The sequence below is a fragment of the Ostrinia furnacalis genome, unplaced genomic scaffold (assembly GCF_004193835.3).
Source record: "Ostrinia furnacalis isolate ACB-3 unplaced genomic scaffold, ASM419383v2 OfSCF5107, whole genome shotgun sequence".
NCBI lineage: Eukaryota > Metazoa > Arthropoda > Insecta > Lepidoptera > Crambidae > Ostrinia > Ostrinia furnacalis.
Genome location: NW_021135346.1, coordinates 472,131 through 544,219, shown reverse-complemented (window position 1 = coordinate 544,219; position 72,089 = coordinate 472,131). Strand labels below are relative to the sequence as shown.

At 37.8% G+C, this 72,089-nt stretch overlaps 4 protein-coding genes across 4 annotated transcripts; 2 read left to right on the top strand and 2 right to left on the bottom strand.

Annotated features, from left to right (window-relative positions):
- Positions 1–12,909: 12,909 nt before the first annotated feature.
- On the top strand, positions 12,910–14,547 carry LOC114360643 (5'-3' exoribonuclease 2-like). The gene is made up of 2 exons (XM_028315397.1): positions 12,910–13,000; positions 14,085–14,547. Exons 1-2 carry the CDS (start codon positions 12,944–12,946, stop codon positions 14,238–14,240), a joined length of 213 nt encoding a protein of 70 aa, XP_028171198.1. The 5' UTR covers positions 12,910–12,943; the 3' UTR covers positions 14,241–14,547.
- Positions 14,548–15,837: 1,290 nt separating this feature from the next.
- On the bottom strand, positions 15,838–49,361 carry itg (ITG-containing peptide). The gene is made up of 6 exons (XM_028315396.1): positions 49,286–49,361; positions 47,239–47,386; positions 39,196–39,334; positions 23,650–23,757; positions 18,046–18,182; positions 15,838–16,681 (listed from the first exon to the last, which is right to left on the bottom strand). The coding sequence occupies exons 2-6, from the start codon at positions 47,374–47,376 to the stop codon at positions 16,562–16,564; spliced, it is 642 nt and encodes a 213-aa protein (XP_028171197.1). The 5' UTR covers positions 47,377–47,386; positions 49,286–49,361; the 3' UTR covers positions 15,838–16,561.
- Positions 49,362–55,657: 6,296 nt separating this feature from the next.
- LOC114360637 (uncharacterized) lies at positions 55,658–56,383 on the bottom strand. The gene is made up of 2 exons (XM_028315390.1): positions 56,366–56,383; positions 55,658–56,095 (listed from the first exon to the last, which is right to left on the bottom strand). The coding sequence occupies exons 1-2, from the start codon at positions 56,381–56,383 to the stop codon at positions 55,658–55,660; spliced, it is 456 nt and encodes a 151-aa protein (XP_028171191.1).
- Positions 56,384–56,512: 129 nt separating this feature from the next.
- On the top strand, positions 56,513–60,325 carry LOC114360636 (uncharacterized). The gene is made up of 2 exons (XM_028315389.1): positions 56,513–56,524; positions 59,867–60,325. The coding sequence occupies exons 1-2, from the start codon at positions 56,513–56,515 to the stop codon at positions 60,317–60,319; spliced, it is 465 nt and encodes a 154-aa protein (XP_028171190.1). The 3' UTR covers positions 60,320–60,325.
- Positions 60,326–72,089: the final 11,764 nt, after the last annotated feature.

Sequence of the window (72,089 nt, the reverse complement as noted above, 5' to 3'; positions counted from 1 at the left end):
TAAACTCTTCATTACATAGCGGGTTGCAATAATTAACTACACTCGCGAGCAAAACTATGGAATCACTTACATGAAGTTGTTTCCACGCGAACTTGTGTACTAACGAATTTGTTAGTAACAAAAAAAGTGGCACCATTTTAAAGATTAAACTTTTATCTTTAAATTGATACCAAATTCATTTAAATCACACCAGTATTTAAAAAGATATCCCGGCTGATGTGAAGAAGTAACGAAAAAGACATGTATGAACTGTTTGATACGTCGCGAGTTGCGGCCTATTTAGCCCCTATAAAAGCACGCGTTTTCGGATTTTTGCTTTCACACGTTGATTCACACACATCTCCGCTTCTTTTGACACTTTACCTGGGATTCTACACCTTCAGAAGCAGCACAAATCGTTGCACTATTGCATGAAAGGCTCAGCCAGCGGGCTGTCGCACGTCAGCGCCACATAAGCCAGTCCTGGGTTTCGAAATTTTCAAGACGCTTTCGGGAGACTAGTGGCTTTATCCCGAGACCAAGTTCTGAACAGCGCCGGTGCACATCGCAGAGGGAAGACCGTTTTTTCATGTCAAACTCTCTATGAAATCGTCATTTGACTGGATTCGATGTCCATCAACAGCTCAGAAATGTTCGTAAGATAGCTGTTAGCAAGTGGACAGTTCGTCTAAGATATAAGCAATGGAATTTGACTCCAAAAAGGCCTGCCACAGGCTCGAAACTGACAGAAATATTATTAAGTTCACAATCATACTAATAACGGGATTAAACTAACGTATTGAATTTCAAAAGTCAGTAGGTAGGGGCGGCAAAAATTGAATGGCCTACTAGCGGCAAATTTGTAAATCCGCCACTGCTTTGGTGGCCTTATTCTATAGGTCAGTGGCGGCGTAGCATGGATTGGCACCCGGGGCGATCCGGGTAGTTTTCAACCGACTTCAAAAAAGGAGGAGGTTCTCAATTCGACGTATGTTTTTTTTTCTATGTTTGTTACGCGATAACTCCGCCAATTATGAACCGATTTGAACAAATCTTTTTTCGGCGTATAGGTAATACCTCAAGGGTGGTCCCATTTAAATTTAATAATAGAAAAAACAACCCCCAAGGGTGGAAAATTGGGTATGAACTTTTTATACGCAATATCTCCGCCGATTATAAATCAATTTGAACGATTATTTTTTTGTTCAATAGGTATTATCAAAAGGGTGGTTTCATGCGAATTTGAAGAAAATATTTCACCCCCAAGGGTGGAAAATTGGGGATGAACTTTTTTATACGCAATATTTATAATTTTTAGTTTTTTTTGTGTTCACGCATTTGAGGTCGGTTTTATTTTTTTAAAAGTTAATTATGTTAGTTAAACTTGCTATCCTAGTGGACGACATGGTCTTTTGGGCCTCTGCAATACCAAAACCCAATTAAATGAAACCTTCCTTTCCATAGTTTTCGTTTGACGACCATACTTACTAATACTATACATATACAATATTGTATGTTGTCTGTCAGTCCACCAAAACCAGTCTCGGTCAACGAACCCTCAAAACCGGGCGATGCATCCATACTAATTAAAATTAAGGATTTATTTTAATGTTAACTTGAACTACGTTAATAATGAGCAGACATAAACTTTAATGACATTATTAATGCTGCAGAAATGCTGTCTGTTTCTTTTTCTTGCTTAAAATGGTGAAAATTGAGGATTCTCAGTATTTAGAAAGTCAAAGTCAAAATTTCTTTATTTGTTTAGACTAATAAATAGTACTTATTACAAATCGTCAAATATTTTGCTCTTAACGAGCCTCTACATGTCTCATAATCTTTTTACCCTACCAGCGCTTCGAGGCCAACATTTGACAAGTGCTGAGAAGAAGCGCCGCAACAAACTCAGTCACCACTGTCTGCCGGTTAATATAAATAAATAGAAATAGCAGGAGTAGGTACATTTGATTCAGGAGCAGTTCACTGGATTTAGAAGGGCGGTCCGCCCCGGGTGTCAAGCATCAGGGGGTGACACAAGTCGCACAGATTAGTACTTACTGGCGCATCTGCATGGCAAGTCTGCGGTGTATGTCATGATNAGATTAGTACTTACTGGCGCATCTGCATGGCAAGTCTGCGGTGTATGTCATGATACGGGGGGGGGGGGGATCGTCTTTCAATCTTCGAATCGGTAGGAAACCCCAAAATCCTGGGGGGTACCAGGGGTGTAATCTTTGAATGCAGTTCTTTTTCTTTTCAAAAAGGAATACAGTATTAAGAGTACTTTCCCTCCAGGTGGCATTACAAAATTTCAAAAATTCCATCCTGTATAGTTAACTATAATGACTGTGGTAAAAAATTAGGAGTCACGATAAAGATACGACCTTAAGAAGAAGACAGTGCTCCTTGGAAGCTATCGTTCAACCGGAAAGACTATGTTTTAAAAAGTATGTATATCTATCTACATAAATAATAAAAATTAAGAAAGCGTCCTTGCCCAGAGTGGTGAAATTTTCAGTTATGCAGTAATGTCATTAATGTTAACAGCATTGTTGTATTCCATCATTTAGAGGTAAGATAGCCAGTTCCTCTGTGGTTGAGCATTCTGGGTGAAGCTCGCTTTCATCATCGGCCTGATCGTCACTTACCATCAGGTGAGATACAGGCCAAGAGCTTCCTCGTTGTAGATACAAAAAAAAGTTAAACGCCTGATAAAAATGCATTACATCAATGTTTTCATTACTGAACTTTGCTCACGTTTATCTATGAGTTGTTTGTTGATGTCAATTCATTCGTTATTCGCTTATGTTGACAATTAGTTTCTATACGAATATTAAAACATCCATCTATAATAACATACCTTTCAATTGATGAAAGACCTTTTCAAATACAGGGGTCCGGATATTACCTGTTACATAAACACGCAAACTCACAAAATCTTGAGTCAAATAGTACCTTACTATTGATTGTGAAAAGGTTTATTTCTTATCTCTGCTAATGAAAAATAAGTAGGAAATATAAATATAAAAATGATCTCTAGTTATAATTAAATATGCCTAAATTACTTCATGCAAATTAGACGTAGGTAGTACGAGTAATATCATTTCTAATTAAGGATCTATTTCATATTCCCTCAGCAATCAACATTTCCTACGAGTGTATTGTTTAATGAACAAATAACAACGGTATGTAAGTCAGCATTTCAATGAATAAACGAGTCGCTTTATTACTGGGTCAACGCGTCGACATGTTTTTAAAATTAATATAAAAGAAATTGTGCTATAAAAGCATGCAGGTAGATGTTATGACGTAGGCATCCGCTAAGGAAGGATTTTACGAAACTCCACCCCTAAGGGAGTAAAACGGGATCCACGCCACGCGTATGAAGTCGCGGGCGGCCGCTAGTCTATCTATAAAAGCTACTATTATACTAAAGAGGAAAGATTTGTATTTTTGTATTGATTAAGTTCCAAAATTTGCGAGCGGCGCAGGATCAGTCTTCGTGGAAATCCTTGGGGGAGGCCTTTGTCCAGCAGTGGACGTCTTACGGCTGAAACGAACGAAGTTTGAAAATTATTGTGCCGATTTGAAAAAAAAATCACTATTAGGCTGAGTTGCACCACCTAAATTTAACAGTAACTGTAACGATAGCCGGTGTTTTTTGTATGGATTTTGACAGACTTTTGACGTTTGTCAAAGTAAAAGTAAGATGGTGCAACCCAGCCTTATCCTACATTACTTGATGAACATAGGCGGTACGAAATTCGCCGAGTCTGCTAGTTTATTATACAAATGCTTGCTTACACGTTTCCCCCTTTAAACCACCGTCGGAAATCGCCTTAAATATTCCATAGACAAGGCCTTCCGAGTTCGCCCCAAATTATTTCTTAGTTAAACTGACTGTTAAACCCTAATTAATATTTAACCAGTTCGTTAAGAAACTTTTTGATGGTAACAATGGACTTTGCACTCTATTATAGGGGTGGAAAGATAGTTTTGGAGTGCGTATTTGGTGTTGCAACTTAAACGGGTCAAGAACGATTGTGACGCAAGCGGAAACAGGACTAGTAGAGTTGAGCTTTATCGATATATCGACATCGATGATAGGAATGAATTATTTCATTAACCATTTTGATTTAGTATAGGTCAAGTTTTCAATTTCTTTAACAAACTGGGAATAATGTGTTGTCCCATCTGTCCTAAACATATTTTTTTATTTAGAAATGGGTTACTTTAGCGGAGGCCTTTATCCAGTAACGGACGTCATGCATGATGTTGAAACGAAAGAACGACTTTTTTTGTGTTGAGCGGCTATTCTGGTTCTATGGAGTCCCACTATCACTGCGACTGGTACCTATCTAATACTGTAATCACCAATGTTTTCCTTACAGTTCGCCTCCGAGTCCTGCATCCATTAGGAATTGCAGTATCTTTTGGGGGCGATATGTTTTACATCTTGTGGGCTTAGGATGTGTTTGCCCAGGTGCAAGCTCCGCTTGCGCATCAAAGGTCCGCAGTGCGTGAGAAAAACGGTTATTCCTACTTACTAGCTTTTTCTAGCACCCTTGCTTGGAAGTAACAGAAAAAGCATAGCTAGCTTTCAAAAACCGGGACATAATCCTGATTTTTTCCCAGGAGCTCAAAATTAGAGACATTTTGAGTAGTGTCCGACCGAATATGGATTTTCAGCCGAAAACGGAAACGAAAACGAAGCTTCGGCTGCAGTCTCATTTTCGGCCAAAAACGAAAACGAAAATGACCTTCAACTCTCAAATTTCAATCTGAAATTATGTAAAAACTTTGAAAACCGTTAATGTTTTGACCAAAAACATAATGACGTTTGACAGTTGATTTTCAAAGATTGATTATAGAAAACCGGCATTAAAACACAAAAAAATTAATCATGAATTCTTAGTAGAATATTATTTCCGGTGTATATTGAAATATTGGTTTTTGGCCGAAAACGAAAATATGGCCGAATGTCCATTTTTTGGCCGAAAATGGCCGAAAACGAAAACGAAAACGAATATTCGGTCGGTCACTATATCTCCTGGGAAAAACCATCCAGAAACATAATAGTTTCCACGTAAAAAATGTAATAAACATATAAAAATCACATATCGATATATCTCAGCACTAGCGCTCAACAGCGCATCTGCAGTGCCCGGGATCAATCGATGCAGCGCTCCGGTTTGCATACACTATCAATGTAGGTTACCAGCTCGTCCTACGCAATTTTATAAGTACGTGCAACCTACAGTTTATAAAATTCCTTGTCAAATCCGAAATCAGATTAAGAAAGGGTTGCATCATCTTACATAATTCCAACAAACGTAAAAAGTCTATCAAACTCCTTACAAAAATTCCCGGTTATGGTTATAGTTATTGTTAAAAGTAAGATTTTTTTTATCCACAACGGGGAAGCTATTGGCCTGTATCTCACCTGATGGTAAGTGATGATCAGGCCGAAGGTGGAACCGAGATTTACCCGGAATCCTCAACCACGGAGGAACTGGCTATCTTACCTCTAACTGCCGGAACACAACAATGCTGTTAACATTGTTGTTATAGCGACAGACTTAGGTAAGATGGTGGTAGCTAGCCAGGCGGACTTAGAACAAGCCTTACCATCAACCAAACTGAACAGAAAAATCTGCCCCACTGGGAATCGAACCCGGGACCTCTGCGTCTGAAGCAGGTGGTCTTACCACTAGATCACAGAGGCGGTTAAAGATGGTGCAGCTCAGCTTAAAAATTTCTGTAAGTTTTTAATTAAGTTCTAGTACCTAGATGATCTATCTTTTAAAATTTCCTTGATTTTATATTTGCGACTGATGTGCTTTTTTATTTTAAAAAAAACTAGAGAGGCAGTTAGAGTCAATACCAATATAGACTATTCTTCTGTGGTTGAGGATTCGGGATGAAGCTGACTTCAAACATTGGCCTGATCATCGCTATGCATCAGGTAAGATGCAAGCCAAGAGCTTTCCCGTTATGGTCAAAAATTATTGCAGTTTATAAATAAAACAAACTAATTTAACTATAAACCATAAAAAGTGATTTACAACTCATCTGAGTTTAGTGTAGAGTTTGTCTCTTTGCCTGCCTCTCAAGATTTTTGCTCAAGAAGGCGTAGTCTTAAAATAACAGAGCTCCTGCAGTTTTGTACGCAATCGATGCAGCTGTTAGCATAGCTGCAATCTAGGTTACCAGCTCATCCTTAGAATTACTATTCGACCTATTGACCTGGATCCGAAGTGCTAGGTGTGAGGTCAGAAAAATCTTGAGTCCATGCTTTTATAGTGAAAACAAAATCATGTATGATTAGAAGTTCTTTTGGTCATTTATTTGTCAATATAAGGGTTAGTTTTCTAAGCAGGGCAAGGCATATCCCTTAGATAAAGATACAAATGTAACATTGCATTACTCCAGCGGTTCTTTTTGTACACCTCTATACTCCGTGAAGACTTGAAATTCCGAAAATAAAACTGTCACGGAAGGCCTAAAGATTCGGCCAAACCAACGCGATCACACGCGATCAGTCGGCGTGCAGCGATGGCGACCAGACTTAAATGCATTGATCGCCATCGCTGCACGCCAGCTGATCGCATGTGATCGCGTTGGTTTGGCCGAACCATTACAGTATTTCGTTCACAAGGGTACACAAATCTTGAATTTCCAATGATTGTGGTCTCTAGCATCCATCGTACTGATTCATTTGCCCATTGGTAGTCGCTTAGACAAAAATCGTCGGGTATCGAAGATGTACGTAACCTTGTGTGCGAAGGATCTTAAATTGTCTAGACTAGAGGCGCTCTTGTTTTTCGTCATCGTTCTTGTCATTGCTTTAATCTTGTATTTAGTTATCAGTAGTGTTTTCTTCTCTATTTTTCTTAAAATATTCTTCTTTACTATTAGTTATCAGTAGTGTTGCTTTCTTCTCTTTTGTCGTCTTCTTTATTTATTTGTAGATGGACGGTAGTCCGAGGCCAGCGTATAAGTTGACCGTGTCTTGAACTCCTTTCTGGTCTGCCTTGACTGTCGGTCTTCGAACCCCGAAGTAAATGGGACCCTTGAGTATGATGAAAGAGTTGGCTGTCTGTAAAAGAAAGAAAGAAATTTATTTATCACCAATCACCATCATTTCAGTCACAGGACGTCCAGTATATTCAAAATTCAAAATTTTTGAACTGCTGAACATAGGCCTCCCCCAATGATTTCTTATTATTTCAGCCACAGGAATTCCACTGCTGAACAAAGGCCTCCCCTAATGATTTCCAATTTGGTAGCGGCATCCAGCGCCTTCCTGCTACCTTTATGAGGCCGTCAAGCCACTTTCTGGGTGTAGGTACGTTCTACGCTGCGCTTGTCAGTACGTGGCCTACACTCCAGAACCTTGCTGCCCCATCGGCCGTCAGTTCTGCGTACTATGTGCCCTGCCCATTGCCACTTCAGCTTGCTAATCAATCGGGCTATGTCAGCGACTTTAGTTCGTTTACGGATATCCTTATTTCTGATTGGATCTCGTAAAGAAACAACGAGCATAGCCCTGTCCATATAGTACGCTGTATAACTTTGAGCTCCATTATTAAGCCTTACAAAATTTAATGTAAATCATTATTGTGCTTACCTGTAACAAACAACACACAATCACTAGAACTAAAATCAGCTTAAATACTGAACGAAACATTTTCAAAAACAATATTTAACAATTTCCAAAAGACGAAGTAATTCTTCGGATTAACATAATATCTTAAATAAATAAATCGCAGTCACTTTCTCTTTATATACGAAGGTTATTAAATATTGGACATTTGAAAACAATACCTAATTTTTTGCAATATTTTAATAATATTTTTTTACTCAAGTTGGCAGCAAAAATATTTTTTAGGCGACAGCAGCCTACACTGTGGTATGACAGAGACACAGACAGACAGACAGGTATATTCGCAAAAACGAAAGGTCTGAAAAAAAAGTTTGTCAAATTGAAAGTCCTCCATTTTTCAGATTTTGTGTTGGGTCAGCTTCGGCTACGTTTTCGGCTATATTGCAAAAAAAAAACGCTTCGGCAAAAATGTTTTGCGGAAGTTGTAAAAAAAAAAGTAATTTGTGTCTTGGACTTGAACTTTGGCCATCTCGGACTGAGTTTCTTAAGGTTTTTAAGAGTGAAGTCGATTTAAGGCAGATTTAAAACAATATTTAATAATTGTGGCCCATTTTGAAACGCATTTCTTCGATTTTGTGATGTTTCGGCCGAATTTGTGTATTGGCCGAATACTTTGGCTTCGATTTCGGCCAGAAATCGACCTTCAGTTGGACACCACTAACCTTTTGCATGTCGCGTTGTTACACACATCTACAAAATAAAATAAATAAATTAAGACATCTTAAAAGAATCATACTTGTGACATTTTAAATTTAAAAAGATACCTAAATCGATAAGAAAGGCTGCAAAAAATATGGATATATTTAAACAGAAATATTGGAATTGTTTCATTAAATTTCCAATTATTAAACGAACAACACAAAGAAAACACCTAATTTAGTTTCAAAATGAAAGATATTATTAAGTTTCTAGTAGTTTTGGTGGTTTTATGTTCTTTGTTGGAGGTAAGACAGAATTCAATATTATTGGAATAATTGCGTAGAGAGGCCAAATATGTTCACTGGATAAAGACTTCCCCCAAGGATTTCCATAACGACCGGTCCTGTGCTGTCCAAGTCCAGGTTCTTCCCGTGACCTTCACCTCCGCAATCCTCCATTTGCCTCTGGCCTAAATTAGCAAGCATTTTTTTTTATCCACAACGAGGCAGCTCTTGGCCTGTATCTCACCTGATGGTAAGTGACGATCAGTCCGAAGGTGGAAGCGAGCTTCACCCGGAATCCTCAACCACGGAGGAACTGGCTATCTTACTCGTACCTCTAACTGCCGGAACACAACAATGCTGTTGACATTGTTGTTATGGCAACAGACTTAGGTAAGATGGTGGTAGCTAGCCAGGCGGACTTAGAACAAGCCCTACCACCCAGCAAACCGAACAGAAAAATCTGCCCCTACTGGGAATCGAACCCGGGACCTCTGCGTCTGAAGCAGGTGGTTTTAACACTAGACCACAGAGGCATCGTGGAGACTAAATGGCCTGATGTTGGAACCTTCTTTTGTTTCAGACGACTCAAGCACAGACTCTCCACTTGGGTCCCTTCTCCATAACCCTGGGGTTGCCGCAGATATCAAGGAACAGTGGGGGCATCACAGCTTCAGTTGACTTGAAGAGTGGCTACAATAGACCTCCTGAACTGCAGACGCTGTGGCACGATGGATTTATAGATTAGACTAATGAGGGCTATCTAAATATAATTTATAATTATATAACTCATAGGTGACTGGCTGACTGAATGACTGACTGACTGACTGACTGACTGACTGACATAGTGATCTATCAACGCACAGCCCAAACCACTGGATGGATCGGGCTGAAATTTGGCATGCAACTAGATGTTATGACGTAGGCATCCGCTAAGAAAGGATTTTAAGAAACTCCACCCCTAAGGGGGTAAAACGGGATGCACCCATACGATGTCGCGGGTGGCCGCTAGTCGTTTTATTTATACAATCCGATCGAGCTAACTGCGCATCTTGCTGGAATGTGACTCTCCCTCGCACTCACCCGCACACCTCGGCGTTCGTCCCATTCACCAGAGCGTCGATGTGACGTCACGGCTGCCAGTGCGCAGTTAACTCGATCCAGATTCCGGTTGTACTTAATAGTTGGCACCACTGGACTTGACATGACCCTACTCTAGAGTGGCGCACCCTGGTGAAACGCGAAAGTGAGCGCCAAAACGATTGGCGCTAAAACTAAACGTTGGGATAACGTCATAGTTCTAAGCGTAATGCATCACTGATAATTATACATTTTTAAATAATATTCGCGTGTTTTTTTGTTTTAGTAATAATCCCACCAAAAAATTTTTCTTGTAAATGTTGAACGCGTGAAATTGCATCATTTTTCTTTACTGCTCGACTCCTATAGGCTGTAGGGCGATGTTATAGCGAAGGCCTAAGTGTAAGTTTTCATCAAACGCGCTCACTAGTGAGCGCGTCAAAAAATGACATTTATCGTATGACGGATTGTACAGCGCCCCTAGCGGGAAACGTTCAAAAACTAAAATTTTTATACATTTTTTAAACTAGTGAGCGCGTTTGATGTAAACTCACACTCAGCCCACTGAAGCCTTTCTTGATTAATGGGCTGTCCAACACAAAAATAATTAATTTGTTCCTGAGATTAGCGCGTCAAGCAAACAAACAAACAAAATCTTCACCTTAGAGTAGGCGCACACCGTTGATTTTTCGTCGGCCGATAGTTTAGTCGCGCTAGTCGGGCAGTTGATCAGTATGGGCATGTATGGAAGTGCGCCAAAGAGGTGATCTGTGGAGTGCGCACACTACGCCGATTCGATTTGGCCGATTCTTCATACAAATTAAAATCGGGCACAACTATCGGCCAACTAAAAATCTACGGTGTGCGCCTACTCTTAGACTGATGTCCTCTGAAATACGGAAAAACAATAAATCATTGATTCAGTCTGAAAGGGGAACCCCTTAGATTTGATTAACTGTTAACTGCTAACGATGTAAGTAAATACTTAACGTCGTGTCGTCGCTTATTTGGTATGATAGCTCTAATTATACAGGGTGTTTGGCGCATCGTGTGCCAAAATAATTTGGCGGATAGAATGGGTCATTTCCTATATTTTCAGCCCCCATAACACGTTCCATGCCAGGCGGCTACTTTTATATTAATTTTTTTAGTAATTTCACCAAAATACCCAAATCGCATCATTTAATTTCTATTTAAAAAAAAACTACTAGGCGTAGCCTCAAAGTAAATATTTTGTTTTGACGTGCATTGATGTAGGGTTGCATCAAATCTTAATTTACTGACAAATAGCATCTAGTTTTTTTTAAATTCAGCTTTGAAGTTTTCCGAAAAGTTAAAAATGGACTGAACATTTAAGTTTACATAGCTATAAAAAAATAAATAAAAGAGATAGCGATCTTCGGATTTTATCAAAACTTCTCTAGTCTATCCCCATTCAAACGGTATACTAATCTTTAAACTTAAATGTTCAGTCCATTTTTAACTTTTCGGAAAACTTCAAAGCTGAATTTAAAAAAAACTAGATGATATTTGTCAGTAAATTAAGATTTGATGCAACCCTACATCAATGCACGTCAAAACAAAACATTTACTTTGAGGCTACGCCTAGTAGTTTTTTTTTTAAATCGAAATTAAATGATGCGATTTGGGTATTTTGGTGAAATTACTAAAAAAATTAATATAAAAGTAGCCGCCTGGCATGGAACGTGTTATGGGGGCTGAAAATATAGGAAATGACCCATTCTATCCACCAAATCATTTTGGCACACGATGCGCCAAACACCCTGTATTATTTTTCTAGAGACAACAATAATATACGAAGTATTTGTCGCATTGATAGTTTTTATTCATAAATAGCTACCTACTAACAAAATAAGACTATATAAAAACTCATAAAACTAATTTATTTATGCAAGTAGGCTTTTAAAAAGCACTTTTAAACGTCCCAGTATTAACCCTACCACTGCTTCGGGACAATAAATGGGCCAGTTCTGACTAAATTTTTACTTTGCGATAGTAACGCGAATAACGCGATTCAATTATTTTGAGCATAAACATTTCTTTTGATTTATTTTTGGGATCAACATGTGTAAAACTGTAAAAAACATGAAGAAACATAACATCATTTACACATTAAGTAATAGGTTAATTTTGTTGAAGCTCTGCAATTTACTACCTTAGATCCTATCTGTGGACAATGGTGCTGGTTGCATTGTTACAAAATTTTCAAATTATTAAGATTTAGTACCTAAGCCCTCAATGTAACTGTTTGTTGTCCCAAATAAAGAGAAAAAAAAGAAGAAAGTATTAAGACTTATCTACTATCTGCTAATTCTTTACTACTAAGAACTACTACAATTTTTTTTTATCCACAACGAGGAAGCCCTTGACCTGTATATCACCTGATGGTAAGTGATGATCAGGCCAGGTGGAAGCGAGTTTCACCCGGAATCCTCAACCACGGAGGAACTGGCTATCTTACCTCTAACTGCCGGAACACAACAATGCTGTTCATTGTTGTTATGGCGACAGACTTAGGTAAGATGGTGGTAGCTAGCCGCTAGCCAGGCCCTACACCAACCAAACCGAACAGAAAAATCTGCCCCCAATGGAAATCGAACCCGGGACCTCTGCGTCTGAAGCAGGTGGTCTTACCACTAGACCACAGAGGCGGTTAATTTCAACCAAAATTGGTCCACTGCAAGCTGTAGATCCTGGCTACCCAGGAGTTGCAAGCTATAGCTGGAGGGAAGTCGAACCCTAACTTCGAACTCCTCCTATGTTCTTCTGATTAATTTCGTTGCAGGTCCAATGACAGTTTAACTTTCCCCCGGGACAAACTTGACCTTCACTGGTGGGGTTGTTGGCGGTCAAGCTGTAGATCCTGGCTACACAGGAGTTGCGGCGTTGGGAACGAGAGGTGAGAATATTAGTCCTGCGTATGCGGGCATTCCACAATGAATTTTAGGCGTTATGATCTTACAATAAGTTAATTATCATTAAAAATTCAGCATTTTGGGCCTTGAACCCCGATGCCCTTAAGATGACTCCATTATTTGCCATGACGTTTCATCGGCCAATAATTGACAAGCGTTTGTTAATTACACAATGAGTGTACTGTATTTTCCGAGCCTAAGAAAAAAGGATTTTGCACTCTAAACATTGAGGACATAGAATTGAAAATAAATATCTCAGATTGTTGTGTTGATTCTAATATTGTCATGTATAAAGACAGAAGTATTCCATAATATTGTTTATTGGATATCGGAAGATTGAAACGATAACATATTTTTACAAAATGGACACATTCAAAAGATTTGTTGTGATATTGGTGACGCTATTTTGTTTAGCTCAGGTAAGTTTCTAATATTGTAAATGAAAGTTTGTACGAATAGATGTAGTCCACACTACGTCTTCCGGCTCGTGGTCGTCATTTGAGAACTTTTATGCTCCAGCGGCCATCAGCTCTGCGAGCTATGTTCCCGCCCATTGCCACTTGATTTTAGCAATTCTGCGGGCTATGTCAGTCACTTTGTCAACTACATGACGCTAAAAAAATTAGAAGGATTTTGAAGAAGCTTTACAGTGTTAGCTATTTTTGCCAGATTAGATAATTATCTGGAAATTAGAAGTTTCAGTTTATCGAGAATAAGCTTGGGTATTTAATCAGAGAATGGTGAATAGTCTCTACAATCCCAACTAATATTATAAATGCGAAAGTAACTCTGTCTGTCTGTCTGTCTGTCTGTCTGTCTGTCTGTCTGTTACGCTTTCCCGCTTAAACCTCGCAACCGATTTTGATGAAATTTGGCATAGAGATAGTTTGAGTCCCGGGAAAGAACATAGGATAGTTTTTATCCCGGTTTTTGAAACAACGACGCGCGCGATAAAGTTTTTCTGTGACAGACAAAATTCCACGCGGGCGAAGCCGCGGGCGGAAAGCTAGTTCTATATAATACTTCATCATCGGGGCATTTAGTATCCACTGCAGGAGCACGACCCTCTAATTTACCAGAGGCAAATGGAGGATATGGCCTACACTCCCCACGCTGGCCAGACGGGTTGGGGAGGCCTGATGTTCGCATATTTGTCCCTTAGTCGCTTACGACATCCACGGGAAGATCAGGAGTGGTCCTATTCCACCATGAAGACTTGACTTGACTTAAGGTCCTCCTAAGTATGTCCCCTAGATGGGACAGAGGGCGTCCACAACAGTCCTCCATCGCGTTCGGTCTTGAGCTTCGCGTTTGATCTCGCTCCAAGTCTTGCCGATCTTCTTCGCCTCGTCTGCTACAGTGCGCCGCCAAGTTTGCTTAGTGGTGGCCACGAAGCGTCAACTTCAAATTTATTTATTGGTTCAATGACACAGATTTTAGCCCATATTACATAACATATTATTTATTATTGTTTAATATTTAGTAAACTTAATTTTGTTTCAGACAATCTGTGGACACTTCGGGCCCGGTGGTTTTGGCGGCTTTGGTGGATGGGGTGGTGGTTTTGGGGGGTTCTACAGACCCCCACCGCCTCCCCTATTCTTCCCACCACCACCACCCCCGTTTTACCCGCCACCTCCGTATATCTTCTATGGGTGATGCGTTAATTAATGTAATTGACAGAGTTTTAAGTGGTATCAAGTTACTTGTAGTTATTTTTAAGGTGTGTTTTAGTGACTCTATTGTACAGTATTCTCAATATTTCAAACTATCAATATTGAAACTTAGTTCTTTTTAAGGTTTGTTTACTAAATGGCTACTTATTGTAAAGTTTTCTCAGTATTTCAAATTTTCTTAATTATTTTAAACTTTGAGTGATTTATGAAGTTCTAAATTCAATGGAGTTTGACGTTTTGATGTAGGTTGATGTTTGTAATTTTCAAGTTATTAAACTTGTAAGTTAATATAAAAATCAAAAGATGTAATTTTGTGTTACTTTTGACGATATTTGGATTAAATGTGTAAGGAAGAGGAAGAGAAGAGGAACTTTTTTAACTAAGAAGTTGTGGTTCAAAAAAAGTTTAACAAGTTTAGAGTTCTATCATAAAACTGAACTCACTAATATTTAATTTTATTTGTCAAGGAAATACTTAAGTGAAAGAAAAATAAAACATAATAATATAGTGACCAACTATAAAGAACCATAAATTGTAAGATGACAATGATTTGGGTGGCCTTCACTGGTTGGGTTTTTATTGGCGGTCAAGCTGTAGATTGTGGTTACACAGGAGTTGCAGTGGTGGGAACGAGAGGTAGGAATAGTAAAATATTCCTTTAGGTGCGGGAAGTGGAAATAATAACTACATTGCTGACATAATTTATATAATTAACACATATTAATACACAAGTTACATCGTACGTACAACATGGTATTTATATATCAACTAACAACATAGTGGTTACAGTATCGGCAAAATCTCGCGACTATGTATTCTATCAAGCCAAATTCTAAATTTAGGCCTCCATATGAAAAAAATAACTACGGATACAAATATTAGAAAAGATTTCAAAGAAGATATCATATATCTTTAACGGTAAGAATTTTTGGCAGAAAAATATGTTTTTCATTTAAATAGATATATTATCAGAAAATATTTAATCATCACAGTTCTTAGGCTAACAATATGTAACAAATAAAATAATGAAGGTGTGTTATAAGATAGTTATAAGATAGTTTTAATAAAATGAAAAAAGTTTTTTTTTAATTTAATGATATGTTTTACCTAGGCACCTAGCATAGTATGCTTGAGTTTTACCTAATTTAGAAAATAATAAGCCAAAATTAAAATTATTTTACACTTACACCAAAGATAGCTTAAGACTAGAGTATGATATGCTTCATTATGATTAATTTTAAATACAGTAAATTTAACATCAATATTATTAAAAACTATATAAATGCCTCAGCCAGTGGGATATGTATTTGTTTCAATCTTTAAAGACTTAATATTTTATTTTATATTAATTCTATTCATAATTTTAATTTAATGTTAAAGATTAAACACATTAAATTTTCTAATAATAAGATGCGACTCGGAACGTCACGATAAATATTAATATTAACTTTCATAAGTACGGATTAATTTAAACATTTATTATTAATAATCTAAAAACTACGTACGGTAATATTAAAGTATAAACTAAAAATGATATGTCTCACTTTGCTATTACATCTTTTTGTTATTTTTTCGTGTAGCTTTCCTTATAAAAAAAAATTTGCTAATCGGTTGACCGTTTTCGAAAGCAAATGACCATTGTATTTTTTTCGCTTTTTTATTTTTGATTCAATGCTTTTTGAAACTCTCAAATTCTCTCAAGATTTTTTGACATTCCTTATTTTTCATTCAAATATAAATCTTAAACACACGTGATAAAGTTTTATCTTTGATTCAAGAAGCATTAAATCAAACAATAAGAAAAAATGTTAAAAGCCCGTTATAATAATTGTAACTTCAAGCAAATAACGACGTTGTCAGTAATTTATATCTTTTAACATTTTTTCCTTTTATTTTCATTGATAAAAATTCGTACGTGATCAAATTAGGTACAATTTTCTATCAATAAAACAGTTTTCTTAAACACGTAAACTAAGCAAGATTGAGATAATTTACAATACAAAAAGAAGTAAATAAACACAAGTATCTCTCAATTAATTTAATAAAAAATTTACATACAAAAAAATAAAAATAAAATGACAAAAAAATATCTCAACTCTCAAATTAATTTCACATAAAAAATGTTTCCTTAAACTTAAAATAAAATTAATTTGAATATTTTGGAATTAGTATCCAGCTGGCTCAATCGTCGCCTGTTATTTCCTTCCTCTCCCCCATTAACTCCAACCCATTACATTAAAAAAACTTCATTAAACTTAAATTAAACTTAGCTCAAGCCTGCTCAGTTTACGGGGTAGTCGGTGTTTAGTGGAGACGGAAGAGGCCAACCCTCTTCTCACCGGCGGTGTGTTGGGGGGAGTCGCGGACTTGGTCCAAGGCTACGGGACCGATGCAAACCAGGGGCTCCTTGAAGTATCCGCAACTCTGAAGGGAAAGAAAGGTTAAATTGTCATAAGACTAAACTAAACTAAGGGCAGATTTTTCAATCGTCGGATAACTTTTAACTGAAGAATAAGTTTGGCACATTGACAGTCTTCTTCTTGTCGTGTCGACAACAAACCTACACAGCGTCAGCACAGAACTCCGCCACAAGAGTGGCGTTGTCAGTAGCCTTCATTAAATCTTCCTGCGTGCAGTTGTTTGGGCACGCAGGGCACGACATCATATGCATCGTTGACTGGGGAACAAAACCACACATTGACAGTTTTAATATGGGAAATATGTCAAAATGACAAGGTTATTCTTTAGTTAAAAGATATTTGACGATTGAAAAATCAGCTCTAAATAAACGGTGATGTAGAACGCGACTTCGTTCGCGTGAAAATAGTTTGAATAATAATTCCGGTTTTTGCAACATTTTTCTTTACTGCTTCGCCCCTATTGGCTGTTAGGTGATTTATAAAAGCCTAGCCTTCCTTGATAAATGGGCTATCCAACACAAAAAAAATGTCAAACAGGACCAGTAGTTTATGAGGTAAGCGCGTTCAAGCAAACAAACTCTTCAGCTTTATAATATTAGTATCCTTAACAAAAGTAATTTTACTCCATGTTTTTCATTTCCGAGAAACACAAAAACGAGAGTCCAACTCTAGCCGCAGGTTTCTTATTAATTTCTATTCAAAACCTAAAAAATAATTTGGATAAAAATTCTCCTAGCAGTTAATTAGATTCAAAAAAATACAAAGAAACTTGAGCAAACTTCCAAATTATTCACTAAAATTCAGTAGAGTTCTTTTTGTATAATTATTTATTGAGCAAAGTTTCAGGTTTCGCATGAAAAATTGTTCTTTGGGCGTTTAATAATTATTATCGTCCCAATAAAAGTAAAAAGATTGGAAGTAATAAGAAAGTCTATGTTCATAGCATTAATATTGTTTGTGAGTTGATTCTTTAAAAAAAATTCTTTTTATTTAAGTTACTTGCCATTCAAAGAGGTCTATCATTTATTTATTTATTTTACAATATTTGAATTGTAGAGAGTGTTTATTGGTATTAAGTCCAGGTCCAGATATGACTAGTCTTAATTATTCATCATCATCATCATCATCTCAGCCATAGGACTTCCATTGCTGAACATAATCCTCCCCTAATGCTTTCCATGTCACCCGGTTGGTAGCGGCCTGCGTCCAGCGCCTTCCTTTACGATGTCATCGGTCCATCTCGTGGGAGTACGTGGCCTCCATTCCAGTTCTGGTACCATGCTGTTTAATGAGAGCTAATTTGCAACAATGACGTCTGAAGTACTGTCAATAAAGTGTTATTTATTATAAATAATAATGACGTCATACCTTCCTCGGCTTCTGGCGGTGGCGGCGCTGCATGATGCAGCACAGGCCGCGGGTGACGTCACACTCGCTGGAGGCGGAGCAGTCCTCGTTGTATTGCTTGCGGCCCGGAGACGGCGCGCGGCAGACGTGCATCTCGCCTGGAGAGAAAAACTTGAATAACTACCCGCACTTTTAGTATATGGCCGTTTTCTGACTTGTCGGCGCGGCAGCGATACGACATCAGCAAGCTCGGCTTACGCGGTACCGAAAGCCTACCGAGCGCTAATCAGGAACGCTCTAAATTTCAATGGAGCATTCTTGATTGGCGCGGCACAGCCTCAATGTAAGGCTGTACAATTTCCAGGAGGAGGGGCACTCTCTTCTCCCTCCGCCTCCCTATGCCCATGGCTCTAGAGCTTCATAAGAGCACAAGCGATTTTCTGATTTCGAAGCCCTAATGAAAATAAGCGTCATGACAGGCTATGTCACATTTAACTCTGCCAGATTCAAGGTGAGTTGGATACCCTTAGAACACATTTTACTCGTAGGTACTCGTACTTTATTTATATTGATTTTCATTTCTAATTTTCTCTTTATGATAATCTGTGAATAACTGAACTGAACTAGGTACCTAATTTATGATTTCCATTTTTAAACACATCTGAAAAGCTCTAAAAGAAAAAGAAAGAAAGATGGTGTTTTGAGGGCTTTAATGTGCTTCAGATTTGTATGCTCTGTCACGTCTTAATTATGTCAATGTCACCCCTCTCGTGCCGCTCCCATACCTCAGGTACTGACTGAATTGACATTTAAATAATATCTCTTTCATTTTAATATAAGTACATAATTATATTATGTAGTTTACGTCTAAGACTCCCTAGCCCTCAATTACGAAGGAAAAGGTTCTGAAAGTCAATATCATGCCCATTATAAAAGCATTGAACTAAATTGTTTTTGCGAAAGATCCTCCAAGGTATAAGAAAACGGCCTCTTCTAAAAAACATTTTCTTTTAATAGCATTTCGATTTTAGGGTTCCGTACCCTAAGGGTCAAAACGGGACCCTATTAGTGAGGCTGAGTTATTCCATCTTAATTTGAGTCTTCCAATGACTTGGCCCACTTTTAGCTTGGTCCACGGGCCAAGTCGCTAATTTGAAGTTTTAAATAGTTTTTCTTCCAGTGACTGAGGGAGGAGGGGCACTCTCATCTCCCTCCGCCTCCCTATGCCCATGGCCCTAGAGCTTCATAAGAGCACAAGCAATTTTCTGAATTCAAAGCACAAGTGGGTCAATTCCTAATAATTGTATAGAGTGACGTCACACTTGCTGGACGTTGAACGCTTGCGGCCCGGGGACGACGCGCGGCACACGTGCATCTCGCCTGGCGACAGGACACAGAGTGAGAGATAATGTGGTGGGGATAGCGTGGAGACGCTTTATGCAGCTACCCGCATTTTTAGTACTAATGTGTCTGTTGTTTTTTTGTAGACTATACTCGTAATTCGGTGTCTAAACGTCAGCCTAGACGTTCAGTGAGTTTACTCAAACGCACTCACTAGTGAGCCCACACTCAGCCCACAGGTAGATCTATTCAAATTCTAGGCCAGTAGAATTAAACACAAAAATTGATTAAATCGGAAATAATTCCTACAAAAGATTTTTTTGCTTTAATGGCTTCATTGGTTGCCCATTAAGACTCTCCTAAGTTTTCGACTTCGACGGAGTTGTGCTTAAGTGGTGGGGGCCCCCGAAAGGGGCGTTTTTTCGGTTTTCCGGTTATACCGCGTAAATGACTTACCCTATTGAAAAGTGGTCTTCATGACGGTTAAAGGGCACTTAATCCTGCATTGAATAAGACCAAATTCATATGTTTTGGACTAACCGTTCTCGCGCTATAGTTCGGCAAAGTAGAAAATATACGTATAATTAATGACCCTCTCCACGTCCAATGGCTTGTTACCCACATGCTTCCAAGCCTTGTAAAGGGTCGCCTTAACCAGTGTAACCCTAACAAGGCTCACGAGTTTGATTCGCTTATCCTTGTTCGTCCCAGCCGTTCCTTAACTGCGGTTGCTGCACCTCTTCCTGGCACTCTCCTGAACGACTCTGTGTTACCTAATGTGGCTGCCCCTCTTCCTTGTACCCTCCTGTACGATTTCATTGCTTAGCCATATGCCTGGTCCAAGGTTCGACGCCACAAAATCAACTTCGTACGAGTGAAAATAGTTTAAATACTATTTCCCGTGCTTGCAACATTTTTCTTTACTGCTTCGCCTCTATTAGTCGTAGAGTGATTGTATATATCCTATAGCCTTCCTCAATGTATGAGCTATTCAACACAAAAATAATGATTTCAATCAAACTAGTAATTCTTAAGATTAGCGCGTTCAAACAAACAAACAAAAAACTCTTCAGCGTTTTAATATGAACTTGTTGTTGTTGATTTTTGGCGTCGAACCTTAGACCAGGCATACGGCTAGGCAACGTAGTCATGCAGGAGGATACAAGGAAGAGGGGCAGCCACAGTAGGTAACACAGAGTCGTTCAGGTGAGTGCCAGGAAGAGGTGCAGCAACCGCAGTTAAGGAACGGCTGGGACGAACAAGGATAGGCGAATCAAACTCGTGAGCCTTGTTAGGGTTACACTGGTTAAGGCGACCCTTTACAAGGCTTGGAAGCATGTGGGTAACAAGCCATTGGACGTGGAGAGGGTCATTAATTATACGTATATTTTCTACTTTGCCGAACTTTAGCGCGAGAACGGTTTGTCCAAAACATATGAATTTGGTCTTATTCAATGCAGGATTAAGTGCCCTTCAGCCGTCATGAAGACCACTTTTTGATAGGGTAAGTCCTTTACGCGGTATAACCGAAAAACCGAAAAAATGCCCCTTTCGGGGGCCCCCACCACTTAAGCACAACTCCGTCGAAGTCGAAAACTTAGGAGAATCTTAATGGGCAACCAATGAAGCCATTAAAACAATAAAATCTTTTGTAGGAATTATTTCCGATTTAAAAGCTAATTCTACTGGACTATTCAACTAGTTTATAGACCTTTTCCAGCGCACTTATACACGTCCCAAATACCTATAGCTTGCCCTATTTACTACCACTTCGGGACAACATTTATGAGCTGGTGCTGAGAATACTTATTACCCCTTTCTATCTATAACTTATAATAGATACTTTTACAATTTCATAAAGTGTCCTAAAAGGGGCCTACTGATAAGAGTTTCAATTGGCTTAGTCATTAAAATGACAACTTCTCAAAATGACAACCGGGATGCAAAATGTCCACTTCTCGAAATTACAACTTGAGGTTCCGTGGAGGGTAGTTGAACGGGAAGCATGGTCGATCTGTTTTAATGGTTTCAATTTATTATTTAATGGACTTTAGTGTACAAATTTGGTGTTATTTTGTGTTCTAAAGTGCAGTGAAGTGGTAAATTACAAAAAACATTGAAATACTTCGAGTTTGAGCGCGCATCGAGTGTCGAGTGGGTTGTCGTATGAACAACCCGCTTTGGACCCGGTGGCGTCTTGAAACCTGCTTACGGGCATACTTAACTCCACGGAATCTATGAAAAATCAATAGAACTGAAACACCCACGTTCTATTGATAACTATGTCAATTTTCACTCGACATTGGCAGAAATAAACCTCCTAGAGAGGTTTGGTTGCCATAAAAAAAAAAAAAAAAAAAAAGAAATTACAACTTCTTAAAATGTCAACTTCGCTAAAAGACAACTTCTCATAATAATATTGTCTATCTCGGATATTTCGATTATTTGTGGACATTTTGCGTCCCGGTTGTCATTTTGAGAAGTTGACATTTTGATGACTAAGCCTTTCAATTGCACCAAAATATTTTGTTTCTTCTTCAATAAACAAGTCAACTCCAAAAAACTTTTGCAATCATTATTTTCACGAAAACATCTTATAAATAGTCACCAAATAGCGAACATCCTTTTGTAAATAAAAATACAAAAGGTAAATCATAAAGAGGAATATTTCTTATCTTGTTTTGTCATACTTATTGTATTTCATAGTGATTATTTTCTTTGTGTTCAGAAAAGTATTGAAAGAAATATACCGAATAAATACTATAAAGATTCGATTTATTTTCGATGTAATTTAGTATTTTCGCGAAAAGGGTGCTTGGGACCCGATTTTCAATAGCAAAAACTGGCGAAGTTCGAGTCGGATCGCGCAACGAGGGTTTCGTACAAACTTGTAGGTATCAGCCTGGTGACAGACAGATAGACAGTGAAATCTTAGGCTGAGTTCATCATCATCATCATCCTCATCATCATCATCTCAGCCATAGGACGTCCACTGCTGAACATAGGCCTCCCCCAATGCTTTCCATGTTGCCCGGTTGGTAGCGGCCTGCGTCCAGCGCCTTCCTGCTACCTTTATGATGTCATCCACCAGATGTGGTCCACCTTGTGGGTGGACGTAGGCTGAGTTGCACCAACAGTTATCTACTTTAACCGTAACTTTAATTACAACCGCTATTTTATGTGGTTTGATAGATAGACGTTTGTTAAAGTTGAATTAAGGAGTCTTCCAGTTACTTGGCCCAATTTTAGCTTGGTCCATGGGCCAAGTCACAGGTTCCAGTGACTGGGTTACCTCTGAGATTCTAGAGTAGATTTTTGTTGATAAGGTGTTTAATTTATTAATAGAACATTGAAGGTGGGCCCAGTCACTATGGGAGAAAAACTATTTAAAACTTCAAATTAGCGACTTGGCCCATGGACCAAGTAAAAAGTGGGCCAAGTCACTGGAAGACTCAAATTAAGAGTAACTCAGCCTCACTAATAGGGTTCAGTTTTTACCCTTTGGGTACGGAACCCTAAAATCGAAATGCTATTAAAAGAAAATGTTTTTTAGAAGAGCCCGTTTCATTATACCTTGGAGGATCTTTCGCAAAAACAATTTAGTTCAATGCTTTTATAATGGGCATGATATTGACTTTCAGAACCTTTTTCTTCGTAATTGAGGGCTAGGGAGTCTTAGACGTAAACTACAAAATAAAATTATGTACTTACATTAAATGAAAGAGATTTTATTTAAATGTTACTGTGACTAAAGGTCGAGCGCTTAACTTGGTGAGCGCCTGAGGTATAGTTCCAAAATACTGGACTGTCCTGTCGATGACATTGACAGTGGGGCGCCACCGTCAATACCGGATCGCTGGTTCAGATTTTTGCCATGTTGGAAACCATATAGTTGAACGATGGTAGCGCCCCCCTGTCATTGAGTTTGGCGGGACAGTTCAGCGTGGGTCATCTATATGGAAGCGGCACTTGACATTGACATAATTATGACGTGCCAGAGCATAAAAAAAACCTGAAGCACATTAAAGTCTCGTTATCGTCCCAAAACACCCTCATTCTTTCTTTTTCTTTTCGTCACGACGTTAATTTTCAGTAGGTCTTCTTTAACGAAGAAAGATAGAAAGAAAGAAAGAAAGACAAGAATAGTTTAGGACCTAGTTTTCAAATGTCCACTCAGAAAGCTGAACCCGTGTGACTGTGGCTTTTAGCCATCATAAACTGCTTGGAAAACAAGATTCACAACCAAGGAAACTATTTTTCTCTACTGGTAAAAAGTTGACATACCTGGCACCACTTCCTCGCAGACCAAGCCGGCGTCGCACTGGTTGTCTCTGTTGCACATCTCGCCGAACTTTCTGCCGGAGAATGCGGGTAGACAGCGCCCCCCGTCCTCTGCGAACAAAAGGTTACATTAGATTGGCGAAGCCCATTTACGCCCATATTCACAAACATTACTATGAGGTCTCACAGTGCGCGTGGACGCACAGGGTGACACACGAACCAATCACAGAGCTCTATTCAACGTTCGTTCGATTTGCTGCTTCACATAGCAAGCATCGTTTGTAAATATGGGCGTTAGATTTGGTTCTCAAGTGGTACACACAAGGTTCATTCAAAATCCAAATCTTTACCAAGATCCAATTTCAGTTACGCTATAACCCACGGCAGTCCAGTTTTGCGGGACACAGTGATGTAGGATCCCGTAAAACTGAACTGTCGTGTGAACACAAGTGTGTGTTTGAAAATAAAATTACAGATTCGAACGGATCAGTTTTTTTGTGGGACACTGCACACGGGGTGTTCTTGTGAACGTTCATACTCGTATTAAAACAGTATACTACTAAACGGGATTCTGCAAAAACCCGGGTTTCTTGGGGATCAAGCCCTCTTCCGCAGGAATAAAAATGCTTCTGCCTAGCTTTAAACCTGAATTGGCAATTATGACCAATCTAGACTTCCAGTTATCTAGGTTCTAAGTGACAATAGTCCGAAGCATCAAACTGCCAATTCTAAGGTCAGAGATTTGACGTTCATAGGTGTCTAGATATTATTGGTCTAAACTGAATAAAATATTTTTGATTTTGATTTTGATTCAGTAGTTTAGACCCAGTCAACCCGTCAAGTTGCAGAGTTACACGAGACTACTCTTAAAAAAAAGAAAATCAAGGACTCAAAATTGTACCACCATGGAAAAAACACAACGACGGAAAGCTGAGCTTATCCCAGATTAAAGATAAACTAAACTAAATCAGAGAAATAGCAGCAAAATATTTGTCTCCCAAAACATTGTCGCCATCTGTATGCCAAAGCTCTAAGCTCCCATCTGCAAGCCTCTCTCATAACAAGATTCCACCATAATCTGGAGCTTATGGGCGAGCTTTATGGTTATATTTTATTCAAGCACAAGCTCGGTAAACACGAGTCTTCAGGATACGAGAGTTATAATATCAGCCAGGAAATGAATTTATTGTAGGGTGACCAGGATTTGGTAATAAAACGGATAGTTATTTTCAAATAATGGTGTGAAAAAGGTACAGATAATAATACGTCAAGTCAAACTAAGGCAAATTAATTATTCGTTAATAACTTTAAAGAACTTAAAATAACTTAAAGATATTGAGTAAAAAACATAACCCTCCTTTTGGCGCAGTCGGGTAAAAAGTTTTAAAATACAATAGTTAAAGAGCAATAATAATATTTGTAAACTTTCTTATGTATCCAGAGAAAAGACGGTTTAAATATTATCTTCTTTAATTCATTTAATTAAGAAAAGAGGGATTTGTAAATGTACGTGAAAACCATTAGATTCAGTGACTTACTCATGAAAAATGAAAGACTGACATACATTTAAATAAAACAGGAACTTTTCAGTAAAATTTTTCACTATGTTACGAAACATAACTGCCTTCACTTAACTTTGCTGCTCTGTTAATAAACAATTAGCTGGATAAGCCTAAAAACCGTTCAGACCGGAAGGCGGGCGTGTTTCCGGCGGCCAAGCTTCCGGCGGCCATTAAGGCTATGTCCGGCGCTCACCGGAAGTGGCTTCACCCTACCGATGAGGCATGGCGAACGCGGTGATGCTAAATAAGCAAAAAATGTTTGGCTTTTCGTATATTTCTTTTGTATTTTCGTGAAATATTAAATATTTTTCTCCGTTGAAATGAAAAATAAACAGAATAGTTTCAACAAAGGAATCGCAGATATTTTGAAATAATGTTGTAGTTCAAATTAGGTTTTTAAACTCTATTGGTTCAGCTATTTTTCGATTTGTTGGCTCCAACACTTCATCAAATATAGGAACTAATAACTCTGTGTCTCATAAAGGTACCCATTGGCACAAAGCGTTGAAAGGGGATGAAAGATTGAGAAAATCTTAATTTTTGAAGTGATAGTTCATACTTATGATGTTACCATAAGTAATTAAAATAGTGAAAAATTAGAAAGGTCTAAAAGTGAAGATTTAGATGGTAAAATGCGTGATACTCACGTCCGTATTCACAAACATTACTGTGAGGTCTCACAATGCGCATGGACGCACGAACCAATCCCAGAGCTCTATTTAATTCAACGCTCTGCGTTCGATTTGCTGCTTCACTTAAGCAAGCATCGTTTGTGAATACAGGTGACAGGCTTTGTTTGAAATACCTAACACGCGCAGACAAATTAATACAAAAGACAAAAAAATACCATAATTTCCAAAGCAAAATTATTTCATCCATTTATCATTAAAAAGGGCAAAGTAAATCCCCGTTTTGACAAGATTACCCTGGACAATCATTAATGAAGCTAAAAGGTCATACAAGAAATTTATGTGTTAGAGATCATATCAATTATAAATTACCATGTGGCTGTGACCTTTGTAAAACCTCATGGACCTCAAACGGCTTACTTTGATCCTGGATTAAAGGATTACATTCCCAAGCGGAGCTGGATTATTTATGATTGGGATTAGGTTGCTGTCCCAGTGATAACGAGGCTAAAGCGAGGTTAAGGCTGAACAACGCTTCGTTCGTTTTAGCTAGTGACGTCCACTGCTAGACAAAGGCGTCTTCCAAGGATTTCCACAAAGATCCTTCTTTTGCTGCAGACATTCAGTGTGCTTACCATGAGTTTACGTTAGTTGTGCTCGCTAGCGACTGCGTAAAAAAATGACATTAATTTGTATGACATATTGTGCAGCGCCCCTAGCGGCTTCTTTCAAGAAACAAAATCTTCATAGATTTTTGACTTACTCGCTAGCGAGCACACCTAACGTAAACTCATGGTAAGTACACAGGTGTCTAAAAGAGGAGGACCACGCCATAGTAACTGACATACCTTGCAGAATTTCCAAATAAAGCTTATTTCTTTCCAATACAGCTGAACACTCCAGCTATTGTGCTGTATAAGATCACGTAGGTTCCGTAGATGTAATAGAAGGCGATTAAAAGAGAGAAACATGCGAACATCAGGCCTTCCCAACCCGTCTGGACAACCTGGGGAGTTACGCCAATTCCTCCATTTGCCTCTGGTAAATTAGAGAGGGTCGTACTCCTGCAGTGGAGACTAAATGACATGATGATGATAGCTGAATTGGAATGACTATACGTGACCGTTCCATTAACATTTTCACATGATTGCGCAACGCAAAGTTTATTGAAATCAAAATGTAATAAGTCATATCCGGCTCGAAGGACCAGTGTTTCATGTAATGATAATGGCTCTTAAGTGCAGACGATGATGAGCAAAAAACCAAGTTGGTTGAAGATTAGAATGTTATATTACGTACAGAAAAAAGATGGACGTGTACACCTGTATTCACAAACGATGCTTGCTTAAGTGAAGCAGCACATCGAACTCACAGCTCTGTGGTTGGTTCGTGTGTGACCCTGTGCGACCACGCGCACTGTGAGACCTCATAGTAATGTTTGTGAATATACGGCGTTAGACTATAGTCTATCGCCTACGTCATTAGTGGAATACAAGCTTTATCTAATTAATCAGCAACCAAAAGAGAGGTTAACAATATCAGAAAATGTTTACAAATGTATTCAAATTATATTATTCGGGGTTCAAGAGCGTGGGTAATGTAAGGTTGTTAGGTAAATGATTACATTATTTTATTATTATTATACGAATATTATTTTGGTATAATGGATCCGGATATCAAAGATCCAATTAGAGACCGTATTTCTCTGAAGTAGGTTACTAGAAATTTGACTTGAATTTGTTTTAACCACCCACTGGGAAGTCTGCCTGCCCACACTACGTCTTCCGGCTCCTGGTGGAGCTATGTGCCCCGCTCACTGCCACTTAATTTTAGCGATTCTGCTGGCTCAGATCCGACGATCTGGTGAAGGTCGCGGGAGGTGCCTGGATGCGGGCGGCGCAGGATCGGTCGTTATGAAAATCCTTGGGGGAGGCCTTTGTCCAGCAGTGGACGTCTTTCAGCTGAAACGAACGAACGATGTTTCAACCTAAAGCCTGGGTTCTACCAAAGCGGAGAGAAGAGGAGGGCAGCGGAGATAACCGCTAGCTTGCTCACTGTACTACGAGTAATTTAAAAAAATCTCGAATCTCTCCGCTCGATCCATTTCCATCGAAACTGAGTGGAAAGAAGATGTGGAAATGAAATCTGATTAGTTTTTCAAAACATATCTCTTCCCAGCTCCGTTCCTCTCCGTCTTATGCTGTGTCCACTGCTGGACAAAAGCTTTCCCCAAGAATTTCCATAACGTGTGGTTCTGCCCGTGACTTTCACCAGATCGTCAGTCCACCGAGTTGGAGGCTTGCCTACTAACACCCGTATTCACAAACATTACTATGAGGTCTCACAGTACGCGTGAACAGAGTCCCAAAACCTAACATAGACAATACTTAGAATGGCGGAGTGACACACACAACAAACCAATCACAGAGCGTTCGTGCGCATAGCGTTGCTGCTTCACTTATGCAAGCATCGTTTGTGAATACTAGTGTAAGTTTTCCGGTACTTACTCAAGGGAACCCAAAACTAAAGGTCACCCTAATTATCTGTTAAAGTATTTTTCCACACAACATTTGATCCTTTATTTGCCCTTTTTGCCCCAAAGTTTCCCCAATTAGGGGTAATTACCGGGAAATGTTGGGAGTCTTGTTACGGTATGTTAGTTTCCAAGTTGGGTAAAATATAATTAATAGTTAAGGACATGTTCTTACCAACATAGTAAAACTTACCAAAATGTATAAAGTTGTCAATTATTTTGTATATGTATTAGACTAACGCCCGTATTCACAAACATTACTATGAGGTCTCACAGTGCGCGTGGACGCACAGGGCCACACACGAACCAATCGCAAAACTCTTCAACGCTGTGCGTTCGATTTGCTGCTTTACTGTATACCGTTGTCTAGTATGTAAAATAAATTATGCGTTGCTTAATTTGAGATTGGATAAAGCAATGTTACTCAAATAATATTATTATTCATCATTATTCAATCTCCAAATAACTGTTAAACCCAACTTCAAATTACAGTTAAATAAATAATGAAAAGCAACCATAAATCAAATGATGTAAAGCGTAAATTACTTTGAAGAGCTTCAAAGCTTTGATAATTAATTCTAAAGCTCGTTTAGTAATTTACTTTCTCTAATGAATTTGATAAATATCTACTCGCGGGAAAGATGTCAAACATCAAGAGTCTTTAGAATTTTCGCACCGCGAGTAATTTAGCACCGCGATGTGAATCGCCCAAGTGTTCGTTTTAAAAGGGCCCTTTTTAGGGTTCCGTAGCCAAAATGGCAAAAACGGAACCCTTATAGTTTCGTCATGTCCGTCTGTCCGTCTGTCCGTCTGTCCGTCTGTCCGTCTGTCCCTCCCCCTCTCCCATGCCGCTCTCATAATATTCCCGACACTGACTTAGTTATACACCGGATTTCTAAAATATGTGATTTCCAGCTGGCAAGCCAACTCATGGGTCTTTTTACTGACTACGTGCACGTATACAGCGTTAAGTATTAAGCAAGACCTATTTATTCCCTCAGGAATCTGTAGGATGTATTCTTGTTGATGGTATGCATTCTTTATATCCCTATGGACAAGTCATCCCTCACACAAAATGGGTAGCCTATCTTTGATCTAGTATGAAATAACTGTAGGAGAAGTACGAATTTTGACATTTATTTTTAGAAGTTATTAAAAACTAGCTTTCCGCCCGCGGCTCCGCGTGGAATTTTGTCCGACACAGAAAAACGTTATCGCGCGCGTCCTTGTTTCAAAAACCGGGATAAAAACTATCCTATGTCCTTTCCCAGGACTCAAACTATCTCTATGTCAGTGTTCAGTGGTTTAGGCGTGAAAGCGAAACAGACAGACAGAGTTACTTTCGCATTTATAATATTAGTATTCTAGAGTTAGGAGTCGCATCTCAAACTAAATTTTAATTATCTTGAAATAAATCGACTATGGTGGGAATCGAAGCCACGGCCTTTCGCTTGCCGTTACATTACTAAACTTTATAAACGTACTTTAATAAATAGTATTTTTGGGTTTAAAAGATTTAAACATTCTTGACCTCATAAATTATAGAAAAGATATCAATCAAAATTGAACAGAATTTGTAATAATACTTTGTCACCGCGATCTAATTCGATACAAACGCCATCTAGTTCTTGAAAAGAGAAACCTCAGCACTGAAACTTGTACACAATGTATAATATATAGCCATAAAGTTCTAAATCTGCAAAACCAAAGTTGTTAAACAAAATTACATTCTTTGCATGTGTCGTAATTACATAAAGGTCACTTTCCTTTGCACAAACAATCACGTCTCTATGTCAATTTAAAACAACAGCCACGCGACATTTTATGCTAACATAAACCTTAACCTTGAATCAACATAAAAACACAAGGTCTATTTTCATTTGCACAAAAAATCACGTCCCTAAGTGTTATTTTAAAGAAGCCCTAAAAACAACATCAACTGGACATACTAAAACAGTCCTTGGGTCCACGAACAACCGTCACGTCCGTATATAAAGGTGCGGATACTTTACGACGGTTTTTCCGTACATTTGGCAGCGGATGCCTTTTCAACGTATGCCCAGGCTCATTCTTTTCTGACTTACGTTGGTCTAGTTGTGTGTTTATAAATAGAAAGATAGATTAGTACCTTTTATTGCATATGTTACAAAAATGACAATAAAAGAAAATTTAGTTCAGGATATCACCATTTACGTGGTCTTGTCACTAGGAAACGAACCCTTTCAGACAAACCAGGACAAGGAAGGGTACAATATTTCGTTGGTTTCTCTCTTCAATTAATTAGTAACAAAACCACAACCGTTGAGCTTAAATTTCACTCTGTGAGGGGCAGGTATCGGAAAAGGCAGCGTGGGACGTCCACCCACAAGGTGAACCGATGACCTCATAAAGGCAGCAAAGAGGCTGGATGCAGGCCGCTACCAACTGGTCAATATGGAAATACTTGGGGGAGGTCTATGTTTAGCAGTGGACGTCCTGTGGCTGAAATAATGTGGGGCACAAAACTGCTCGCTGTTCGTCAGCATCGTTACACGTAAAGGCTCTAGTGTATGGCCACCTTAACCAAGATGGCGTTTTAATGGCGCTCACGTATCTACGGAACAGTGTTATTTTTAGGGACTGAAATAACTCGGCCCTTTCAGCTTGCGAGTCTTTTCGCGTTAAAAATAATAAAACTAGGTGTCTATTTGGACACCATTTGCTTTAATTTAGTCAGTCACTTATAAAATAGAGTGGTCTGAAGTGCTCCTATCATCATCATTTCAGCCATAGGACGTCCACTGCTGAACATAGGCATAGTAGAGTTGAGGTTGCATAATATGATATAAATTTTTTTGCTAACTTGTGACAAAAGATTGTCTACATGACAGGCTTAGCCTAGCGTAGAAATCTCAGTTACCTACTTTATGAACTGAAGCGTATGTCGGTACAACCTTAGCATTAAACGGGTCTTTAAGGAAATGTATGTACAACAATGCAATGTAAGCAACGTAAAATGTTAAAGTTGTTAAATAAACTTTTATTTTTTTATTTTTTTTTATTAGTAGGTAACCGATTGGTAGTGGCCTGCATCCAGCCAGCGCCTTCCTGCTATTGAAAAGGGCCTAAACACTAATTTGAATAAGTTTGAAAAGTTTCATTCCCTATAATAATACAACAAAAGGGAGCCTATTCCCCCTAAGTTCTTTCTACCTTTAAGAATATGCGTCCTGGGTGTTGAAAGTGGAATTGTCAGTGTCCTCATTTCACCTCGGAATCATATTTTCACCCGGGTGATATCATCCAGGTGAATTGATTCAACTAAAGCCTTGGAATGAATTCACCTATGTCTGTGCTATAGACGTAAGAAGAACGTTACAAACCAAGACTGTTATTTTCATGTTTCATTTATTAGTATGGATACCAGTCATTACCATCATTCATAACAATAACGCCCTTCACACACCCTCGTACAGTCTTACCACACGTCTGTTTCAAAATCACTCGTATTCCAACTACATAGAAGCGTGTTTATTTACTTCGATCAGTTGTTCATACCAATCGCTCCTACTACCATTAATTTGGTAGTATTACTTTGCATAAGTTTCCAATGGAAGTAATTCTAGAAGGTTCTTTTGTCTAATACGTTTTTAACTCCTATTTTTAGCAAAATAAATGTTGAGACGTATCGTATGTATGGTACTTACTTTAAAGTCCGATATTTTTATTTATCCACGCCTTCTAATTTTCTCCCTGAGTTTAGACATTAAAACTTCCAAAAAATATGTAAGAACGAAAGAAAGATAGAAAAAAAAATAAGAAAGGATTACTCTTTCTTACACAATTAAATAAAAGCTTTAAATTAAAAACTCAAAGTATGTTTATTTTATATCAAATTTTAGAGTCATGTTTTTGAACATTATAATATTCCTGTGTAATCGGGTCTACTATGTTTACTTCCATGGTTGTTCATGTAACACCTATTACTCCCCATTAACTTAATGAACGAAGGGCACCGGAAGCATGTTACTGGATTATACAATACATGTCAGCCGTTTGGTGTAGTGGTTCGAAACGGACTACTATTCCGGAGGTAGCGGGTTCGATTCCCGCGCAGTACAAACATTTGTGTGCATGAACATATTTGTTTGTATTGGACTGGGTGTTTTCTATGTATAATAAGTATGTATTTACAAAAAAAAAAAAAAAAGTATTTAAGTATGTTTATATCCGTTGTCTAGTACCCATAGTACAAGCTTTGCTTAGTTTGGGACTAGAAGCGCAGTGTAAAATGTCTAAGAATATTTATTATTTATTATTATTATTATACAATACATGTGTGAAAAGGTACGGTGTTAATACCATGGAGTGTCCTTAACCATAGCATTGGAAAATTCGCAGTAATTACTGTATTGGGTCAAGTAACAACCCTTGTAGCACTCCTTTTTTTAGATGGAAAAGAGCACGATGAACAAACGCCTCAGTAGTTATTAGTTTTGCTGATTCCTCTCAGCACTGGCCTATTTATTGTTCCGAAGCAGTGGTAGGGTTATTACAGGGACGTGTAAAAGTGCTTTTTAAAAGCCTACTTGCAAAAATAAAATGAGCTTTAAGAGTTTTTATGCATCTCTCGGTTTTTTTTTCATCGAGCCTTATACCTCATACATTTTGTTCGAGCATTTACGTTATCAACTTAGTGTAGGTTACCTAAGTTATTACAATCCACTAGATAGAAAAAAGGCAATAAAACTTATATTCTGATATAGAAGTGGAGATAAAATAATATTTACTAGCAATAACATGGTCCATAAAATACTACCCTGGGGTACGCCACGTTTTTATCGAAGTAAAGTGCCTACTTTTACGAGGTATGTTAAGACTACTTTTAGAAATGTTAACCACAGCTTATTCTAACCCGCATATAGAGATAATTTTATTATGATCATACTTAGAGTTATTATTAAAAACAAAAAGGTGTGTAAAACGCAGTTAAAAAGTCGATTCAATTTCCAGCATAGACTGAGGCTGTCTATTGGTTGAATTTTAATATTGAGACCAATCACAGGACAGAATATTTTATGAAAGAAGAAGGCGCTTCTTCTCAGCACTTACCAAATGTTTGTCTCGAAGCGCTGGTAGGGCAAAAAAAGAATGAGACATGTTAAGGCTCCTTAAGAGCATTTGACGATTTGTAAGTACTAATTTAATTATTCTACACAAATAAAGATAATTTTGATTTTGATTTTGGAATATGTAGCGGAAAAGACACTAATGTGTGTTTAAAATTGTAATTACAAAATCGAACGGATCGGTTCTTGCAGGACACTGCAAACGGGATGTTCCTATGAACGTTAAGATTAAGGCTAATCAAATCAAATCAAATCAAATTAGTTTATTGCAACATATCATACATTGATCGATCTTAAATTTAAACGTAAAATTGCAACGGCTGAGTTGCACCACCTAACTTTAATGGTAACTTTAACGATAACCGATGTTATTGTATGGAGTTTGACACATTTTTGCCGTTTGTTAAAACCAGCCGTAAACACGTTAAACGGGATCCTGCAAAAAACGGGATGTCTCAGTAGGAACAAGCACTAACATTGAAAGAGCGTTGTTTAAAAAAAAGACATAGCTGAATAATCCATACTAATAAAATATGAAAGTTTGTCTGTTACTTTTTCACGCGTAAACATCACAACCAAATAAGAAGAATCTTGGTATAGATAAATGGGACTTGGGGAAATAAAATTTGCTTCCATTTGCTTCAAAGAATTGATGGCTCTTGGAAAAGGGGTAAAATCCCCTTGGATGGAAGTTTTTATGGGGTGGGTTTTTCCCATTATTTTTCATGTAAACGTTATGAATACTCATTTTTATGCTTTGGGTAGCCGTTTATTATTTCACACGGTAGAATCTTTAGTAAATGTCCATAAAAATATATCTTAATTTTATAAATGCGAAAGTAACTCTAGTCTGTCTGTCTTGCTTTCACGCTTAAACCACTGATTCGATTTTTATGAAATTTGGCATAGAGATAGTTTGAGTCCCGGAAAAGGACATAGGATAGTTTTATCCCGGTTTTTGAAACAGGGACGCGCGCGATAAAGGTTTTCTGTGACAGACAAAATTCCACGCGGGCGAAGCCGCGAGCGGAAAGCTAGTAAATAATAAGGCCTAACTGTGTAATTAATTAAATTAGAAATCCTGGCACACCAACTATAGTTAATTTATTAGTATTTCGTTATAAAAACAACGTTAACAGCATTGTTGTATTCCGGCAGTTGGAGGTAAGATAGCCAGTTCCTCTGTGGTTGAGGATTTTATTTTATTTTTATTGTAATCCGAGTAAAGCTCGCTTACACCTTCGGTCTGATCATCCTTTCCCATCAGGTGAGATGCAGGAAGAGTTATAGCCCAGTCAATGAATGCTTTAACGACGCCCTCCGCCAGCTCAAGGGCTAAGGGCGGGGACTTTTGCTATGTTGACCTCTAAACCAGTCTAAATAAAGTCCCAAAGTCAGAAATTGTGTTCCACGGATTTCCATCTATAATGCTTTATTGACTGGACTATTGAAAGAACCTTACTTTCGTTGTCCTAAAAGCTTTCAGTCTAAAGTTTTGTCTTTTTACGCTATTGTACCTTGGAAAAGTCACCTAAAATGTAAGAACGGTAAGATATTTCATCTTTTGCGGGTGGCATATTACATTTTTTATTCAGTAGGGCGTAGACGAACTAAATCAAGCAAATGATAATGTTGGCACATCGCTAATGGGCAATTTATTATTTTTTGAGCGTGCCTTATTTTTTTTATGGAAGCTTAGCTTTTGTACCTAATTTGATTACGGTGACTTAGCTGTACGAAGAATCAGGTTGAATTAAGAGTCAATTTATGTCACAAAGGCATTAATCTTTAAATTAAAATATAGTTATTGTGTGGTGTTAATCGGTCATTCTCACGATTAGGCGTTCTCAGCCTAATTACCATATCATTTTTGAAATTTGGCTTAATTGACTTAAACGCATTTAAATATGAAACTCACGAAAAGTACGAATTTAACAATCGTTAAGGCGTCAAATTATTCCAAGCGGTTTTCGCGTAAATGAGACCCAAAAATTTTATGGTCACGGTAATTAGATAAGGCTAATACTTAATCTAACGGTAATTAGAAAAAATATGTAAAATAGCAAGAAAACAATATCTTGCATTGATAAATTTGTATACTTATAAATATATAGCGTCATAAAAAACGCTGTAGGTACACTTAATAACCCTTTGAAAAAAGGAAAACACTCATTTCTATTATTTATTGTATCAAGATATTTTCAGTATACTGCAATAATCGAGGCTATAACAGGAACACTTAGTTTCGGCCAGAAGGGGCTACGTGTCACATTTTTTCATCGGAATCTTAATCATCATTTATTTGATTTCAAGGTGGTACAAAGGATTTAACGTACAGATAATGGATTAGGAGATCTCACAAATTTGGTTTTTCGGATATACATATATCGAAAAATTAATTAATGATTTAAGTGATTTTTCCTCTTTTTAATCTATCTGCGATCAGCCATCACCCATTATCAGATTAAATTGAATTTGTAATAATGACAGTTCCAGCTCAGCATATCCCATGATTTGTCACCTCGATTCTTTTACAATAAGTTTTCAGATTGATGCTATTCGCTTTCTCCGAACTAACTAAGGGCTCGCGCCGCGCGCGTAAATGATGTGTCAAATATTATTATTTAGGCTTGTGTGCCCAAAAACAGAAAACGTCACGGGAATTAGGACTTTCGCTCGGACAAGCAGTTTTTTAATTCTAATTATTTACAGAATGGTTCTATTGAATAGATATTTTGCTATGCGTAAGACAATCTTTTGTACTCTTTAAAATGTTGAATGGAGTAAACCAAATCTATACGACATAAAAATTACAGCCAAGTTTTAACATTAAGTCGGTGTGCGGACGCGTAACGGTAATTAGAGAACAGAGGTTCATGAAATTAATTAAGTCACGAATACTTAAAATAGAGGCCTATGATTTAATGCACAACTGGATGGGGTTGTTAAGTAACATATAAAAATACTTGCATGTCTCTAATTTGTCATTTTTAACGATTTAACAACCCGGACACGCAAAAACTAGCTCATCTGAGAATGGCCGTCATAAAGTGTGTCGTATAATTACGCCCGTATTCTCAAACTATGCTTGCTTAAGTGAAGTAGCAAATTGAACGCACATAGTTGAGTAAAGCTCTGTGATTGATTCGTGTGTCACTCTGTGCGTCCACGCACACTGTGAGAGATCATAGTAATATTTGTGAATACGGGCGTAAGTAAGTTAAATTGTGTTAATCTATTGTATGCAGGCTACCAACCGTGCGATGTGGAAGTCATTGGGGGAGGCCTATGTTCAGCAGTGGACGTCCTGTGGCTGAAATGATGATGATGAATTTAAATAACTTTTAGATTTTTCAGTCACCCTGAACATTTCATTTACCTAATAAATATTTAAATGAGTGTAACGCTTCCTACGCTACATTTTAAATTAGAAATAGTGATAATATTAACTTCAAAGCTCAGATATAATTATTATGAATAATAACAATGCACAATGTTGGCATTATTAATAATATCAAAATTGCCATGTCAGCGTAGATTGAACTAATTACACTACCAGACTAACCACCTACACATTTTCGAGTTTAAAATACAAAGGTTAATTCCATTTGTAATTTTAGTTAAAATTAAATTATAAAATGAAAATCTGATTTATTATTCTCAGTACTTTCATCTAAGTACTTAATTAAAATTTGTTTGTACTAATAGTCTACTTCACTAGCTGTGGCCGCGACCTCACTCGTGAAAATAATTTGAATAATTCCCATTTTTGTAACATTTAATTTACAATTTATTTTGACAGTTGAAATACGGATTTGGACAAGGATTGAATATGGGAAATGGGCGCTAAAGAAACATAATTTTGATAGAAAACGGACCATTATTAAAGGGTTAAAATTAAAAACTAACTTTTTAATAATGTCAAAACTATAATATCTCCTAATCGCCCTTATTGTAATATCAAGTTCCAAATAATAATTATTAGTTTTAGGCACTGAATTGAAATTAAAAAATTAAACATTCGTGTTGAAATTGTTAAAATAATAATTCCAAGAATAAAGGTCAATTTGTTCTTCAATTAAGAACAATTCCCACGTCAGAATTATACACAAGGACCATTTAAATTACAATTAAAGTAGTAGGAGTCCAATTATTTTAAAATACAAGAATATAATTATCTAACTAACAACTGAAATAATACAGTGGAGGAGTATAATTTAGTACGCAAATTAGGAAAAGCAGTACCTTTCCTACAATAATTATCTTTGGTAATTGAGTTCTGAGTTTTCTTAAATAAGTATTACTTATACCTAATTACTACCTAGGTATCATATTTTAAAAAATAAAGTAAAAATACATTGCCCGGGATATCCGGCTCGAAGAACCAATGTCAAAGACAGTGTCAAATATAAGACTATGATGTCAGAATGTTACAACTGCGGCGTATCAACCGATGATGGGATTTACTGAAGGACGTGTCTTACGCCCGTATTCACAAATATTATTATGAGGTCTCACACTCGCGTGGACGCACAGGGTGACACACGAACCAATTACAGAGTTCATTAAGCATAGATTTTTACGTAAAAAGTACCAAAGTCGCAACTGGCCAAATTGCAAGTTAAGAAAAAATTACTTATTAAAATGTTCGAGTTAACTCATACGTCTGTTACGATTTACTAAAACAGCTGAATTAGCAGTTCATGTATCTTTTATGTCAAATTACATACAGCAAAGCGCTCAAAATGTAGCGACCTGATTTTATTTCTTGTTTCGCAAGGAACAGGCAAGGGTAATAAATCATGCTGCCTAGTTTTTCATGCAAAGGCATCTATCACCTTGTTATAGGTCAATGACAAAAAAACTTGTTCGCACTTGTTTGCTATTTTCGACTTTCATAGATGTTGATTAGATTCAAAATACGACAACAACATCTCTACTCTATGTACTCGTATATCACCGATTCTGCTAAGAATATAAACTTTTTTGTGACTCAGGATCCGATGCTGGAAGCACAAAAGTACCTACCTAGGGAAATATTACAGTCAAATACGTCTTTAAACAAGTATACGGAATCCCCCCAATCCTTGAAGACGCTAGTACCTCCTCACTAGTATCCGGCTCGAAGGACCATGTTTAACCTTCCCTTAGAGGAAGGTCACTCCTCTTTTTCTTAGTCGGGCACTCTTGTCAGAGTGACCGTGGTTGCGCTGACGAGGTACACGGTGGGGTGTTCGGTATCATTTCCGAGGGTAGTTCTCCTGGCGATGTGCTTCCATTTCTGACGGTTAGAGGCGTCGCGAGTACACTGGACCATGGTGGACTCAGTAGCCTTTGTGATGGCGTCTATCCAGCAGATTGGTGATCGACCTCGTACTCTCAGTACTTGTACCGTCTGTATAGCTAGTATCCTTTCTTTTTACTTCTTTTAGAAACAAGTGTACCTAGCTACCACAACTAAGTACTGTTGGAGGCCGGTAGATCTATTCTTAAGAATAAAACACTGGAAACTTAACTTTCATATTATATTGCCTCATCTACAATACAATTTATCACTTAGCACAAAAGCACGGGGAGTCATCCGCGCGCGTCCCTCTATTCTAACGTTTTCTCGTGTGACATTGACATTACGTCAATGTCACTATGACAACAGCTCATTGGTTATAACGATACCGTTATTTTAACGTTTTAGATTTCTCACAGTTAACCGTACTTACCGGTATCCAAGCAGAGAAGTCCACGGCAGCAGTCGCCATTGGTGGCGCAGGGCGAGCTGTAGCAGTGGGCGGGCTCATCAATGACGTCATCGATGCGGTTGCCCTCCAGCGCTTCGGCGTAGACCTCCTCTGGCTCCACCTGAGAGAAAGAAAAGGTTAGCAGAAGCCAAACGGTGAAGGGGTCGGACTGGCCGACTCGAGATCCGAGGAACGCGGGTCCCACCGCCGCTCGACTATTGTGGTGAGCTCACTCGTAACACAAGCATTTTAGCTTACCACGAGGGACTAACGGGACTATTAGCAATTTGTGCAACACAAATTACTTATAATCTTAAAAAAAAATACGAATACCCTTCTACCACTGTAACTCTTCAGGTTCTAGTTATAGAATAGACTATGAGACCATTCCCCATAATTCGAAATCACAATATTTTTTTAAATTTACTTCATTCTGGTTTTAAAAACTTAATAAATTTTATATTTCCTGTAAATTAAGATTTTTGGTTGCAATAATTGAAAAAAGTAGTGACAAAATAGTGACGTCCCAGGCTTGTATTGCTATACAAAATCTATGGGAAAGTCTCGTTTTGACAGTTTTAAAAAGTACGTCAATTGATTGGTGGTGTCAAATACCATAATACAGTCAGAATTATAGCTTGGTTGGCAATCAAACTCAACCAGCAAAGATGAAAAGAATAAAGCATCAGGTTGTTTCCATCATTATAGCTCTTGTATGCCAGAAAAGAAATGCATCAGAGCTATAAAATCCTTGAAGTGGAGGGACAGCTGCAAACCACACTTCAAGGAATTAAAAATACTAACTGTACCCGCCTCGCTCTATTTACGAGACTGCGGTCTTTGTCAAGAGAAATCTACATCTGTTTCCCACTCTATCCAGTAGACGTCTTATGCACACTTTAAGCGCACCAACTTGTCAAACCGCTCTAAAAAGGAAAAGCTTTTACTGTATGGCTCCTAAAGTTTATAATAAATTGCCAAAAAAGTTAAGAAACGCCAGCTTGAACACTTTTCGCAAAGAATATTGACCCTTTTAATAAGAAAATCATATTATACATTAACTGAATATTGGACTGATACTTTGTAAAATAATTTTGACATGATAGTTTTGTAAGCATTAAATTCTTAAAATTTACATTGTTTTATTATGACGTTATGTAACTATTAATTTTTGTTTGTATCTTTATATGGGACTAATAATTTGTATGCCACTCATAGGCCAAACATAGAGCTCTACCCATTATTATGTACCACCTGAATTACACATTTACTTATGTTTTACAAATAAATGATTTGATTTGATCTACAGCCTGGCTGTGCACCGAATTTTCAAGCAAAATTTTAAAAACCCTGTCATGATTTATTAAGATAAAATAAAAGTAAAGGACAAGTAAAAGAATGATTTAAAGATGCAGCACTTCAAGTCATTATTTTATTAGGATATCATAACATGAAGTCAAATTTTCTTTGTTCCTACAACTATTATACATTAAATTGTTTTAGCAAGCACGAAAATGTTAATTTGTTTCGCAATTCCTATCATCATCATCATCATCATGTCAGCCATAGGACGTCCACTGCTGAACATAGGCCTCCCCTAATGCTTTCCACGTTGATCGATTGGTAGCGACCTGCGTCCAGCGTTTCTCTGCTACCTTTACGCACCATTAGAGAGGATGCGGTGGCCCTTTGGCAGGAGCGGTGGGATGCCAGCAGCGACGGACGTGAGCTGTACCAGTTCTTTCCCATCGTGGCGGCGAGGCTCTCACTCGGCTGGGTTGAACCTGATTACGTGGTTTCCCAATTGTTAACTGGGCACGGGTGCTTCAGGCAGCGCCTACACAGGATGACGCTGTGCGAGTCTGCACTATGCCCATGCGGCGAGGGAGTCGAAGAGAGCCGCGATCACGCACTTTGGGAATGTAACCTCTATGACGAAGCTCGACAGAAAATGCTGGATGCGATACGGAGAGCCGAGCAAGGACCTGTTTATCACCAGGACCTCACGAGTAGTCGCAGTACGAGTAACTGGATCGCGCTGCGCGAGTTCGCGCACTCCTGGCACACAATCAGGCGAAATTATGAGAAGAAGTGATGACATTTATCAACGATAGCAGCCCGACGCGAAGTACTGTATTTGTGGTGTCAAGCCCTAGAAGGGGGAGAATTGACTATGAGAAGGGACATGGATCAAATAAATTTGTAGGGAGTCAAGCAAAGCGCCCGGGGAAAAGAGCCCAGAGCAAGTACCCGCGCGCTCTCCCGAGATTCGGTTCGTACGCCGTGAGGCAGGAAGAACCATAAGTGGTGGTGGGTTATGATACCTTTACGATGTCGTCCGTCGGACGTCCTACAATTCCTATATTAAATTATTTCATTTGTTAGTTTATTTATGTTAAGCCTAACGATTCACTCAGTTAGTGCCTGAGGTATGAGAGCGGCACGGGAGGGGTGACATTGACATATTATTATGACGTGACAGCGCATACAAATCTGTGGGTCTAGTCAAAATGCCATCGCAAACCAATAGGAAGTTTTCACTATTGTCAGTCGCCGCGTCACCAGCCCCCCTAGACAAAACGCACTTTTTGATCGAATCGAAAATCGAATCCGTCAAAACTCCATACAAAAAAGGGGCTTTTCGACCACTTTTCGACTGGTTTGCGATTATAATTTGCACTTTGTCTAGACCCACAGTAATTCAACCAACGACGCGGCGATATAAACGTTCATTCAAAATCGAATAAAAGTTAAAAAATGTCTATGACTTTGCGATTGTTTTTACTTTTTTTAGCTTTTTTTTTAATTTGTTTCTTATGCTCTCTGTTTACGTCTATGCTTCGCTGTCAAACTAGCTGTCAAAACGACATCGCGATACGGATTTGTCAAAACAGCCTTAGGGTGGGTTGCACCATCTTAGTTTAACTTTGACAAACGTCTAAAATCTGTCTAACTCCATACAAAAAACACCGGTTAACGTCATAGTTACGGTCAAAGTTAGGTGGTGCAACTCACCCTATTGGTTTTCGATCGAATCAAAGCTTATCACCGGGGTTTTAGTAATCGCAATGAAAATGGCGGGTGTTGCGATTCGATTCGATTTTGATTGAGTCTTAAATGCATGTTGGCTAAGCCTTTGTATGGGAAATTTCAATCCAGTCTTTCGATTATCGATAGGTTGGGCTTTGCGATTCGATTTTTTGCCGTTTGGCTAAGCCTTTTTTGTTATCGACCTCTTTTGCGATTTGTTTATTTGTTTGCGACTGGTTTGCGATGGGTTTGGGATTATAATTTGCACTTTGTCTAGACCCACTGAAGCACATTTAATTTTCAACCGACTTCAAAAAAGGAGAAGGTTCTCAATTCGACCCGTATGTTTTTTTTTTCTATGTTTGTTACGCGATAACTCCGCCAATTATGAACCGATTTGAACAAATCTTTTTTTGGCGTATAGGTAATACCTCAAGGGTGGTCCCATTTAAATTTAATAATAGAAAAAACAACCCCCAAGGGTGGAAAATTGGGGATGAACTTTTTTATACGCAATATCTCCGCCGATTATAAATCAATTTGAACGATTNAGAATTGATCTACGTCACCGCTCAAGCGTCAGGGTTGTATGAGCAAAGTAAAATAAATAAAAACTTAATTTTAAGAAGCATTTATTGTATTTACGATTAGAAAACTTTAATCTAGTGGAGTTTGTATAATCGTACCATCTCTAAAGTACCTATTAATAAACTTCAGTGTTGCGATAATTCGAAATTAAACAAACAGTTTTAAAAGGTGTAGTGTCGGAAAATAGACACGGTGAAGTAAAGTTAATGTTTTTATTAGCTAAAATAATTTTTTTGCTATAGTTTTTTGTCATAAGTATTTCAAAATAATTTATTATTTAAAAAGTGTAGTTTTTTTTTATTATTTAAATCACTACAGTTAATTATTACTCCTAAATATTACAATTTTTCATTAAAGAAGAATAACAGTGCTGTTGGAATAATAAACCTTAATTGTGACGATGATCGACCGAGCGTGTATAGAAATACGCGTAAGCAAACAGGCGCGTGGCGGCCCGGACTGATTTGCAACTTGAAGTTGTCGCGCGCTGTAGGTAATTATCTCGGCCGGCATAGGCGAGTGACGGAGGCCTGGTTTTAAGCCCTATAAATACAAAACCCAGTTTTCAATTTACATTCGTTTCGCGTATTTAAACGCCGCCATGTTTTTCGACGTTTGTTTTTTTAACGACCAACGCAAAGGAACATCAATAGCCTTTGATCGTGTTCCGGAATTGTAATAAATGAACGTTTTTAACACGTTCGCAGAATATTTTAACGGTATTTTGCAACGTTATTTTTTTGAGAACATTTGCCTTTGAGTTGGGAAAAATACGGCTGCGTTCGTTTTTCGCGAATCATTTCCTGCAATCGCTGTTTTTAATTTGATTTGTTTTCATTTAATCAAGCGGAGTTTTTACCAATTCAATTATCAAATAATGAATTTAGGGATTATTCTTGTGAAGCGTTACGAAATTAAAATTATAGCACCCATAAGCATCTCTACATAAAAGAAACTTTTTAAAGTCAATCTATTTATAAGAAACTTTAAAAGTAAAGTAATAAATATTCTGCCCAAAGAAAAAAAATATTTGGCACACAATTAAGATGGTTATGTTAAATGATAACCAAAATTTTTCTTCACGGTGCAAATCGTGCTGATTTTTTTTCTTACACAAATTAGGTACTTATTCAAATAAAAAATTCCAACGCAAATAATTTATTGGCTGTTGTAATCCCAAAAAATCTCGGCCTTAAATGAACGTCCTAAGCACAAAAGTTCAAAGCCGATTGATGACTAGTAATACTCGTATTTTCCAAGAAAAATATCGCTATGAAAAATTCAGGGAAACTCCAATGAATCTTGCTTATTACTTCTTTGAAAGTAATCCTATTCTGGGCACCTTTGAACTCATGAAACCTTATTAAATTTCAAACTGATTAAGGATTGGCCATATTGGATGCGGCCTGCGGTCAGGTTAAAATGAACGCAGCCAGACTCATGTAATGAACAACATTGTCAGTCTCTACAGGGTGACTTTGCAAGTATCCATTTTTTTAAAAAGGTTTATAGAACAACTTGCGGCCGCAAGCGACTTCGTACGCGTGGATCCCGTTTTACCCCCTTAGGGGTGGAGTTTCGTAAACCTTTCTTAGTCTTATCCTACGTCATAACATCTACCTGCGTCCTGCATGCCAAATTTCAACCCAATCCGTACAGCGATTTGAGCTGTGCGTTGATAGATCACTATATCAGTCAGTTAGTCTGTTAGTCACCTTTGAGTTTTATATTTATTTAGATTTAACAATACAACTTTATCTTAATTATTTTTAATTGTGGTATCGCGAAAATATTATTGAAAATCTAATTCGTAGACATGCCTATTATTATTTTTAAAGGTTAGGGCTTATTTTCACCATTATGCCTATTAAGCTTTGCAATTAACTGTGTGCACGTATTTTTCTATGAACGAAGCAAATTATCCACGTGTGCTAATTTTGATAAAAATAATAAAATATGAAAAAAACTTTTTTGTTTTCATTATGTTACTGAGATTCTGAGTCGCTTCTAAAAATTTGGATACTGATAACAAAATCACCCTGTATACATTTCGCATTGATGCGATCTGCCCGTGCGAGTATGAGTAAAGAACGCAAACCGCACTGCTGACAGAATTGCCTTATCACGACCGTTGACACCTTGCCCTGATGGACAATGTTATTCATACATAGTGCATCATGCGTTCACGTTGATCTGACTGCAGACCGCAGAACGCATACAGTGTAGGATACCCTTAAACTGATTGCCCACCGACCTTTCCTTCAATTAGTTATTTATAACGAGTTAAAGATCTCGCAGGTTTGAATAAAAGCAAAACTTTAAAGCTGGTAACGTTACCGTGTTATTTTAACCTGGATCGATAGAGCCAAAGGTTACAGTTCACCGGAATTACCGCTGACCTTTGCGAGCGAGCGCATCTCTACTGACGCGGCAACGGGTGCAGGAAACGGTGCGTTATAACGTTATCGGGTAAATAACGTTATTGATTTTCTACGTAACGCGTCGAAAATAGTTTTGTAGAAATTTTATTTTTATAAATAAGCTGGTCTGCATTTTCCAGATGGAAAATGATGATAAGGCTGAGGTGGAAGCGAGCCTGAGATTAAATGTCCGAAAGTATAATAAGATCGTCCGTCCATCGGGTCGAGTCATCATCATCATTCAGCCACATGACGTCCACTGCTGAACATAAGCTTCCCCCAATGATTCGGGTCGAATATTCAGACTAAATTGGCAAGTATTACGAAATAAAGTCGCTGACATAGCCCGACGGATTAGCAAGCTGAAATGGCAATGGGCAGGGCACATAGTCCGCAGAACTGACGGCCGATGGGGCAGCAAGATTCTGGAATGGAGGCCGCGTACCGGAAAACGCAGCGTGGGACGTCCACCTACAAGGTGGACCGATGACATCGTAAAGGTAGCAGGGAAGCGCTGGACGCAGGCCGCTACCAATCTATCAACGTGGAAAGCATTAGGGGAGGTCTATGTTCAGCAGTGGACGTCCTATGGCTGAAATGATGATGATGGTGATGATGGCAAGTATTCTTTCCAGTTTTCCCAAAAAAGGTGCGTCAAAAAGTACTAAGTAACAAAATAGTTTAAAGAGAAGCTAAATGGTCCCAAGTGGTTTTAACCGTCCCAATTTAAGTGTGCCTGTGTGTATGTTAAAACCACTGTACCTACTTGTAATTGTTGACAGTAATGGTCAATTTAGTTTACTTACACCCTGGAGTACTTAGTAAAACCCAAAATGTCATAATTAGAACTATATCAAATGGGCCCAAACTGCTAACTGCTAAAGTGACCTCAAATGTGTTGAATCACCTTGAATGTGTCTTAAACCTAGCCTAAAGTGTCAATGATGAATGACCCAATGAATAATGTTTCAAAAATACATGTGTAATTTTAATAAAGCCCTAAATGTGTCAAAAAGTAGAAAGTTACAGAAAAAAATATCTAATATCTTCAACTATAGCTGTGCCCGCGACTTTGTACGTGTAAAAATAGTTTCATTAATATTTCCCATTTTTGCAACATTCTTTACTGCTCCGCCCCTATAGGGTGTTGTTATATAGGGTGTAAGGTGATGTTATATAGCCTAAAGCCTTCCTCGATGAATGAGCAACACAAATACACAAAAATATTTATTCAAATCGGACCAGTAGTTCCTGAGATATTACCAAAAGCCTAAATGTCGAATAGGTAGAGGAAGGACTAATTTTATTGATAGAGGGTGACCTAGAAATGTGTCTAAAGGCTTCCATCGTCCATTATGACGAAAATCCCTAAAGGTCCTCAATTAAAGCCTTAAATGGCGACCAATTGATGCAAAGTGCTTCGGTAATCTAATATGGCCTCAAAGAGTTAAGTATAGTGCCCCAAAATATCTTACCTGTCCATATAAATGTCCTTTATAGTGGTGTGGTGTAAGTAGACCAATTGATGCAAAGTGCTCCGGTAATGTTTCGTAATCTAATATAGCCCTATATATTGGATGGCCCCAGAAAATAGCCCCCAAATGTGTCGTAATGTCAAAAATACCTCAGTGCCTGAAGACGAAGGTCTATAAAACAACCAAAGTGTGTTTACCAGTGATGACATAATGTTTCCAAACCATTATTATTATTTATGGTTTTGTTCTCAGATCATACATCTATGCTTTGAGGTTTAGTTGGACTATAGGCCTTATACAGAATCTCGGTGTTTTTTACGAGATCGAATCAGAAATGAGGAGATCCGTAAACGAACTAAAATCGCTGACCTAGCCCCACGGATTAACACCAACCAACCACTACCAACCGGGTTACATGGAAATCATTGGGGGAGGCCTATGTTCAGCAGTGGGCGTCCTGTGGCTGAAATGATGAAGATGATGGACTACCAATAGGTACCAAAATAACTTACTTGTCCATAAGGGTAGTGGCGGTAAGGCCCGCGCCCGTAGCCCAGGTTGGCCAGCATATCGGAGCTGAACCGGTTGAACAGCCCACCCCACGCGTGGGCCGACGCCAAACAGCCCAGCACTAGCAGAGCGATGGCCATGTTGTTGACACTGTTGGAGAAAATAATTTATTAGTAATCAAATCAAATAATTTATTCAATACTCAGGCGATTTCCAAGGCGCTTATACACGTTCCAAATTATGCTTGCCCTACCACCACTTCGGGACAATATATGGGCTGGTGCTGAGAAGAAGTGGCAGAAGAAACTCAGTCGCCTTTGTAAAGTAGTCCTATAAAATTTGAAGATTACCCTCGATCGATGTCCCTAGGATATTCCTAGCATGGATACAATGGTACTTCGTTCGTTCGTTCGTTTCAGCCGAAAGACGTCCACTGCTGGACCAAGGCCTCCCCCAAGGATTTCCACAAAGACCGGTCCTGCGCCGCTCGAATGAATGCAATACAATGGTACTAATTGAGAAATATGCGAACATCAGGCCTTTTCCCAACCAGTCTGACCAGCGTTTGGTCTACACGCTGGTCCTCCATATGGCTCAGGTAAATTACGTTAACGTATTTTTATTGATTCCAATGCATACAGAATTGTATTTAATGTCACGGGGCAATTTCCAGCAGTTGCCCCTTTTCGATTACGAGTGCCTTCACCCCGGGGCCATTTATATGATCCCCTAAGGCTTGGGCACTAACCACAAACACGTTCGATATAACATTACCCCTTTTTATTACATCTAAGTAATTCTATTTTATTTACACCTTCTTTTACCTATCTTTAGCTGATAACTTTTTTTTTTTTATCAAGGTGAAGTCTTTTTAAATTTTCAGAATTGCCATTAAGAAATAAAATCAATTAAACCAATTAAAAGAGCAATTAGTCAATTACTCGTTCTATGTATGACTTTCTTTTGTAGGTTTTTACTATGACATCGACAATTTTTCCTCCAATAATCAATTAATTTCACTTTTTTATGTGAAACAAAATTTTAAGTTTAAACCGAATTTATTTTCTACATTTTTTACTTTAAAAAAACAATACCTCCAGCAAAATAGTGACCTGTAAATATTACATAATTCAGAATAAAACTTTTTTTTAAACTTTTTAACCCAAAAATCTCAATAATAATGTAGTTTTTGACACCTTTTACCAATAATTTCAACGCAAAACGTTTTAAGAATACAACTTTCTTAAATAAATTACCTACTGGGTGAAAGTTTTTGACATTAACAAGATTAAAATAAAACAAATCCAAAGTAGATATTGCTTAGATCCTCCATTTTCCTTATCGAATTATTATAATCTCGAAAACATAATAAATTAAATTCAGAGATTAAATTGAAATCAATCATCTTTTAATGAAATAAAACCTTTGTAATGCCAACAACAAAAGGTCAATAGAATTTTAAAGAAAATACCGGAACGATTTTCATTTCTCTATCATACATGATCTCTACATTACTCGTATGTAAAAACAATAAATCTCAATGTGATTTTTTTCATGTTGTGAAAATAAATGAACTATTAAAAACATTTTAAACCTCCTTCTGGCGCAGTTGGGTAAAAATTACACGTTCTTTTTCATTTGGTATCAAATCACACCAAAGCAAACGAAAAAATAACATTTTGAACGAAAAAAACACGATCGTATTCCAAATTCAAATAAAAACAAAAGAATCGCGTTTCCACTTTATAAATCAACCTGTTTGCCTTATCTATCACTCCATAAGTTATTTTAAAAATAGCGCGTTCCAAATTTAAAACCGTAACAAAGGAAAATCACCTCCCGCCCTTACGTGACAGACGTCACAAAAACCCCGCCAAATTGGTCCATAAAGACAAAAATAGCTTTCTAATTTTGAATGTTTCGCAAAACAAAATGGCTCCCCTATTCGTCACAGACTACTATTACAACCGACCTCTTTTCAAAACTCCCGCTAATTTTTATTCAAAAAAGGAAAATAAAGCGTTCTAAATTTAAATTCTAAGGACTCACCGATTCTTGGTCTATGTCCTGATGCTACTAAGGCTGGCGTCGAACTGGGCGATCCATACAGACAGGGGACTCACTGCGCATGGATGGAAGGCTGTGGGCACAATACGCGTGGGAAGCGACTTTTTTGTGTGCGACTAGTCGCACGTCTTGGTATCTGAAATTACTTCTCTTTCAGTATTTTATTGAAGTCTTTCGTAGGTTCAAGTCCTATTTAAGATAGTTAATTTTGTTTGAAGTGAAACATTTTGTCTTCGTAATTTTTTTTTTGGAACAGCTTTCTCAAGGTGACTGAGTTTCTTCCGCCACTTCTTCTCAGCACCAACCCATATGTTGTCCCGAAGTGGTGGTAAGGCAAGCTATATTTGGGACGTGTATAAGTGCCCTGGAAAGGGCCTATGTTCTGAATAAACTATTTCATTTCATAGTTTTTAAAGTACCTAACTACAGACCTATAGCAAGAGTAGATGAAAAAGGATTGTCCAGCAGTGGACGTCATTTGGCTCAAACGAAACGATGAACAAAGATAACCAAGGTACTGTACCTGTACTAAATGTATGGAAACTGGAATCATTAAAAGACAATGCCGGAAATTGGCGTCTTTTTTTTTTCGCGCGGCCATCGACCAATCCTTGTTTTTTGATTACAAAATAGTGTAATAAACCAAACTTACTATGACATGTATACCTCTAAACTCAGTCTGAACTGAGTTACGAGCATTAGAAGTTTGATGATTTTCATACTAGATTTGCTTTTTGCGCGCAAGTTTTGTAAGAAATTGCAACAAAATATTGCGCTATTTTTTTATTGCGCTGATTCTGCTGCATACTGATGTCTGGGGCCTTTAATAGATGGTATTGTTTGTTTACACATACAATGTCACTATTTTGTTGCAATTTCTTACAAAACTTGCGCGCAAAAAGCAAATCTAGTATGAAAATCATCAAACTTCTAATGCTCGTAACTCAGTTCAGACTGAGTTTAGAGGTATACATGCCATAGTAAGTTTGGTTTATTACACTATTTTGTAATCAAAAAACAAAGTTTGGTCAATGGCCGCGCGAAAAAAAAAAGACGCCACCTTCCATACAAAATCTGGCATTGCCATTTTCTTTCTATATCTTGCAACGTGACAAAATAAGTACTGAATAAAGGGCCCTTCCCACAACAATCCAGTTTGGCTGGATCCAGTAATGGATCGGTTTTTTTGCTGGACACTGCAAACAGGGTTTTCGTGTGAATGTTAATTTTAAAACACTAAACAGATCCTGCAAAAGACAGTTCCTTCAATAAACAAAATGTCTCCGCAGTAAAGAGCCCCAATGTGCTCCAAAAATAATTTTATAACGTCTGAAGCAATAATTTAAATAACATGACACATTTGACGAGTTTTTTTTGTAAATAAAAATAGTGTTTTAATGAACTAGCGGCTGCCCGCGACTTCCTACGCGTGGACCCTGTTTTACCCCATTAGGGGTTGAATTTTGTAAAATCCCGTCTTAGTTAAGCACCTAAGTACGTTCTAAAAGGAACCCCCATGCAAAATTCGACACTCTAGCACTTGTAGTTTCTGAGATTTCGTGATGAGTGAGTCAGTCAGTCAGCCTTTCGCTTTTATAGATATAGAGATTTATTGTATCCCCATCAATGTATCGGTGGCAATCCACAATAGTCGCTGTCCAATGTGCACACGCCCTTACAGATTGGCTACAGATTGGCTAAGCTTCCTGATTAACCCCTGTAGTCACGGGCTCTGTTCATTAAAACTAATTTTAGCTTTCATTTTATTTATAACTGACGAGCTTAAAGCTTCTGGAGTCTGTAGATTTTATTATCACTAGCTTGTGCCCACGGCTCCTCTCGCGTTAATTTTTGGACCTGCGTTTCATCCCCCTAAGGGATGAATTTGGATTAAAATGGTGAAATATTTTTCAAATCGGTCCAATATTTTCAGAGCCTATTCAATTCAAACAAACAAAGCTATGAACCTTTTCTATTTATAATTGCAGACAGGCTAGCTTAACAAAGCTTCTGAAGTCTGAAGGTTTCAATTTCAAATTTTATTATCACACTAGTTAGCTACTGCCCGCGGTTTCTCTCGCGTTAATTTTTGGACCTCCATTTCATCCCCTTAGAGGGTGAATTTTGGAAAAATCCCACTGTAGCGGATGCCTACGTCATAATAACTGAGTGCAAAGTTTCAGCGCAATCCAGTGGTATGAGCTGAATGTTGATAGATCAGCCTAATGTCTGCCTTGAATAATACCTAATAGGTACTTACTTTTCAGAAAACTATAATTAATGTGTCCCTATAATAATAGGGGAGAGTTCGGTATATTGTACCGCCGGGTAAATTGTACCACCCTCATATTTCGTTAAGTATCTAATGAATGTCTGTAATTGCAACACTCAGCGATACACAACTAAATTCAATTAATATCGGCCATGTGGTTTTTGCCGTGACAACGAACACGTGTGTTTTATTTTGAAAAGTATTTTTTCATTGTTTTCAAGTAACTTTTGACAATGCATGTTTAGTTTGTAATTTTGTTAAATTTAATCACAGGGTGTTTCTAATATATTATTTAGAAGCGTAAATTAGTGTGGATTATAATTATTTGAAACATTTTTCGGTATTTATAAGCTATATTTTTTACCGATTTTTTAAAAGCACTATCACCTAGTCGGCTAAATTGTACCACATCAAGTTGTATGGATCTTTACCAAAGGATTTTGAATTTTTTTTAGTAAATCATATATTATTTTGAAGTTATAATAGCCTAGTTATGTTTGACTAACAATAAATGAAAGCAAAAGACTGGCAAAGTAGATTAGGTACAAGTGTGCGTTAGCGTTACGATAATTGGAATTACAAAACTTTTACTCAAAATCGTGATAACGTGTAAAACAATATCGATTGTCTATGTTATTAACTACTGTTCCTTTTCGTTACCTAATTTGTTAAAAATGTATCGTATAATATTTTGTCATAGTTTTTTATAGGCTTGAAATTTATTGAAATCCAATTTAGTAACCCTGTGGTACAAATTATCGAACCGGTTGGCTAAATTGGACCGAAGCTCTGAACTCGTATTTTGTTGATTTGTGCTAAATATACAACAATTGTGTTGATTAATACCTATGATATAGTAAGTTGAATAATTTTTCTTTAATTATGTACCATGAACATTAGCAAAAACAAAAGAAAACTATGTGTAAAATGGGATTGAAAAAAACTGGTCCAAATTACCGGACTCTCCCTTATGTGTCCCAAATATGTATAGCTTGCCCTACCATCACATCAGGACAACATAAATAACGGATTAATGTCGTCCACACTTTCATCGTCCTTAACTCTGCTTATTTGAAACTGTGGTGTGATAGTTGAAACTATTTACCTAATTAATTTAGGACTAGTTGACCCCGCAAACTTTGTAGTACAAACTAACAGTGAAATAACACGTTGAACGATACAATAATGTTAAGTTGTTTTCTTGTTTTTGATAGTAGAGTTCCAAAAGTAATGATTTATTTTTCATTTAAACCTATTCTGTATATTTCTCACTATCTAGGTGACTGACTGACATCTATCAACGCACAGTCCAAACCACTGGATGGATCGGGCTGAAATAATTTTGCATGCAGGTAGATGTTATGACGTAGGCATCCAGTAAAAAAGGATTTTACGAAACTCCATCCCTAAAGGGGGTAAAACGGGATCCATGCGTACGAAGTCGCGGATGGCCGCTAGTTTTACATAATCTTGTTGAAGATATTGCCTCTATTTTTAAAAAAAGAGCCTGACAAAGGTGACTGAGTTTCTTCCGCCACTTCTTCTCAGCACCAGCCCATAATGTTGTCCCGAAGTGGTGGTAGGGCAAGCTATATTTGAGACGTATAAATTAAAGTGCCCTGAAAAGGACCTATACTAATAAAAAATATATTTTTTATATGGGACTGGGATGAATCCTATAAATCAGAGATAATTAAAATTGGTTCAGTCCTTTTTGGACTGAACCAATTTTAATTATTTTCAGCTCTAAAATGTTTTTTTTACACAGTTGTGCATTGAAATTTTTGCTAACTAGCTTTGACCCGCGGCATCGCCCACGTAGTTTTAAAATAACTTACAGGTGTTATTAGAGACTCCAATATAGCGTGGTGGCAGATCCAATATAGCGTTATATTGCGTCTATCAACTAAGCCATCTTTCCGAAAATAACGTCGTCATGCTAGAAGCAGTATCGACTGAATGGATGACGTCATTCGGGTGGGGTTCCATTGACACCTCCGACAAGTGAACTATATTCGGTAGGACCACACAATATTAAGAACATCAGGCATCTCAAGCCTGTCTGACCAGGGTGGAGAGTGTAGACCAAATCCTCCATCATCATCATCATCATTTCAGCCACAAGACATCCACTGCATTTCCCTTGCATCGTAGCCCAGACAAACGCCCCTGCATCGTGGATAGGGTAGCCAGGTGTCCGGCTTTAGCCTTTTTACGGTCTTGTCCGGCCAAATATTGTCTCGTCCGGCCTGTCCGGCTTTTGTTAGGCTTTTTATGTGGCTGCCGCGCCAAGCTAAAGACGAGCTACAGAATAATATCAAGCGCACGCATCAGGATGTTAGGCAACCGATGATAATAGTACTCACTCGTGAGCAATGACACTAATTGCACATGTCCGGCCAAATGAAGTACAGAGTCCGGCTTTTGTGTTCTTGGACCTGGCAACCATATTCGTGGGCTGTGGCCCGGGTAAACGCCCCGCTAGCCCCCACCTGTGGGCGTTTTTAAAGATTTCCCCTGCATCATGGCCCGGGCAAATTCCTCGACGGCCCCCGGCTCAATTGTGAGACCTACTGGGTCTATATTTACTGTACGTGGGGTGGCATCCATTGACACCTACTCTGTGTATAGAGGTGAAGGGTGTTTCGGACCTAATGACACTAATTTATGAAATTGTTCGTTATTTTAGTAGTAGGAGGGTTTGAATACTGTTTGCTGTGAAATAGTAGTTTTATTGTAGTTATTTCAATGCCCATTGCTATTTTATATTACTCATGCTCATTACTAGCTCGAAAGAATAACCGAACCTTAACTTCTAACTCCTATGTTCTTCTGATTAATTTCGTTGCGGGTCCAATGACAGCTTAACCTTCCCCCGGGACAAACTTGACCTTCACTGGTTGGGTTATTGGCGGTCAAGCTGTAGATCCTGGCTACACAGGAGTTGCAGCGGTGGGAACGAGAGGTGGGAATAGTCCCGTATAGCACGAAAGCATGTCACTATTGAGCAATTGCTACTTAGTAGCATGTGTCGAAACATTGATAATATTAAGCATGATCATTTCGAGTTGTTGCTCGTTTAAAGCATGCTATTATGCATGAAATTTTATGAGCAAGAGTAACTGCACCTTTATTGAAGTTTTTTCAATAGGGTAGGTGTAGAACTAGAACAATTTGATGTACTTTATAGGAGTCAAAACGCGACTCTCCAATTTTTGTATGGCTATTATCAAAACAAACCCATGACGTCAGTGTTTTACCAACTTCATTGACGAAATATGTTTACAAATATTTGTTACAATCATCGTCATTGTGACTGACGTCATTTATCGTCACCGTTATTCATTGACAACGAAAATGAAGTGAAATGAAAAAGTTCATATTTTTTACAGTTTATTAAATAAACTAAAACTACATAACAATCATTGATACCTCTTAACTTACAATTGTAGTTCCTGAAAAAGTCACACTGTGTGCTCTTAATAGGGTTTCAAACGATTTTACAAGGTTTTATTTTAATTTTTGCTACTTTAACTCACTGGATTTGTCTCATATTTGGGGAAAGTACTATCGCCCGTATTCACAAACATTACTATGAGGTCTCACAGTGCGCGTGGACGCACAGGGTGACACACGAACCAATCACAGAGCTCTATTCAACGCTAGGCATTCGATTAGCTACTTCATTTAAGCAAGCATTGTTTGTGAATACGGGTATAAGTATCTTGAGTAGAGTCTTGTTTTAAATGGATGCCAACGTTTTCAATTTCACCCTGTATAGAAGTTGAAAAGTCTTTTAACATCTAAATATAACTCAAAGGTGACTGACTGACTGACATAGTGATCTATCAACGCACAGCCCAAACCACTGGACGGATCGGGCTAAAATTTGGCATGCAGGTAGATGTTATGACGTAGGCATACGCTAAGAAAGGATTTTGCGAAACTCCAACCCTAAGGGGGTAAAAAGGGATCCACGCGTACCAAGTCACGGGCGGCCGCTAGTTTCTCATATATCCCAAAATGGTTCTAAAGTTGTCAGTTAAGAGGTACCGCATGTCAGGTTTCCAATCTCAATAGACCTAAAGAAGCAAGGTAAGCAGGGTCTGTACGACCATGACAACCAACTGTAGAAGGCCTGGTAGAAGACCACCGCCGATGCCAATAAGCACCTCGTCTGCCAGGTCTGACACTGAAGAAATGAGGGTAGTAAGCAATCCTTGCATGTTGGCAACATTGGCAGGAGGAGACGAAGGGTTAGCGCCAACGCCATACTCAGGCAACGTTCTCAAAAAGTTCACAATCGCTAGCGCTTGCGAGTACAGCTTCAACAATGACGTTTCAAGAGCGCCCAAGTCTACTGGGATCATGCAGGTGATAGATGGCGGTAGTGTGTCGAATATTGACAGGAGGGACAGAAGGAGGTTGTATACGTTGTTCAAAAGAGGTAGGAGTACGTTGACTAAAGGATATACGGCTGGCAGAGACACGACGGATACGTTGTTGGCCGCTACTGGCGCCTGAAAAAGAAATTGTTTTTAGTCTGTGCTCGTGTCAAGTTGACAGTCGGATTAAGAAGCTTTCTAGTTCTGTGGTATCACTAAAGGGACACATACGATATTTTTTGAATTGCTCAGGATACTTTAGTTTCATTTATTCGACTGCCTGAATACTAGAGATATTTTTCAGCAGTATTATCCTATTTTTATAAAATTTTATGACTTAATTTTTACTATTATATTTTTTTAACTCACCGTTGTCAAACAGACAGCGACAGCGATTACCGTTACCGTTATTTTTAACGACATTTTTCAATTAAAAAAAATATTTACCGAAATAAATACGGGTTTCTTCGGTACACAGATGTGTTTTGTATTTATATTTTTGCTGTTACATTTTATATACTTTACGTTGCAAAATGAGTTTCGATAGTTAATATGAAGTTTGTGGTAAATGATAAGATGGTATCGAGTTATTTACTAACTAATTACCTAATTAATTACGATGTATCTATGTAATAAACAGTTATTGGAACTTTTTATCTATTTTGTTACAAATAGATAGGTATTTCTTATCAAGGGGCATCCTAACCTAGTTTGAAACTGGTTTTATCTTTGGCATAGAACTTTTCTTAAAACGTTGTACTTACTAGGAACTTCAAACTGTGACCATTATTTTGGTTTTCAGCCAAATGGAAGCAAGTCTAACCTTAACTTGACTTCTGTGTTCTTCTGATTAATTTATTTTCTTCTGTTTAACACCCCCGGGACAAACTTGACCGTCATTGGTTGGGTTGTTGGCGGTCAAGCTGTAGATCCTGGCTACACAGGAGTTGCAGCGGTGGGAACGAGAGGTGGGAATAGTCGCTTCTTTTGCTAAATGATCTTTTCCCGAAATTTATCCCTCAACCAGGTTCCAAGTCTTGACTTTCCCATAGCTCTACGGAAATGTATTTTGCTCAAGCCACGGATGAAATCCTGTAGGTATAATAAATGCAAAGGGCATTATCTCTGTGTGCCCATCTCTCCCCAGCGTTACTCCCAAAGTGAAGATAAAACTTTAGGGCATTTCCTTCCTGACGAATTCCCAAACGATTTTGGTAAATGATGCAAAATAAGTAAATGGGGCCATAGAATAAAGGGAAAATTTACCTATTTGTGGACTAGTTTTGTCGTCCGCGTGAAATTCAGTTTGTCACAGATCTTTAAACATTATAGTCAAACGCCCGTATTCACAAACATTACTATGAGGTCTCACAGTGCGCGTGGACGCACAGGGTGACACACGAACTAATCACAGAGCTCTATTCAACGCTGTCGTTCGATTTGCTGCTTCACTTAAGCAAGCATCATTTGTGAATACGGGCGTAAATTAAGTCTGACAAACATACATTATAAAGTTTCGTATTTTTATTAAGTAGGTTAAGAGTTAAGACTGTATCTTTTAACACTACACACCTGTGTGCTCTAAGTGCATCGTAAAACACACTAGAAATTACAAAGTTTTCACCACTTCTAAACAGCTGAATTTCTTTAAGTATTTCAATTTAAGTAGAGACGAATTTTTTCTAGCTAAATAATAAGTCTTACGTGTTGGTAATATGAGTCATATTGCATTAAAAATGTTTTAAATCTGGTACGGTAAACCGTACTAATTCCCAAATCTCGTTCCCTCCGCTGCAACTCCTGTGTAGCCAGGATCTACAGCTTGACCGCCAATAATAACCCAACCAGTGAAGGTCAAGTTTATCAAAAATGTAGCATGTAGTGATGTATTTTGCATTTTACGATATTATTATGACGCGCTACGTTTAGCACGTTCTAAAATAATGTCATAAGTACAGGCTTTTGCCCGCAGGTTTGCGTGGGGTTTAGGTCTATTACTGAAAGACTGTTTTGCGGGGATTCTTAACTATCACTTAAAGACTTAAGTCAAAGGGCTCGTTCCCACGGCACTCTAGTTTTGCAGGATCTAATAATGCAGGATTTTGATAGATAGAGATAGATAGATTAATAGATGTGTTTGAAATTCATATTCCTGAACGGATCTAATCAAATATATTTAATTTGCGAACATGGGTATTACAAGTAGGTGTTACAACTACAAGTATTTTAGTATCACCATTAGGCTGGTTTTAGTGTCACGGGGACTGTCAGTGCGGATCGCTCCGCACAGCTGATCTGTGTGAACTGCTAGGGAGCGGAGCGGTTCCTCCGGACCGCATTACTCTAAAACGCTCCCTAGAAGTTCATACAAATTGGCCGTGCGGAGCGAGTCCGCACCGGACGGTCCGCGTGACACTAAAACCAGCCTTAGGTCGATGTGGAAACCATTGGGGAAGCCTAACTGAAATGATGATGACTAAAATCCATCCCAGGGGTTAGTAAAGGAAAAACAAACGGACATTGACTAAAATCCATCCCAGGGGTTAGTAGGTACCTAAAGGAAAAACAAACGGACAGCGTCGCATTTTAATATCGCGACTGTTTTCTGCGAAATGTAGGTCAATGTCAATGCCGAATAATCATATTACGTTTATGTCCATTACATAATAAAATTATGTCGAGTCTGTAGATTGTACGTAATTATTATTACTGGCTACACTTTGCTTTGTTTTTGACTTTTAATCTACTTTCGTTCGTTCGTTTCAGCCAAATGACGTCCACTGCTGGACAAAGGCCTCCCCCAAGGATTTCCATAACGACAGGTCCTGCGCTGCCCGCATCCAGGTTCTTCCAGCGATCTTCACCAGATCGTCGGTCCACCTATTTGCCCACGTTACGTCTACGCTACGCTTTGTACGTAACTCTACTATAATCTGCACTAATGAGCAAAAATTTGATTGTTTGTTTGTATTAAAATAGGCTTCGAAACTACTGGACGGGAAAAATTCTTTCACCATTAGAATGAATGAAAGTTTAACCGCCTCTGTAGTCTAGTGGTAACATTGCATCAGACTCAGGGGTCCGAGGTTCGATTCCCAGTCCCATTCCCAGTGGGGGCAGATTTTTATCTAGGGTTTGGTAGAGGTAGGGCTTGTTCTAAGTCCGCCTGGCTAGCTACCACCATCTTACCTAAGTCTGTAGCCATAATAACAATGTAAACAGCATTGTGTTTGGGCAGTTGGCCAGTTCCTCTGTGATGGGTGAAGCTCGCTTCCACCTTCGGCCTGATCATCACTTTCCATCAGGTGAGATGCAGGCCAAGAGCTTCCTCGTTATAGATAAAAAGTCGATATACCTAGTGCAAATTTCTTCACATAGTTTACATTTTTATCTATGACATATTATTTATCTTTGACCTTACAAAACATTTCAACAAATACTTACTGCTTAATATGTTACTAGAATATTGATAAACTTTTAACAATTCATTTCATTACATAACAATTTGAAAGCATTTTTGATAACTGTTGTTTATAAAAAGAAAATTCACGTTGATTAAAATAATTCTGTTTAGAATTTACTACAGAAATATTGTTTTTATTTATTAAAAAAATGCGTTCGTACATTGTTTTCGTGGTTTTTGCCGTAACATTATTGGTTAGTATTTATAATTAATATTTTTAGAGTTTAAAAAGTTGTCCTCGTACTAAAAACTACGTATTTTTTAACAAATAAACATCCACTGACTTATTGTTCCTTCTTCATTATCACCATACTTTTTTCTTCAAATAAATTGCTTTTCCCGCCAAATTCTATCCTTTTTTTTACATAAAGAACTTGGCCAAAGCCGTGAAACTCAATTAAAAAAAAGTTTTCGCGCCTAAACCTAACCTAACTTTTTGACAGGTCCATCAATCGGAGGCCATGATTCCCGCCTACTCGGTCATCGCTCTCCGTCTGGCATTTGAAGAAATATCCACCATTTTGCCCGTTGCAAGCCAACTCGCCTGCCTCTTAATCCCGTTCCTGGTCAACCTGATCAACAACCTGAACAACTTGTCCAATATTGTCCAGAATTTGACACCAGCACTATTACCCTACTTTGGATGCACATTGCCTCTTTTGTACGCCACTTTGACAGATTTAGCATCAGTCCTGTTCCTGTATATTAGTATTTTGATATCGTTGTTCAGGTCAAATGTTTTAGCAGCGCCAGGCCTGCTCATGGGGCTGGTCTCACAGGTCTTAAACCTGGTTCTAGGCCTGTTAACAGGCCTGTCAGACGGCACAGGCCTGTTGAGTGGACTGATTAAATTGATCACAGGGGTGTTGGTGGAATTAGAGAAGCTGTTACTGTGAGTTAGGTTAATTTGTTGATTCGTTGTAAATAAAGTTAATTAAAGATTTTTGATTAAATTTTGTTTTTGTTTTTGATTTCTTTCCTCTTCAACTTCCTTCCATTATATATTTTTCAACTTATTTAATTAAATTGGATATTATAGTTTGCCAGATTACGCAAAAATAATATAATTTTAAAACTTACAAGGCTATGAAAGAGTGCTGAAATTCAGGTGAATCCGTGGTCAGACATAAACTAACCCTGGGTTTCACCATTTGACATTAGCTAATAAGTTAAGTAGTTACTTATAACAAACGTCAAAAGCCTGTCAAACTTCGTATAAAAACATCGGTTTTAAAGATGACCCACGCTAAACTGTCCCACCAAACTCAATGACAGGGGGGCGCTAGCATCGTTCAACTATATATGGTTTCCAACATGGGAAAAATCGAAAGCAGCGATCCGGTATTGACGGTGGCGCCCCGCTGTCAAAGTCATGCATAGGACAGTTCAGTATTTTGGAACTATACATATTATTATGTGTAGCGCTTAATTCAGTCTGCCTGAGGCAAGGGAGCAGCACGGGAGTCCGGGAGTTGTGACTTTGACCTTTGACATATTAAGGCGTGACGTTTGACCGCCACAAAATCAACGTCCGGTGCCACTCCCATTTTTCAGACACTGACTGAATTAAGCGTAAGCCCAAAACGGTAGTTATAGTTACGGTTAAAGTTAAGATGGTGCAACTTAGCCTAGATGAGCTTGCAGTTTCTTTAACACAATGAATAAATAATTATTATTACCCCTAAGAAATATCGGATTACTATCGAATTTAAACTATTCTTCTGAACACCATTAACTTTATATTTAGGTAAGTACAAGTTAATTTTACAGGTCACTCTCCGAAGGGATCCCGTCCCGATCACATCCCCAAGCAGGCTCTGGATTGGAACCCCCAAGGAAAACGCAAACGTGGTCGCCCCAAGCAAACTTGGCGGCGCACTGTGGCAGACGAGGCGAAGAAGATCGGCAAGACTTGGAGCGAGATCAAACACATAGCTCAAGACCGAACGCGATGGAGGACTGTTGTGGACGCCCTCTGCCCCATCTAGGGGACATAAAGTCAAGTCATTATTCTGAAATCTTTTAGCCTTTAAAGTTTCATTCGTTTTCAAATCAAAAATTATTGTTTTGTGCAATTTATTTGAATCATGGCGAAAAAATTACTAAATGGTGGATTAATTTTCAAAATCTAAAAACACAATAAGTCCTTTTCAGTTTCATAATTTCATGCGAATATAGGTACCTATCGTTTATTCCGTGACTAATCTTATAATATTCTAAGATAATACAATTTATCTGAAATCTAACTATCTCATTATAATATAAGGAGATCTATATAAAACCCTCACGTAGTTAATAAAAAGGTTTTGATAGAACTCGTTTTGTTGGTTATTGTTTAATAATAATGAAAACATGAAAGAAGTTCTATTTCTGTTTTGTTTGTTGGCTGAAAAATTTCTGGTAAGCACTTATTTGTTTCTTTGTCATCGTTTTAAAAAATGGTATGCGTGAGTTTTTTTGTAGGTCAGCATTAACGCCCGTATTCACAAACTTTACTAAGGCTGGGTTGCACCATCTTAATTTGACGTTAACAAACGTCAAATATCTGTCAAACACCATACAAAAAGCACCGGTTATCGTGATAGTTATGGTCAAAGTTAGGTGGTGCAACTCAGCCTAAGTATGTCTCACAGTGCGCGTGGACGCACAGGGTCACACACGAACCAATCACAGTGCTGCTCAACGCTGTGCGATCAATTTGCTGCTTCACATAAGCAAGCATCGTTTGTGAATACGGGCGAAGTTACATGGGTCTACAAAAACTTTTTTGATTGACGCACATTTTTGTAATGACTGGTATCTAAGGTAGTTTTGATATTTTTTTTTATAGAAAAGCACTAAATGGTGACTTGACCTACTGATATGTGAGAAATAAAATAAGGGATCCTTGTCGGGACTACGGAACCCTGAAAACCTAGCATATTCCCTCCCTTTAGAATACCTATTCATGTTAAGAAAACAGTGAAACAGCTGTGTAAGATATTATTATTAATATTGTGTTAAAATCAAACCATTGACATTAATGCAAAATTGTCTGGACTTAGCTGGGTTGTACCATCTTACTTAAACTTTAACAAACGTCAAAAATCTTTTAAACTCTACACAAAAACACTGGTTATCATTAAAGTTACGGTCAAAGTTAGGTAGTGCAACTCAGCCTTACACTTCAACTGGTCAATGTGAATAATGCAAGTTTTCACCATCAATCCTAATCTTTAAGTGACCCCTATGAAATCAAAATTCCTGTTATGTGTTACCATAGGGGACCTAATTACTTTATAAATACTTTCCTTTAATAAATAAGTAAATTAATAAAGTCACTTAAAATTTTGAAATTGATGGTGAAAACTTTGAAAAATTTGAACCCAAATAGACAAATTAATTTAATTTTCAGCGAAAATGCTTTAAAACTTTACCAACAGAAGAAAATGAAATTATGAATTTTCATGAGGTTCCCTTTACAAACCTCTTCTTAATGTATAATTCAATATAAAATGCTCTATTACTAAGATAAGGTTATTTTGTTAGAAAATTGAATCATTTTAAACAATTTAAATCTATTATTTATTCGAAGGACTAGACTGGGCCTAGTTGTAATTAATTTGCACCAATATTAATTATTTCTTAATGAGTTTTAATTAAAAGCTTTTAAAATATTCATTAGTGTTATTTAAGGCTCACTTAGATAAATATTGAGAGTACAATAATTAGAAATTATTTTCTTAATTCTTCTACATAAATCATAATTTGGTTAAAGTTCAAAAGATAAATCTAATTGTAATTTTCTTTGTTCTTTAAGGAATAACATTGTCTATGAAAGTTTTTCAAGAAATACTTTTTATAATTTTATTATTACTAAAGTCTGGTCGCGGAGCACGTAGAATTTTGTTCAATGACCCCAAGCTACCCATCCTTATCGCTCGCGCGTAATTATATTGCTGTCGCGACTGTGCGACGGGCGGCAGCAGTGAGTGTGCGAGCGCAACAGCAATGTAATAACGCGCGCGCGAGCGATAAGGATGGGTAGCTTGGGGTCATTGGACAAAATTCTACGTGCTCAGGGACCAGACTATAGTGCTTGGCCTAGTGATCCGCGTTGCAGGTTCGATTCCCTTTCAAGACAATAGTGCTAGTGTAATAAATATGAACATTTTCACTCAAGAAGTATTTAATATTCTTTGTATGGCCTATATTGATACGTATATAATTATTAAGTTGTTGGACGTAGCACACTTATCAACCCGGAAAGTGATTGTAACCGTATCAACTCGAGGCGGTCAGTATTCTTTGTATGAAACTCCATACTGCAACGCACACTTATCCCATCCGTAACTTAAACGCCTCGTCTAGCGGTTGACAGCGCGAGAAAGGCGATGACAGCTCGCAAAGGCGATACGGCGTTGATGCCTTTCCGAGTCGATAAGTCTGCTATGACCTTAATAGTGTGTTGTCACTATAAAAGGTCAGAAAAACAAAGTAACGTTTTTATTGATATCATTTTTAGTAACAGCATAAAATGTTTTTTCCAGGTATCAGGGAATCCACTGACACAAATCATACCAGCGCTGCAAACATGTCCCCAGAAATGCAACCAAAATGGCTACCAGAATCCTACTTACTACCAGAACCCAAACTACCAGGGCCAAAATAACTTTAACCAGAATCCAAATTACCAGAACCAGAACATCAACATACCCGTACTTTTGCAAACACCAACACAGCAGGTTCAGAATATACCAATAGTACAAAATACTCCTGTAATAACACCAAACAATAACCAACTTTATCAACAACAAGTTATGCTCCAAAACCAATTGGCAAGTCCTGTCGTGAATAATCAATTTGCAAATCCAGTAAACCAGCTCAGTCAAATGTACATGAATAAGATTCTATCTAATCCTACAATACAGACTCTATTGGAGCCGAATCCTAATTTGATATACCAAAATGGACCTGAATGCCCAAAACATACGAATCATATTTCTACTCCAACTCACAATCAAGGAACGCCCCCAACGGTTGTCAATAACTACTTTCTTTTACCACCTGAATTCTTGAACCCAGAAAACGAAAATTTCAAACCTAAAAAACACCCAAATGAACCCAAAAGAAGCAGAGAACAGAAAAGAGAAAGAGACGTAAGTAATAAAAGACCTCCAGAACAAATGAGAAGACCGCATCATGACGTTGAACAACACCCTGAGATCAAAAAGAAACAAGTGATCAATCCTGATTATCCTGTACATTCAAGGAAAGAAAGCCATAGGAGACCAGAACAGTTTATAGACGACGAAGTATTCACACACTCCATGGAAGAAAGAGAAAGAAATATAATGGATAGAGAAGAAAAAGAGAGAAAAAGAAGAAAACAACACGGCAGAAACCATAACAGGGAATGGGAAAGTCATATGCCATCAGAACATCATGTACATCAAAGAATTCATCCTGAAAGACATCATAATCGGGATGTTGTAAGACATCACGAAGGATCAAGACCTCATAATGAAGGATCAAGGCCTCATCATCCAGAAACAAAAAGACCGAATATAATAATAAAAATCAAAGAAATGCCTAAACATTCAAGCTCTGAAACTCAGATAAAAGGGAACAGTATTGAAAAATCTGCAGAAGATCTAAATCAGTCTCGTTCAGGCAAAAAGAGGCACTCGAAAGATGAGGAAATAATAGAAGATTTTAAAAAGAAATTCCCAGCGATACCCGAAGAAGTTGTTAGAAAGCTCCTGTCATATTTGAGGCGCCAGTTACAGAAACAACAGCTAGGTCATCCTCAATTTTACTACCCAGACGTCAGTTTTCCATTGAGATACGACCAATTGTTCCCGCATTCATTTACGAATGACAGAAATGACAGAAAACGAAGACCTAATAGACGACCTACCAAAAAACAGAAAAACAAAAATCACTCGAACTCTAATTTGATCGAGACCACTACTAACGTAGATTATCTCACAAGTACTAATCCTACTACTACTGAAAGATCTATCATTATTGAAGATTCCAATGAAAACATAATAAACTTTGATACAAAAACAACAAATGACGATCAAACTACCACAACCCCTAAAGAACTTGAAACCACAACTGACAGTTTTCCAGAACTTGGAACTGAAGATTCGATTTCAGACATAAGTAACGGTATAATAGACGATTATTACCCAGATTTTACTCAAGACAAAACTTACTTTGAAAGCGGTGAAGCATTCAACATAAGAAATCTACGAGACAACAGGTACCATTATACTACAGATCGGAATTATAAACCAAAACATCATTTAGACATCGAAGAGGTGATCGCCAAACCGTTCCAAGACAAAATTGAGACAACCTCCTCGAGGTACGAGGTAGAAACTGAAATACATTACCGTACGCCGCCATCTTTGGAGTCCCCCGATTTTATAACGAAACAAATCGTTAGATACAAGCCAAATTCTGACAAAAACATTTCGTATAAATCCTCAACTTACTCCGATGCTAAGAATCCAAAGAATAATGGAAAGAACAAAGGTGGTAATAAGAAAGCCAAACCAGATATACAAACGGTCTACGCCCATTCTAAAGTAGTGAAATATGGTAAAGTCAATGATGATAATGAAGAGAATGTAACTCCAGTTGTGACGTATTATTTACCTGACAATATGCAGTACGAGGATGATGGAAAAACTGTGATTGTGGCTAAGAGAATACCTGCTGATCATTTTTGGAAATAATTGTAAGTTTAAAGGTGGTTACAGGAACGTACGTTATAACTAAAGGTACGAATGTTTATTCACAATATCGTATTTAATTTTAGTAATTTGTATTTTTAATTTATGTTTAAAAACTATTGGTATTATTATTTCTTGTTTTATTTTATTTATTAAATTAAAATTGGCTTATCAGTCTTGTATATTTATTTCCTTTACTTAGTTAATTATACCGATACTTACTGGCAGAGAATACTCAATGGCATGAAGTTCGCCTTATGTATGTATTAATAAAATATTAGTTTATTCCAGCGATTTTACGCCAAATAATAAAATGTTCCAATCCCTGAATCCCCGAATCCATGTCATCTATTCATGAAAACTGTCATGTTTAATGACATTATTTTGAGTTACTGTAAAAAGTAAAACCTCGTGTATCCGAGCCTTATCCATATTTTATTCAGAAATTAGCCTAAAGTATAACAGTGAAATCTCCAAAATAAATAATGCATTAAATATTCAAACAATGTCAACGTCATGACCCAGCGACATAATTGAATTAGCTTAGAGAAGTCTCATTCCTTTAAGATTTTTTTGTTAAGAATACATACATAACTCAAAGGTGAATTACTGACTGACTGACTGACTGACTGACTGACTGACTGACTGACATAGTGATCTATCAACGCACAGCCCAAACCACTGGACAGATTGGGCTGAAACTTGGCATGCAGGTAGATGTTATGACGTAGACATCCGCCAAGAAAGGATTTTACGAAACTTCACCCCTAAAACGGGATCCACGCGTACGAAGTCGCGGGCTGCCGCTAGTTACTAATAATCCCGCTAACCCTTCGTGGTAAGCTAAATATGCAAAATAGTGGCGCGGGGGCGGGAATCGAACCCTCGTTCCTCAGATCACAAGTCAGCCAGTCCGACACCTTCACTGTTCGCAGCTTTCATCGCTTCAATTCGTTCGATTGTGCATTATTCGAGTATTACGTCATCATCCTGTTTATCCAGTCTATACTGCAGGAGCACGACAGACTAATTTAGTGGAGTCAAATGTATGATTTGGCTATATACCCACCTTCCAGACTGGTTCGGGGCTGATCAGTGGTTGTTGGGGATTACAATGGTGGATAAAAACCTTTAAGATAATGTACCATCCCAGACTGCATCTCACTTAACACCAGGTGTGATTGCGGTCAAATACCTGCCTTGTTATGCATAAAAAAATACCCAAGTGTTTGTATAAACTACATGAGTAGGAGAGAGAGAGGTAAATGAAACAAAATCTCACTAGGGGGTTTTTACGTGTCACCAAGTGTTGAATAGACTGGCAATTGAATATATTACTTTACCACGTTATTTTTTATCTCATTGCCGTATCCAAAAATGATGAAAATTTTTAACTTGCTGTAGTTTAAAAGACGCTAGTTAGATACATACATGTAGGTACCTACCTACACGTATACTTACCTAAGTATATCTACATTTTAAATAACTTTTTGCTGTAGTGAGCTTCAAAGGCTTTTTTTATGAAGCCTACTGTTCCGACTCTACATTAGAACAGAGTTACCCTCATCCAATTTGGTATGTATTTACCTGTCTGGATCCTTCGTCAAAGGCGGTAAACAACATCGAGAATGTAGAAAAGGTTGATATACAAGGACGTGAGTTTAGAATTTAATTAAAAGTCAATTATGAAAGTAATATTGTTTTGTTAGATAAATGTTTGTGTCCAAAATATTGACTTTACTTAGATAAATAAATTATTGTTTACATTTCATAAATGATCATAATTTCATGTTCTTCTTAGTCGGGTACTCTTGTCAGTGTGGTCGTGGTTGCGCTGACGAGGTAAGTACATGGTGGGGTGATGTCATCTCCGAGGGTAACTCTCCTGGCGTGTGCTTCCTTTTCTGACGGTTAGAGGCGTCGCGAGTACACTGGACCATGGTGGACTCAGTGGCCTTTGTGATGGCGTCTATCCAGCGGGTTGGCGATCGACCGCGTGATCTCTTGCCTTTCACCCGGCCCTGAACTACCAGTCTCTCCATCGAGTTCTCATTTATAGAGACGTGACCAAAGAACTTCAGTATTCGTAGTTGCACAGTTGACGATAGTCTGTCTTTAACACGAAGCACACATACTTAATTTCATCAGTCATAAAAATCTGGCTTATTCCACTATTCCCCATTGACAATCCCCGTCAATAATAAATAAATACACCAACAAATAACAATAATACATTTTATTTATAAATTACTTACGATACATAATAACATAACAGCGCAGCAGCACGCAACAAAAACATGGGTTTTTTACAAAAAGTTAAACGTCCGTTGAACACGTGTTTAAATTGTAATGTAATTTTAAACCAATGTGCAACGTTTATCAGCATCCTTAAAACTAAATATCTTTCAACGAAACGTATTGTAAACTATGTAGTAAGTTAATGTGTTAACAACCACACAATCACTATTTCTCATTCAAATAACGTACGTGACATCTTTTAGGTTACACATAACAACGCAATGATCTTTTCCAAGCCCTCCCAATCACGATTCTCATTCCCATTGATAAGCTCTGATAATACAAACAAACTTATCAGGCGTTCGAACTCTTTGGAATCACGACATTTTGTTTTCAAACTCGATAAATCTAATTGAGAAACAGGGTACGGAGTATTTGGGTATGGCGTTAGTACATTCGGGTGGACATTAGCCAAAATATTGTTGGGAAGAATGGGCTCTAAACTAACGCCTTCAATAACTGGTAAAACATTGACTTTCAAAGAAGACATGTAAGGTATAAAAGGCTTGATTTCGTTTTCGAAATCGTATACGTCAGGAATTTCTGACATTTCTGGAACTTCAGGAAATGTTGCTGATAAGTCTGTGTAATCGATGAAATAGTCTGGTATTTCGAAGTAGTCATAATTTGGGAATTGAGCTATGTTTAAGTTTGGAGATGGTAGTGTTGATATCATGGGTATTGATTGATCGTAAAAAGATGGTATTGTTGAAATCATGGGTACAGGTTCATAATACAAGGGAGAAGGATAGAAAGAGTTTGGTAGATACGGGTTGACGGGAGGTAGATTTGCCACTGGTAAGTATTGGGCAGCTTTGGAATTTAGTTTCTTAGATATTAAATTATTTAGAACGTTTTTAGCGACTACAGATCCTAAGTCAGATATAGAACTGAATTGATTGGAAGGACTCACGTTTGTGTAGGATACAGAGGGCGGTAAATATTGTATCGAAGGCAGAAATTGTTGGTTCGCATTAGAGGTATATACGTTTGGCAGATTTGATACAGGGGATATTAAATTAGGTTCAGGCTGTAGATTGAAGTTATTTTGGGGCATATACGGAAGTTCCTGGGTAATTGAAACTTTAGGGAAAGAGTTTTGGGAGTTGAAACCGTTAAATGAAGCTGATATTTCGGGGATGGACAAATATTGCTGTGAATTTGCTAAAATATTAGGTGGAGGTATATTTTCTTGTGAAAACGAGGGAATATTCAAAGGTGGTGTATATTGAATTTCATTTGCTAATCCAAAGGAAGGATTAAAAGTAGAATGAGGTATAATGTTCGGTTGAACAGGAACTACGTTTGTAATCTCTACATTTTGTAAATTAGGATTGGGAGGTGAATACAGATTCTCAGTGAAAACTGCTTGAGGTTGTGTATAGTAAATGGGAGTAAAAGAATTATCTAGTACCGTTGTTGGTTCAATTGAAACAATATTATTAGGCATAGATTGAAGATTGTTATAGACAGGATTAAAAGGACTAGCGTAAGGTGTAAATCCAGAATTAAATGCTGGTACTTCATTTATAACTGATTCAAATGTGTTACTATTATCAAACGATTGAGGGACTGAAGGAATTGGAGCTTCTACTGGTATATTAAAATAAGAGTTCAAAAATTCACCCTGTATTATTGTTCCAGCATTATTTGGGGGTATATTTATTACATTGGAAGGTACATTTTGATAATTAGACACAAATTCTTGTGATGGCTGTATAACGGAATTGAAACTGGGTTCAGCATAGTTAAATACTGGTTGTGGGTTGACATTAATGTAGGGATTTGAAGGAATTGTCAGAGGTTCATACGTTTCTGGCAAAGAAGTATATGGACCAGGGTTGAAAGATATTGGCTGGAAGGAATTTGAAGGTAATCCCGGATTATTGATGGGTAAGTTTCCCATTTCGATTTGTGGAGGAGATGGCTGAAAGTTAAATGCTTGACCAGGATTGTGGTAATTATTAGATCCATATTCAGATGAAGGTGAAACTAAAGGTAGTTCTGTATTAGGGAACGGGTCTACTACCACGTGAGGAGGCCAGTTCCCAAATATAGTTTGAGGTGGGGAATTCTGTGAATTAAATTCATTGAAATAAGGGTTAGTTTTAATACTATTGGCAATTTGTATTTCTGAAGTTGGTGAAAATAATGGATGTGAATTAGACATAGATAAAGGTGGAACAGGTGATGTATGTGGAAATGGATTGGATGGAATGAAATTGGGCTCTATTACAGGTAACTTTCCAACTACTGAGTCAGTAGATATTTGTTGTGCATTTACAGTACCTGAAGATGGACCTGGATTGATAAAGGATATCGATTCCGTGTCAGAAGAAAGAGGTATTGGTGCGTTAAAATTGGAAAACACACTTGTGATTTTTGGAATAAACTTGGGCGGAGATGGTTTGAAATTTTCTTGACTATCATTTGGGACAAATTGAGGTATAAAACCTGACGTTGGGTTACTTGGTATTGATGGCAAATTGTTGATATTTTGATTTGCTATTATAGATTCCCTTTCTACATTATTTAAAGTATAAATCGGCTCAGGAACTACTTGTCTTTCTTCTAATTTCTTTTCCATCATATTTATTGGTGATTTATACACATCTAAGAATGGATTTCTGGGAGAGAAAGAAGTGACAGGTTTATCAGCAATAGATTGAAAATTGATATTATTTTGATTAATTACTTGCATTTGATTGTTACTTTGTATGTTATTGCCCAAGTTGTGTCGATTTTGTTCCAATATTTGATTATTGATTGGAACATTTATTGGGGTTAAAGGTGGGGAGTTAGGCATTATTGGTGGCCATCTTTCAAAATGTTTATCAAATCCTCTGTTTCCTATATCATTTAGGATATTATTTGGTGCTTCAACTATTAAGTTGTTATTATTATCATTTAAAACAACTTGCACTTCTTTTTGAGGTATTTGATCATTAATAGCACTTGGCACTCTTTGCAAATTGTAAAAATTATTGTTGTTAGTATAAGGTCTTACTTCATTCATCAAATTTAATGGACTTACATTATTAGCAAGTATAGGTGCTTGAGGTGGTATTTTATCATTATTCAATATTTGTAAGTTATTTAATGTATTAACATTATCATTGAAATCAGGAAGTTTTTCGAAAATAATAGGTTGTGGGTTCTCAATTCTACTAAATTGGGTTTGCTGTTGAACTATGCCATTTTGATTCATATTGTTAAGGGCATTAGGATTAGACAATGACTGAATAAAGTTATGTTCTTGAGGTGCCATTTCAGGTTGATTTACAACATTTACTGCACCATTATTTTGACCATAAACTTGTTCCTGGTTTATTACACCTTTTAATTGATTTCTAATGTTTTCTGGTAAAATTGGAATAATTTGATTATTTGGGATTCTTGCAAAATTGTTCTGTTTTTGGGAAATATCGTTGAGAAGGGGAATATTTGCAGCAGGTATTACATTATTTACTACCGTTGAAATTTCAGGAGGGTTGAGGTTGAAGGGATTCACATCTGTAGCTTGTATGTTTGAAATACCTCCAAGGTTATTATTTACTGCGTTAGGAATGCTATTAAATCCATTATTTAAATAAACAGGACCTTTTTCTGTAGAGATCGGACCAAAACTTTGGTGTATTTTAGG

Excerpts from the sequence above, each read along its gene's own strand:
- LOC114360643 (XM_028315397.1), top strand. The coding sequence starts at position 12,944 with ATGGACACATTCAAAAGATTTGTTGTGATATTGGTGACGCTATTTTGT. Across the intron at positions 13,001-14,084 it reads CGCTATTTTGTTTAGCTCAG|ACAATCTGTGGACACTTCGG; the intron begins GTAAGTTTCTAA and ends ATTTTGTTTCAG.
- itg (XM_028315396.1), bottom strand. The coding sequence starts at position 47,376 with ATGGCCATCGCTCTGCTAGTGCTGGGCTGTTTGGCGTCGGCCCACGCG. Across the intron at positions 23,758-39,195 it reads ACTTCTCTGCTTGGATACCG|AGGACGGGGGGCGCTGTCTA; the intron begins GTAAGTACGGTT and ends TTTTGTTCGCAG. Across the intron at positions 16,682-18,045 it reads ACCGCCAGAAGCCGAGGAAG|AGTTGCGGATACTTCAAGGA; the intron begins GTATGACGTCAT and ends CTTTCCCTTCAG.